Source organism: Nicotiana tabacum, chromosome 8 (genome assembly GCF_000715075.1).
Source record: "Nicotiana tabacum cultivar K326 chromosome 8, ASM71507v2, whole genome shotgun sequence".
NCBI lineage: Eukaryota > Viridiplantae > Streptophyta > Magnoliopsida > Solanales > Solanaceae > Nicotiana > Nicotiana tabacum.
The window spans coordinates 54,684,717-54,756,805 of record NC_134087.1 but is presented as its reverse complement, the minus strand read 5'-3'; the positions used below and the strand labels follow the sequence as shown (position 1 = coordinate 54,756,805).

The following is a 72,089-nucleotide window of genomic DNA, read 5'->3' as shown; positions in this document are numbered from 1 at the left end:
AGCAACAAAGATAAACTAAATCGAATCAGTAACAAGAGAAGGAAAATACTTAAAGGATTTCGAAAGCTAAAACCAACACTAATTGACTCATTAATACGGGATTGACTAAGTTAACCAATTGAAATAAACATAATTAAACTAAACTATGATACTAAAATAACAAGGCAAAGTCAGAAGTTTAAACCTAAAACTAAACGAGTGAACACACAAAATCAAGCACAACTTTTAAAGATTAAAAAGAAAACTAACAAATGAACGGAAATAAATACGACCAAACAAATTAACCTAAAGGAAAGACCTAGGCTCAAAACTAATCACAATTTCAGTCAGAAGACACACCAACCAGAATATACGGAGAAGAAAAGAAGCAGAATAAGACGTGAAACAACAAGAACGGACAAAAAGTATGAAGAAAAACTCACCGATCAAACTTGAAATCGAGACTGATATTCTGATTTAGCCCAAAACAATGTCAGTCGCTTGTTCTTGGTCAAGAACAAGCGAACGTCATTATTTTGTGATAAAACAGCCTTGAACAAATAGGGAATTTGGAGGAGTAGCTTTGCATGCCCATGTTCGATTTTAAGCTTTTAGGGCTTGAACTCAGATTCAAGATTCGACGACTTCCAGACAGATTAGAAGGGACAGAAGTGAGGATTCGAAATGGGGAGGTGAAGGGGAGTCTGTGGTATAGATTTGGGGTTGATTGGGACCGGCGCCGCCACCAGAGATGGCGAGGATTTTGGGGCGGGTGGATTAGGGTTAAGCTTGGGTATCTCTGAAGATGAAAGAGACGAGGGAGATGAGTTAGGGGGTAGGGGGTTCAATCGGACAGTTTTACATAAAATAGGGCTCAGTTCAAGACCGTCCGATCGAGTAAGATCGACGGTCCTGATCCAAGGGTAGTTTAAACGACGTCGTTTGGGTCGCTGAGGGGTTTGGACCGGGTAGGGGACGGATCTGGGCCTGGTCTGGTCGGGTATTTGAGGGCATGTGATTTGGGCTTGGGGAATTAAAATGAAATGGCCCAAAAAATATGATCTCCTAACTCTTTTGTTCCCTTTCTTTTCCTTTTTTCCATTTATTTTAAAAACTCTTTTTCCTTTTCAAACTTAAAAATAAAAATCTAAATTAATTCCTAATACAAATTATCCCATAAAATTAATTTAATTAACTCTAAATAACAAATACCACAAATAATCAAATACCAAATTAGAGAAAAACTACCAAAAATCGAAACTAAAAATTAAAAATACAAAAATGAGTTATTTATTATGATTTTTCCATTTTTGTAAAACACTAATTTACCAATTAATCTAATAATGTAAAATTAAATCCTAAATGCAATGCGTGATATTTTGGTATTTTTCATGATATAAAAAAAAACTTAAACGTGCACAAAATTGCAAACAATTAAATAAAATTCTACAAAATTCCTAAAATGGTAAATAATTAACAAAATCTATTTTCTTGGGATTCTTATAGGAGTATTTCATATAGGGCAAAAATCACGTGCTCACATATACTATACAGTACATCGTACTTTTGTTATATAATGGCACGTTTGTCACGACCCAATTCCATTTTAGGCCGTGATGGCGCCCAGCACCGTTGTTAGGAAACCCAACACTGATCAAACTAGTGGTTTCTCGTTTTAAATAAATTACTAAGTGGATAATATGTCCTCACTTGTTAAAAAGATTTAGAGATTTGCAAACGTACATAATTAAACGGAAGCAAGTGAGTACAAATCAAAATCGTGTAAACAAATCCAAAATCATAAGTGTACTAGTGTGTGTGCCAAAACCTGATGTCACAAATATGTGGGCATTCTAGTAAAATATACAAAAGACTACTAATCTACTATCTGAAAGGAAATAGACAGAAAAAAGTATAACATAAAGAAGACTCCAGCTGCAGGAGAATGGCTCAAAAGGCAGCTCACCGTGAAGTCTCGAAATGGGGATCAAATATGCACACCGGACTGGTAACCAAATTCTCCTGCCTCGAATCCTGTACAATTAAGTATAGAAGTATAACGTGAGTACATAAATATATGTACCCAGTAAGTATCTAGTCTGACCTCGAAGAAATAGTGACGAGGGGTCGACACCGATACTTACTAAGGGCCAACAATATAATAATATGAAATTATAATTGAGCATGATATATAGAGATAACAATGAAATTCAGAACAAGAAATAACTAAACAATTATTTTATCATATTTAAGGACCCAAAACACTTCCTTCAGTTAAAACAAATTATCTCTCAAACAATGAATTTATACAAGTTATAAAAAGGACTTCCAGTTCTATTATCACATATGAATTCCACCGAGGACATTTAATCCGATCCAACATAAGTGTAAATTGTGCATTGCCGAGGATCGAATGGCCCGAACCATAGATTCATCTAATTATCTGGCTTGCAAATCATACATGAGATGCGGTCAAATGTAAATTTAACAATAAATCATAATCCTTTCTTGATTATTTTCAAAATAAAGACAATTCAACTTGAAGCTTTTAAGTCCTTTGAAATCCTAAACTCAATTCCATCTGTTACAATTAACAAATATAATCAAATAACGGTATCCACAAAATATGATATAAACCTAAAACTACCCAAACATAAACAGGAATAGTAGCTACATACGGACTCTCATCACTTCGTGTGTACGTACCCCGCACAAATAAACGCATATTAATTAAGTTCACCTATGGGGAAATTTTCCTCTTACAAAGTTAGAAAAGAGACTTACTTCGTCTCGAGGCTACTTTTCGGTCCAAGATTATGCCCAAACCCTCAATTCGGTGCCGAACAATCCAAAACTATTTAAATAGTGAAAAAAATAATCAATATAGGTTTAAAAAGATCATATCCCAACTATTAAAGTAATTTTTCAACTCTAAATACAATATTCCTAAAATTCATTCCCGGGCCCACATACCCGGATTCCGAAAATTTTCGAAAAAAGTTGTTACCCATAAACTTAGGAACATAAATATATGATTTTCAATCAGTTCCATAATTTCACTAATTTACATATTGTAATCTACCCATAAACTATGTATTAAACTCACATTAGGTAGAAATTACTTACCTCAGAAAGCTAGGCCAAAATCTCCTCCGTAAGAGCTCTCTAATCGCCCAAGAGTGAAATAAATGACCTCAAAAATGCCTAAGTCCCATTTTTAAAACTCACTGCATAGCTGCCTCCTTCATCGCGAACGCGGAAGGGGCCTCGTGTTCGTGAAGGTAAACGGCCCGGGACCCCTGGAGATGCTACATCACGAATGCGACCAAGGCATCGCAAATGCTGAGGCTAGTTTGGCCTAGCCTTCGTGAATGCGAGGGCTACTTTGCAACGCGAAGAACAATTCAGCGGCCCAGCCCAACCTAGGCTCTATGCGAACACGAGTTGCCTCACACGAATGCAAAGGTCACCGGTCCTAGACCTTCGTGAACACGGACAAACTATCACATTAATGTAGCACAAATTTCCCCCAGTCCCAATCCCTTCTACGAGAACGCGAGGGTCCCTTTGCGTTCGCGAAGAAGGAAACCAGAATTGGGATTTTCTTGTTTTCTATATTTTGCTTCGAGGGGTCCGAAACTCACCCGAGCCACTTGGGACCTTGTCCAAAGGCACCAACAAGTCTATAAACATGATACGGGCCTGCTTGAACTCTTGAAATGCGAAAATCAACAATGAAACCAAGAATCACACCCCAAAACCAAATTGAATCAAACTTTGAACTTCAAATTTTCCAAATTTCTCCGAATGCCCCGAATCATACTTAGACTGCTCGGAATGACACCAAATTTTACGTGTAAGTCTTAAATGACATTATAGAACTATTAAAGGTCTCGAAATTCCATTCGGACCTCGATATCACCAAAAACCACTCCAAACCAAATTTAAAGTACTTTAAAATCCTTCAAGAACCAACTTTCACTATTAGGCGCCAAAACTCTCCCGGGTCATCCAAAACCCGATCCGAATATATGCCTAAGTCCGAAATTATCATACAAATCTACTGGAATCGTCAAATTTCGATTTCGAGTTGTTTACTCAAAATATTGAACGAAGTCAAACTTGGCCTTTTAAGCCAACCTTAAGAAACCAAGTGTTCCGATTTCAACCTAAACTCTTCCAAATCCCAAACTAACCATCCCTGAAAGTAATAAATCAGTAAAGGAAAGTACATGAAGTCTTATTTAAGGGAACGAGGTTCTAGAAAGCAAAATGATCTGTCGGGTCGTTACATTCTTCACCTCTTAAACAGATGTTCGTCCTCGAGTGGGTTTAGATTCATACCTGAAGTGCTGAATAAGTGTGGACATCTGCTTCCATGTCCTCCTCGGACTCCCAGGTCACCTCCTCGGTTGGTTGGCCCCTCCGCTGAACCTTTACCACGGAAATCCTCTTGGATCTCAACTAGCGATCCTATCTAGTAACAATGGCAACTGGCTCCTCCTCATAACCCAAGCTCTCATCTAGCTGAATTGTGCTAAGTCTAACACATGTGACAAGTCGGCGTGATACCTTCAAAGCATAGACACGTGAAAACTAGATGAACCCCAGATAGGCTGGGAGGTAAAGCAAGCTCATAAGCAACCTCCCCAACTCGCCTCAACACCTCAAATGGGCCTATAAACCTTAGGCTCAACTTTCCCTTCTTTCCAAATCTCATAATCCTATTTATCGGCTAGACTTTAAGGAGAACCTTCTCGCCTACCACAAATGACACATCACGTGCCTTCTGGTATGCGTAACTCTTTTGTCTGGACTGTGGTGTGCGATGTCATTCCTGAATCAACTTTACCTTTTTCAAGGCATCCTTTACCAAATCAGTACCATATAACTTAGCCTCGCTGGGCTCAAACCACCCGATGGGAGAATGATATTGTCAACCATGTAAAGCCTCAATTAGAGCCATCTCGATGCTGGACTGATAACTGTTGTTGTAAGTAAACTCGGCCATAGGCAAGAACTGATCCCACTATCCCCAATGTCAATTACACATGGTCTGAGCATGTACTCCAATATCTGAACTGTCCGCTCTAACTGTGTATCGGTCTGTGGGTGAAACACAGTGCTGAGCTCTACACGGGTCCCCAACTCACTCTGTACGGCTCTCCAAAAATACAAAGTGAACTGACGGCCTCTATCTAATATGATGGAAATAGGTACACCGTGCAACCGAACTATCTTCCGAATATGAATTAGGGCCAACCTCTCTAAAGTATAAGTAGTTTCAATTGGAATGAAGTTTACTGACTTGGTCAACATGTCGACAATGACCCAAACTACATCAAACTTCCACAAGGTCCGCGACACCAACTACGAAGTCCATAGTAATGTGCTCCTATTTCCATTCTAGTATAGTCATCTGCTGGAGTAGGCCACTTGCCCTCTGGTGCTCTTATTTGACCTACTAGCAATTTATGCACCTAGCTACAAACTCAACTATGTCTTTCTTCATCTGTCGCCACCAATAATGTTGCCTCAGGTCACGATACATCTTCGAAGCACCTGGATGAATGGAATACCGAGAACTGTGTGCCTCCTCTAGAATCTTCCCTCTCAAGCCATCGACATTAGGAACACATAGATGACCTTGGAGTCGCAGAACACCATCCTCACAATTGAAACCTCCTTGGCACTACCCTGTAGTACCGTCTCTATGAGAGCTGCCAACTGAGGATCATCAAATTGTCGAGCCTTGATTTGCTCCAATAGTGAAGACTGGGCAACAACATATACAAGAACTCAATTGGGCTCTGAAATATCAAACCTCACGAGCCTATTAGCCAAGGACTGAATGTCCAAAGCTAGTGGCCTCTCTTCTACTGAAATAAAGGCCAAGCTACCCATACTCTCTGCCTTCCTGCTCAAAGAATCCACGACTACATTCACCTTGCCCAGATGATAAAGAATAGTGATGTCATAGTCCTTCAGTAACTCAAGCCACTTGCGCTGCCTTAAATTGAGATCCCTTTACTTGAACAAATACTGTAAGTTGCGATGATCGGTGTAAACCTTATATGACACCCCATAAAGATAATGCCTTAAAATCTTAAGAGCATGAACAATTGCGGCTAACTCTAGATCATGTATAGGGTAATTCTTCTCATGGATCTTCAGCTGCCGCGAAGCATATACAATAACTCGCCTCTCCTGCATCAATACACAACCCAAGCCAATGCACGAAGTGTCGCAATACATCGTATACATCCCCGAACTAGAAGGTAGCACTAGAACCGATGTTATAGTCAAAGCTGTCTTGAGCTTCTGAAAGCTCGCCTCATAATCATCGGACCAACGGAACAGAGCACCCTTCTGGGTTAATCTAGTTGGAGGTGCTGCAATGGATGAAAAGCTTTGCACAAACCAGCGATAATAACTTGCTAACCCCAGGAAACTCCTGATCTCAGTCACCAAAGTGGGACGAGGCCAACTCTGAACTGCCTCAATCTTCTTGGGATCCACCTTAATACCCTCTCTTGATATAACATTATTTACCGTAAAAATGGTAATAACAATTAAATTTGTTGATGGGACTCTAAAATACGTGATTTATTTTTACGCTAGTTGTTAGAGCAGTTGATGCTAGATATATGAAGATAAAGGATAAAATGCGAACTAGAATAGAGCTGTGATCAAACCGAAGGGTTAACTATCTGGGCATCGGGCCAGCTGATAATGGCCTCGAGGTCAATGCTTGGGCTCGAGCTCGAGCTATCGGGGGTAATCGGGAAGGGACTAACAGTTATAATATAATTAAAGTAGGCTCTTTATGGCTGATATCAAGCAATAAATGAAGAACAAGTACGAAAGCAATAAATGAAAGTGGTAGTCTCGAGCGAGTAAGTTAGAGAGAAAAGAGAGAGAGAATTGTTATTGATCTTGTATAGAATAGTTGGAGCAACAGTAGCCCTTTACAAGGTGGTGAGGATCCCCTTTATATAGGAGGGTAAATACAATATAGTATAGAATGCATTAATTGTAAAGATACGGAGATGGGACAGCTAGACATGATACCAAACTCTACCGGTGTTACCTGATCGCCTTGGGAATTCCCCATCCTTGGCATTGTCGTTGGGTCGAGCATAAATGAACATCGAGGGAGAGAGATCGACCGCGACCCCATAGCCTCGAGATCTCGATATGACTTCCCAAAACCCCTTAATGACGAGAAATTGGACCCTTAAATTTTATCATATACAGATAGTCTCCGCTTTTCCTGGAATGAAGTAATAGGAAATGATTTTGAGCCGTCGTTCCAAGGATATCATTGTCGTGTTGTCAACTGATAAGATCATTAAATGCCATATTCCAGAAAACCGTGCTAAGGTCGCCGTCAAATACGATAATCGAGGAACCCATGAATAGCCATTGGCTCGTCCTTTCTGCTGCCCAAGCAGTTCCTATAAATGCATTGACTGTTTAACACTCCTTATTTTCACCCCATCTTCAAATTCACGAGTCAGAACCCATCGCCTTTTACACTCTTCCATCTTGTTTTATAGAAATTTTGACCATTGATATGGCTAGGACTTCTAGGATGGTTCCTCGGCGGAACGAAGTTGCATTATCATCTCGATCTTTTAAAGAGAAAGCCAGAGCAATTCCTTCCTTGGAATAGTGTACTCCACCTAATCTCGATATGTTAAAGGATATTAACATCGATACCACTTCATCCACACCAGGTCGGTGTGAGCACGTGTCTCGATATATTAGCGTTGTGACTAACATACAAACGGTGAGGACGGACTATAAGGCCGGCTTTCTTTACTTGTATGCCTACCCGTTCACCTTGGGTCCTGATAATTCTTCTGAATCCTCTCCCCCGGAGATAGACCCGGTTATTCTTGACTTCTGTGACAAGTAACAAGTGACGCTTGGTCAGATCTATCCTTCTTTCTGGAGGATAGTATTGATGCTCTGCCATTTCACCGAAGGGGTTGGGGGTGAGACCTTTACCCTCAACCATTTGATCATGATGTATAGCCCTCGATTTTATCGAGGTTTAATCAGGCTCCATCATCGATCCAAAAAATCATTTTTCTTGAGCATCGACAAGGGGAAGGATAGAGGGTGGATGAACAGATTTGTCAGGGTAAAGACCTCGGATATCATCCCAGCCCGGAGGATGCCCTTCCCGGAGAAATGGAACACACAACGTAAGCAATTTTCCCTTAACCACTTTTTAGCACTTTTCTTTTGAAATAACGACCTCTCTGCGCTTCCTGTAGCCGCTACTTGGTACCTCGAGGCGGTATTGGATTTTTTGGGATGGATCAAGTGGTTGGACAAGGTGTTCCCATACCTTGTTCGATCTTGGACCAACCTGGCCAAGGAGCGATGGGTGGCCAAGAATCATGGTAGAGTTTCCTTACCGCCTATGCCTTGTATTTGTGTTTCTACAAGCGCACTTAGTGATGACGTCTTGCGGTTACTGCGCTTGTGCAGGTCTTGGCGAGAATATGCAGATGAGGCTGGCCCCTGGTGGCGAAGTGGAGGCTTTGGAGCCCGGCAAGGGCAAGAAGAAGGAAGGTGAGGTAGCTGTTGATCATCTTGTGGCAAAGAAATCTAGGTCACTCGAGCATCAAGCCATTACTATGACCTCTACTTTGACTTTAGGGGAAAATCCTGGGGCTGAGGATGAAGACAACGATGAACGCCCGTTAGCACGAAGGACGAGGTCGAGTATGGGAGCCTCGCAGGTGTCTCATCTGGAGGCTGCTGAATTTGGGACGACCGACTCAGGTCGGTCCCATAGACCGAAGACCCTCAAGGAAGGTGTTGATGTGGTCTCGGAATGCATGACTGAGTTTGGCGCAGTTTCCATTGGGGGGACTGCTACCATCGATCCTGAAAGGTCGGGGCCCGGAGCTTTTCAGGAGCAGGAGTTGCCTTTTAGGGAAGTCGGCGACATGAACGACTTCATCTTATGCTTTCATGTCTCGTCAGGGGAACCTAGGGACGCTCAAGAAGTGGACGCTGTCAAAGCAGGTATTCCTCTCCAATGGGGAGGCTCTCTTGCCAACATCTTTGATGGTGTTAGTGATAGTGTCGGTCTTGACGTTCCCAGCGCCGTCAAGGCGGCGGAGAAATTCATGCGGCAGGTGATAGCCATCTTTCGCGCATTTCTTTTAGTCTTGGGTGTCGTTCTTTGTCTTTTTAACTTTTCCACTATGCCACAGTGCAAGGATATGTACGATCATGCCTTCCTTAGGCTCCGCAAGGAGATTTCTTACCATGAAAAAGAGTGTAAGAAACTCACCTCAATGCTGCGAGATTCGGAGGCTCGCTCTGCCCGGGGAGGGAAAGAACTAGGAGAGCTCCGAGCTGCTTTGGGGATGGCACTCTGGGAAAAGCCCGACCTTGTTGCGTAGGTATTTTGCCTTGCTTGTACTCGACTTCTTCTCTTGTATTCCGACACAAATTGGCTTACCATTCTTTTGTAGGCCGAGCAAAATGGTTCACAGATTAGTCAACTAAACATGGAGATCTCTGGGTTGAGGAAGCAAAGTGAAGTAGCGACTGAGGAATTGGCGACATCCCAGGATCTTTTCAGGAATGCTCTCAAGGAGGTTGCTGCCTTGGCCGCGGCCAAGTCTGAGGTTGAAAGAAATGCTGTCATTTATCTGGAGGACGCAACCACGATGCAAAAAATAGCTCGTAATGTATCGATAGCAGTTGAGTAGAAGCTAGCTCGAGCTATTAATCATTCTAAGGTGGAGGCGAGGAGAGAGACCCTGGATGAGATCAAAGCTAGAGGCGTCGACCTATCAGCTGATCTCGAGGAAGCCCGTGAATTGGAGAAAGAACTGGCACTTTTAATTGCCCCCGATGAGGGTGAAGATAGTAGTGATGGGGAGTAGTCCCCATGTCATTTTGCATCCCCTCTTTTTCCCTATGTATGCAGCCCCGGGGGGATGGATTTTGTAAAGATGCCTCTTGTGGGTATGTTATTGGCAATGTAAAAAAAAGGGATTTTCCTCCTATCAGTTTTTTCAGTCTCATTTTTCTTTGTTCCTTTGCTTTTGCGGATTGACTTTCGACTTTTTACATTGGCCTTTCGAAATCCGTTCTCGGAGCAACCGAGACCCTCAAACTGGACATGCCCTGGGTTAAATCGATAGCTCATATCGGACCGGTGCTGGCAATATCAGGGAGCTACTGAGGCCTCGCATTTTTTTGGGTTCTGCGGGGTAGCAACATTCGCTCGATCTGGTAAGAGGGGCCCGGGGCGATTCTGCCAGTACGTTTCCCTAGGAGAGGGTGACGCGGCCAGGATTAATTGGCCTTTTGGGTAGGCGGGCTGTTTCTGCTTTGCCCCTATATATTCATTATTCTGCCTTTCCAATAGTGATTTCGTTTCTTTGATAAACTCTCTCTTCCGTAGAGCCTGGCGTTTTGTGCTAGTTCTTCCATTGCCCCAATTCAGAATTTTTTCTCAGGTCCACATCTTTCTCCACCTATTCTATCGTAGTTATGACTGCTTCGTCAACGTCTGACAGTTGGTTGGAGGGGAGTTCTTCCTGTGCTCCGCATTCGGTTAGTGATAGCGACTCACCGCCAATGCCCGACGAGCGAGCCTCGGGGTTCCCTACCTCGAGGAGAGCCATCACGTCGGGGAGGCCTTCCAACATTTCGGGTCACCGGGAGCATGTGTCGAGGATCATCTCATTAGTGGGAGAGGAAAACCTCGAATTGATCAGAAAAGACTGCGGATGGCGAGAAGGAACGGTATTACAAGTACCTTATCTCGAGGAGAGCGTCATGGCATACGTTGAGGGGTTTTGAGCATATACACACATGTTTTTGCGCCGGGTTCCCCAGACCGGGTCATGCTTGATTTATATCGGAGATACCAGGTTACACCGCCGCAGGCTCATCCCTTCCTTTGGAAAATAGTGCAGACGATGAGATATTTCACCAATAAGGGTGGGATAGAGTTTATCCTAAGCAATCTCGTGAGGACATATCGGCCACTACGTTACCGAGGTTTGATTTATCTTCACCTTCGATCCACCCGAGCTCCTATCATCGGTAGCAAGGAGAACGAGGACCGTGAATGGATGAATCGGTTCGTTCGGATTCGAATGATCGATGTCATTCCTAGAGAGGTTTTGCCATTTCCTGAGAAATGGAACTTCACACGTACGTGTCTCATCTGAACTATCATCGTTTTGACCGGAGGCAGGCTCTATAATGATATCTTTCCATTCCATATTTGTAGAAACTCATTGGTCATCGAACGAGGTCCCCGATTTAGCCGAGTGGTCTGGTAAGCTGGTATCTTACTTGATTTATGATAAGCGTCGGTGGTGAGATCTATCCAAAAAGAGATGGGAGGCAAAGCATCATGGTAGGTGTCCGGCGCTTTGTTTCCTAAAAAATGGATCATTTCTTGCCAGCTTATTTAACTTAACTATCACAGGTGTCGGGGGTTCTTACGAAATGAGGTCGTGTCCTTTAGGGGAGGAGGAAATATTACTGGCCTCGGGATCGAGGAGTGATGACAAACGAAAAGATGCTCCGGGGTGTGAAAGGGCTTGCAGTGAGTCGACTCTTTCTCGATGGTTAAGGAGAAGTGATTCGGTCAATTGGCCACCTTCTGAAGGCGGTAAGCCATCGGATACTGCTTCGGCCTTCGACGAGGCTCAGCGGCTTGGCCTCATGGTGAGTTTTGATGCCGTAAGATTATTCCGGCCCCGTGCCTTTCTCTCTTTTATTTTATTTTTTTATTTATCTTTACTTCAAAGGCCTTTGACAGGCTTAAATCCGAGCTGCTTTGTAGTGAGGCCCCATTGCGGGAGGCTTTGGATAGGGAGAAATCCCTTAAGCTTTTTTGTGCAGAAAAGGAAAGCGAGCAGATTTCCTAATGGCATGAGGTGGACCAGAGCCGGAGCCGTGAGATCTGCCTGGAGAAACAGGTACCCTATATTTCACGCTGGCTTGCACTCCCCCCTTTTACCTCGGCATCTTGATGTTTTGATATTTCAGTTGGAGGACAAGTTAGAAGAGTTGGGACAGCTCTTGGGCGAGGTTGGTCGGGCCAAATGTGAATTCAACGAGCTTCAGGCGCATGTAAGTGCCCATTTTACGCCCAAAGAGAGTGCTCTAGCCATGGTTTCTGCTCTTCAGGTGCAAATCCAGACCGTTCGCGCGAATGATTCTACTCGGGCGAATATGATCGCAAGGCTCTCGTATGAGCTTTCGAAGGCGAAGACCGAGGTGGTGCATATCCGAGCCGAGGTTGTGATAAGCAATACCAGGGCGGGACAGAAAGTGGCGGCCTATTCGAAGAGTGTTGCTATTGCTAAAGCTGAACTGAAGAGAGCCTGCGATCGTGCAAACAGTAGCAAGGAGCATGCGAGGTGCAAATCCCGGAGGGAAGTTCTCGAGGAGATTCATGCCAGGGACTTTGATCTCTCGAAAGAGATTGAGCAAGCCAAAGGGGAGGAGTATGATGCCATGTTCCTTCTGTCCAATGCTGAAGACGGCGAGAGGGGGCCGCCGGGCCATAGTCACCAGGGAGATGTTTATTTCCTACCTTGTTCTTGTGTACATAGCTTTCTTGGTATGTTGTAGACGGAGCTTGTATTTCACCGCCTGTATGTAAAAATGGGGGAACCCCGCAATTTGTGTTTTCTATGTTTCTTTTTGTCAAGATCTCAACAGGGTCGATTCGACTTTTAAATTAGTAGGAATCTTCAAACCCGTGGTACGATCCTGAGGTTCATTAGGCTGGCGACAGCGTTTTTTACCTTTTGACCTTGGGCATACGCATTTTTACTATTTTGGGTTCAGTCTCCGAGTCGAGTTTCGACATGAGCTCAATCGACCCTCAAGTTTTGTATTTGCATGGGCTGGCGACAATGGCTCTTACGCTTTTGGTCATTGCGACCTTTTAGTGTGTAGCCCTGAGGCTCGTTTGGCTGGTGACGATGGCTCTTATGCTTTGCCCTTAGGCATGTATTAGTTAACTATTTTGGATCCGGTCTCCGAATCGGGTTATGACTCGAGCTCATTTTAATCCTCAACCTTTCAAATATTAAGCTGGCGACAGTGGCTCTTATGCTCTTGGTCGTTGTGACCTTTTAGTGTGTGGCCCTGAGGCTTGTTTGGCTGGCGACAATGGCTCTTATACTTTGCCCTTGGGCATATGTCTGCTTTGTTTTCCTCTCGTTAAGGACATTTTGAAATGATTTTTCCTGACCCATCGTCGGTTTGGGAAGAACCTCGATTTCAAGTCATTTACGGTGATGTTTGAGCACCTCAGAAGGTTTAGCTCGTAGGCTGAGTAGCTAGAAGCCTTGTGATTTGGAGCTGACATGGTCAAAGCTCTTTTGCCTATCGAGGGTAGCCTGTTTAACCAGTTCTTTTTGAAGTAGATTCGAAGTAATGGCCTGTAATTTTATAGTGACGGTCAGGTGTCCCCGAGTCTCGTTAATTTGGTTAGTTCAGCCGTATTGACTATAGTCATTTGTGTTTGGCTAAAGCCATTTTTGATCCCGAGTGTGGTAGTTCAGGTGTCTACATCGAGGGTATGCCCTTTCTGGAGTCTTACAAATGTGACATATAGCCTAAACTTCGGGATCGAGTTTTATGCCTGTAGTAAGGTCTTACAAAATTTTCATATATGTTGAGGTCTTACGGTTTTTTCATGCCTGTTGAGGTCTTACAATTTTTTCATGCCAATTGAGGTCTTACAGTTTTTTCATGCCTGTTGAGGTTTTACAGTTTTTGTTGCTATATTAAATAGATCTTTCTAGGCCGAGTTTGCCCGATCGGGGTCTTACGGCCTCGGGTTTTTAAGTGAATGGCGATTGACGATAGTCTCCAAGTCATCGAGTTTGCTTAGGCTCGAAGGCCGTTATTCGTGAGCTCGGATTTGCCTCATTGAGGGCTTATGACTTTGGAGATTCCAACCCTAGGGTCACGTGGGTAACGAGTTATTGACGCTAGTCTTCGAGTATTTCGGAGCGTTTTCAGTAGAGGGGTCCTTGCTGTGAAAATGCCGAATTTTCTTTGGAGTACAAGACGCTTTTGGCGAAAGATATTCTTTGATTGTTTGGCATAAGTACATGTTGTTTTGTTGCCGTGAGCCCAACTTGTGCGGACACAGCTCTTTTGACCATTTGGACCAGTACATTGTTTCTTATTAGAATTTAGTCAGTCGTTCCCTGGTTCCTCCTAGTGGATGACCTCTCAATGGGGTGCCCTCTAGTGTTCGGGTTTGATAGCAAAAGAAGCCTTGTAATCATGTTGGGTCCTCCTTAGGTAGCGCGTGGACGTTGCGTTGTTAAAAACCTTGCCAGAAAAAACCCGTTTTGAGATAAAAACTCGGTCGAAGGAAAAGAGTGCACTAGACGCTTCGAAACCTCAACGTCCTCGAGCCAGATTGGGATCTCGGCTACTTTGGTCGATGGCCTATGCAAGAGTTATCGTGAAGTAAAAGATTGAAAAAGGGAGAGATGATTATACCTTAACTGCGATGGTACTCTTGGGTTTCGGCGTTTGTTTGGCGGATGCGATGTGGTCCTTAATTTTAATACAGCCGAGGGTGTGTATTAAAAAATTGTGTGGATGACGTGTTGGGGTTCGTATGCTTTGTTCTTTTTGGTTGTTTCTCTTTTTCGGGACTGGTTTTTAGTTCGGTCGCTGAGGAATTCCTGAAGGTGTCCGTTATTGAGTAACCGGGCCACTTCCTCTCGGAGTTTCCTACAATCCTCCATTCTGTGTCCATGCGAGTTGTGAAACTCGCACATCAAGTTGTAGTTCATTTGGGAAGGATCCGAGTGTATAGGCCTGGGCCATTTGGCATCCCTGATTTTGTTGATGGCGAACATGATATCTGATATATCGACGTTAAAGTTGTATTCTGAAAGGTAAGGTGCCCCGTTGGCCCCGTGTCCCCATCGAATCTACATTTGTTGATGGGTCCCCAAGGGTTCTGTCCTCTATTCATCAATCGATCGTTGCGAAGCTGGTTGCGTATCAAGGCATTTCTCCTATCATCGGGGTACGGTTGATACCTCTCTTTGTTCGATTTTGACTCCTTCGCCAGAAGTCTGCTCGGATATACTGAGCCCGAGGGAGCCCAGCTGGTCATCTTTGACCCTGATCTTTGACTGGTATCGATTGTGGACGTCTGACTAGGTTACGACGAGATATTCAATTAGATTCTCTTTCAGCTGCCTTGAGGCTACCGAGCTTCGTTCATTTAGGCCTTGAGTGAAGGCCTGCACTACCCAGTCATCGGAGACCAGAGGTAGTTCCATTCGTTCCATTCGTTCCATTTGGAAACGAGATACGAATTCTCACAGCATTTTGTTCTCCCTCTACTTAATCTTGAATACGTCGGACTTCCTTGTTGCTACTTTGATGGCACCGGTGTGTGCCTTTATGAAGGAATCTGCTAGCATGGCAAATGAATCTATGGAGTTGGGAGCTAGGTTGTGATACCACATTATGGACCCCTTCGAGAGCGTTTCTCCGAACTTCTTCAGTAAGACGGACTCGATCTCATCCTCTTTTATGCCATTGCCCTTTACCACACACGTCTAGGCAGTGACATGTTTGTTGGGATCTAAGGTCCCGTTGTATTTTGGGAGTTCTGGCATTCTGAACTTCTTTGGAATAGGTTTTGGAGCCACTTCCTCTGGGAACGGTCATTGTATGAACTTCTTCGAATCTACACCCTTCAGGACCAGGGGTGCGCCCAGGATTTGGTCGACTCTGAAGTTATAGGTTTCGACCTTCTTATCATTGGCTGCTATCATTTTCTCGCCAGACTCGATCCTTTTGGTGAGTTCCTCCAGCATTTTTACGATGGCAGGATCGGCTACTGATCCGTTGTTGCTCGATCTCTCTGGTACCTGTTCGGCCGGGGGAGTGGTTTCCGGTGCTACCGTGCTGGGAGTCTTTGGGTGGTTTTGTGACTAAGAGATAGCCAACTGTTGTGCCTGCAACATTTCAAAAATAATATGAAGACTAACTTCCTGTTCATCCCGGGCTGGGGTTTTTTGGGCTTCCTGTTGGTCGCCATGTTGTTTGCTCTCGTCGGTGTGTGAGGTTTCGTCGATCTTCTGTGCATCTTTCGAACCCGCGTCCGCTGGAATCGGTCCAGGTGCGTTATCAGGGTTCTGTGGTGGCGCGCCAACAACTGGAATGGCCACACCATTTTCTCTGTGGTTTTCAAGGTTGTCATTATCAACTCTGTTCACTAAACAAGACATTTCAACCTGAAATTGAAGATATTGGACAAGAAAAAGTGTGAAAGAGAACTTGCGTTGTGTGATGAAACCATCAAGAAAATAATCACTATTATTTTTAGCCCCACGCTTGGCGCCAAACTGTTTACTGTGAAATGGTAATAATAATTAAATTTGTTGATGGGACTCTAAAAATACGTGATCTATTTTTACGCTAGTTGTTAGAGCAATTGAGGCTAGAGATATGAAGACAAAGGATAAAACGCGAACTAGAATAGAGTTGTGATCAAACCGAAGGGTTAACCATCCAGGCCTCGGGCCAATTGATAAGGGCCTCGAGGTGGATGCTTGGGCTCGAGCTCGAGCTATCGGGGGTAACCGGGAAGGGACTAACAGTTAGAATATAGTTAAAGGAGGCTCTTTATGGCCGATATCAAGCAATAAATGAAGAACAAGTACGAAAGCAATAAATGAAAGTGGTAGTCTCGAGCGAGTAAGTTAGAGAAAAAAGAGAGAGAGAGAGAATTGTTATTGATCTTGTGTAGAATAGTTGGAGCAACAGCAGCCCTTTACAAGGTGGTGAGGATCCCCTTTATATAGGAGGGGAAATACAACATAGTACAGAATGCATTAATTGTAAAGATACGTAGATGGGACGGCTAGACATGATACCAGACTCTGCCGGTGTAACTTTCTTGCCTTAGGAATTCCCCATCCTCGGCATTGTCGTTAGGTCGAGCGTAAATGAACATCGAGGGAGAGAGCTCGACCGCAGACCCACAGCCTTGAGATCTCGATCTGAACTGCCTCAATCTTCTTGGGATCCACTTTAATACCCTCTCCTGATACAACATGCCCCAAGAATGCCACGGACTCTAGCCAAAACTCACATTTGGAGAACTTAGCATATAGCTCCTACTCTCGCAATGTCTGAAGTACCACTCTCAAGTACTGCTCGTGCTCCCCCAGGCTACGTGAGTAAATCAAGATGTCATCAATGAAGACAATAACAAAGGAATCAATATAAGGCTTGAACACCCGGTTCATCAAATCCATAAATGCTGTTGGGGCATTAGTCAAGCCGAAGGACATCAGTAGAAACTCATAATGGCCATATCTTGTACGGAAGGTAGTCTTCGGAACATTTGAGTCCCGAATCTTCAACTGATGATACTCCGATCTCAAGTCGATCTTAGAAAACACCCTAGCACCCTGCAACTAGTCAAACAAATCATCAATACACGTTAACAGGTACTTGTTCTTGATGCTAACGTTGTTCAACTGGAGGTAATCAATGCACATCCTCATAGTCCCATCTTTCTTCTTCACAAATAGCACTGGTACACCCTAAGGTGACACGCTTGGCCTGACAAACCCCTTTGCTAACAACTCATCAAGCTGCTCCTTCAACTCCTTCAACTATTTTGGAGCCATACGGTACGGTAGGATAGTGTCACGACTCGGATTTTCCACCCTCAGGAGTCGTGATGGCGACTACTCATAGTAGCTAGGCAGGCTGCGAAATAAAGAATCACTAACTCATTCATTTTAGCCCTTTTTAACAATTTGAATTAACCAGTAATCAACATTGAAATATTAACGATAAATAAAATCAAGCGGAAGACTTAATCTGATAAAACCAAGCCAGTAAAACAATGCCAACATACGTCTTTACTTGGAATCTGGTGTCACAATACCACGGATTGTCTATGAATACTACAACAAATGTCTGAAAAGAAAGTACAATCTATCTCGGAAACAAATGAAAATAGAATACTTAATAAGACAGAAGAGAACGCTGGGCCTGCGGACGCCTGCAGGACTACCTCGGGATCTCTAGCTGGACTGAAGGTAGCCACCCAAATGCTATTGTCCAAAAGCTGCTCCAGGATCTGCACATAGTACAGAGTGTAGCATCAGCACAACCGACCTCATGTGCTGGTAAGTTCCTATCCTAACCTCGGTGAAGTAGTGATGAGGCTAGGACCATACTACCAAATAAACCTGTGCAGTTATATAATATGCAACGGAAAATAAAACAGGGACAACAAGAAAAGATGGGAGGGGTACATGTTGCGGGGGTATACCAATATCACATTAAATCAAGAAAAAAACATAAGGATAACTTAGAGTTCACATCAAAACGATGAGGAACTTGTAACCAATCTACAAACACTTTGTATCATCAATTGTTGCGGCACGCAACCCGATCCTAACACATAACAACACTGTTGCGGCGTGCAACCCAATCCATATCATTTATCACTGTTGCGGCGTGCAACCCGATCCGATTATATTATTGTTGCGACGTGCAACCCGATCTAATTATATCATTGTTGCGGCGTGCAACCCGATCCATATATAATATTATTGCGGCGTGAAACCCGATCCAAATACAATATTGTTGCGGCGTGTAACACGATCCATATTTAATATTGTTGCGACATGCAACCCGATCCAAATATAATATTGTTGCGGCGTGCAACCCGATCCAAATATAATATTGTTGTGGCGCAACCCGATCCACATATACAATCAACAATAATCATAATAAGAGTCCCGGCAAGGGATGAATAAAGAACTACACTGTCCCGGCAAGGGAATCGACAGTATAAATAAAAAGGTCCCGGCAAGGGAGAAACAGCTATAACCAAACTTGTTCCAACATCTAACTACCTCAGCTAACACCAATACTCAATCACGAGTAATTTTCACGAGAATAATCATAATCCTTGCTCAATATAGAGAATCATCAACGTATTGCATCTGTAGTATTATTTAAGAACACAATAAGTTACAATTTAAGACTCACGGTCATGCTTGAGACCAACGTATAGATACTCGTCACCATGCCTATACGTCGTACTCAACAAGAAACAGGTAGCTAATAGGACAGAACTCCTAATCCCTCAAGCTAAGGTTAGATCAAACACTTACCTCGAACTTTCACGGCCAACTCAAGCCTCAAACACCGCCTTTCCTTTAGACTTTGCCTCCAAACAACTCATATCTAGTCCAAATTGATTTTAACAACATCAATAAATGCTAAAGAATTCATACCCAATGCTCAATTATAGATTTCCTATCATTCTTCCCAAATAGTCAAAAATTGACCCAGGGCCCACTTGGTCAAAACTCGAAGTTCGGACCAAAATCTGATCACCAATTCACCCATGAGCCCGAATATATGATTAGTTCCAAAATTTGACCCCAAAACAAGGTCTTAATCCCAAATATACAAAAAGCCCTAATTGTACCCAAATCCCTAATTTTCTACCCTTAAGAACATGATTTAAGCCTAGAAATCTAATGGGTGTTAATGGAAATTGAAGAAAATGAGTCTAAGATTACATACCAATGGATTTGTGGTGAAATTCTCTTTCAAAAATTGCCCAATTTGGAGTTGGAAAGAAGAAGTTATGAAATTTTGGTTAAGTCCTGTTTTGCTTCTGTTTTAAAATCACTGGACAGTCCTTCATCGCGTTTGCGATAGGCCTGTCGCGTTCGCAATGAGTTAGGCCTAGATGACCTTCACGTTCGTGACTTTAGACTTGCATTTGCGGAGCTTTGACCCCTCAAGCCTTAGCGTTCGCGGGCCAGTGGCCACGTTCGCGTAGAACAAGTGAGAACCCCCTCCCCCCAGGCCAATTGCCTTACGCGTTCGAGGGTGCCTGGACGCGTTCGCGAAGGGTACTCCGCCCTCAGCCTCGCATTCGCGCCTCAGGATTCGCGTTCATGAAGAAGAAAACTGGCAACTGGGAAATTCTCCTTACGCGTTCGCGTATGGGACCACGCGAACGCGAAGAACAAGATCCCTGTGCACTGAACAGCAAAAACCTACAACTTTCATAAGTTCAAAAACTTTCTGAAACCCATCTGAAACTCACCCGAGCCCTCGGGGATCCAAACCAAACATACGTAATAACTCAAAAACATCATATGAACTTATCCGTGCGATCAAATCGCCAAAATAACCTCTTAAACAACGAATTTAGCATAGAAATCTAAGAAAATCTCAAATCTTTCAAAGTATGAATTTTTACAACTACGGGACCGAATCACCTCAAACGACTTCCGTTTCTTACCAAATTTCACAGACTCATCTTATTTCACATATGAGACCTGTACCAGGCTCCGGAACTAGGATACGGGCCTGATACCATCAAATTATAAATGCACTTCATTTCCAAAACTCATAGAAATTTCCAGAAAATAATTTTCTTCAAAAATTCATTTCTCGAGCTTGGGACCTCAGAATTCGATTCCGGGCATACGCCCAAGTCCCATATTTTTCCACGAATCCTCCAGGACTGTCAAATCATGGGTCCGGGTCTGGGTCCGTTTACCCAAAATGTTGACCGAAGTCAACTTAAATACATTTTACATTCGAAATTCACCATTTTTCAAAAAATTTCACATAATGTCTATCCGGCTATGCGCCCGGACTGTGCATGCAAAACGAGGTGATGCTGAAAGAGGTTTTTAAGGCCTAAAAAAAGATGGGGATAATGGCTACGCATATCAGACTCGGACTCCCAGGTCGATGCCTCAGCAGGCTGACCTCTCCACTGAACACGAACAGAAGGAAAACTCTTCGACCTCAACTGACGAACCTGCCGGTCTAGAATAGCTACCGGCTCCTCCTCATAAGACAAGTCCTTGTTCAACTGGACAGTGCTAAAAGATAACACGTGGGATGGATCGTCGTGATATTTCCGAAGCATGGACACATAAAACACTAGATGCACGGCTTATAAGCTCGGCGGCAATGCAAGCTATAAGCCACCTCCTCTACTCGATCAAGAATCTCAAACGGGCCAATGAACCTAGGGCTAAGCTTGCCCTTCTTCCCAAATTTCATCACGCCCTTCATAGGCGACACACGAAGCAATACCCGCTCACCGACCATGAAAGCTAAATCTCGAACCTTGCTGTGGGCATAGCTTTTTTGCCTGGACTGAGCTATACGAAGCCTATCCTGAATAATCCTGACTTTGTCCAAAGCATTCTGAACCAGATCCGCACCCAACAACCTAGCCTCCCCCGGGTCAAACCATCCAACTAGCGACCGACATCGCCTACCATACAATGCCTCATAAAGAGCCATCTGGATACTCGACTGGTAGCTGTTGTTGTAGGCAAGCTCTGCTAAAGGCAAAAACTGATCCCACGAGCCTCCAAAGTAAATGACACAAGCTCAGAGCATATCCTCCAATGAATAGTCCGCTCGGACTGCCCGTCCGTCTAAGGATGAAATGATGTGCTCAACTCAACCTATATGCCCCACTTTCACTGAATTGCCCTCCAAAAACATGAGGTAAACTGTGTACCTTGATCCGAAATGATAGCAACGGGCACACCATGAAGACGAACAATCTCTCGGATATAGATCTCAGCTAACATTTCGGAAGAATAGGAGACTACCACAGGAATGAAATGGGCTGACTTGGTCAGCCTATCAACAATAACCCACACTGCGTCGAACTTCCTCTGAGTCCATGGGAGCCCAACAACGAAGTCCGTAGTGATCCGCTCCCACTTCCACTCGGGAAGCTCAATCCTCTGAAACAAACCACCAGGCCTCTAATGCTCGTACTTAACCTACTGACAGTTCAAATACTGACCCACATATGCAACGATATCCTTCTTCATTCTTCTCCACCAATAATGCTTCCACAAATCCTGATAAATCTTTGCGGTGCCTGGATGAATAGAGTACCAAGAACTATAGGCCTCCTCTAAAATCAACTCTCGAAGCCCATCTACATTAGGCACACAAATTCGACCCTGCAATCTCAAAACTCCATCATCACCTAAAGTAACCTACTTGGCACCTCCATGCTGCACCTTGTCTCTTAGGACACACAAATGGGGATCATCATACTGCCGATCCCGGATACGCTCCAATAAAGAAGAACGAGCAATTGGGCAAGCTAACACACGGCTGGGCTATAAAACATCCAACCTCACGAACTGATTAGCCAAAGCCTGAACATCCAAAGCAAGCGGTCTCTCACCGACCAGAATATAAGCAAGACTGCCCATACTGGCTGACTTCCTACTCAAAGCATCGGCCACCACATTGGCTTTTCTCAGATGATATAAGTTGGTGATATCATAGTCCTTTAATAGCTCCAACCACCTTCGCTGCCTCAAATTTAACTCTTTCTGCTTAAACAAATACTACAAACTCTTGTGATCCGTGAACACCTCACATGTCACGCCATACAAATAATGCCTCCAAATCTTCAACGCGTGAATGATGGCTGCTAACTCCAAATCATGAACCGGATAGTTCTTCTCATGAATCTTCAACTGCCATGAACCATAGGCAATGACCTTGCCATCTTGCATCAACACTGCACCAAGTCCAATACGAGATGCATCACAATAAACTGTATAAGGCCCTAAACCTGTGGGCAAAACCAACACTGATGTCGTAGTTAGAGCTGTCTTAAGCTTCTGAAAGCTCTCCTCACACTCGTCAGACCATCTAAACTGGGCACCCTTCTGGGTCAACCTGGTTATCGGGGCTTTAATAGACGAAAACCCCTCCATGAACCGATGATAGTAGCCTGCCAATCCCAAGAAACTCCGGATCTCTGTAGCTGATACTGGTCTAGGCCAATTCTTGACTGCCTCAATCTTCTTCGGATCAATCTGAATACCCTCTGCTAATACAACATGACCCAGGAATGCAACTGAACTCAGCCAGAACTCACACTTCAAAAACTTAGCATACAACTGACTATCCCTCAAAGTCTGAAGAACCACTTTAAGATGTTACTCGTGCTCCTCCCGGCTACGGGAATATATCAAAATATCATCAATGAAGACTATCACAAACAAATCAAAGTAAGTCCTGAACACTCGGTTCATCAACTCCATAAAAGATGTTGGGGCATTTGTCAACCCGAATGACATCACCAAGAACTCGTAATGCCCGTACCGAGTGTGGAAAGCTATATTAGGGACATCGGATGCCTTAATCCTCAACTGATGGTAGCCAGATCTCAAGTCAATCTTTGAGAATACCTTGGTACCCTGAAGCTGATCAAACAAATCATCAATCCTCGGTAGTGGATACTTATTCTTGATTGTAACCTTATTGAACTATCGGTAATCAATACACATTCCCATCGATCCATCCTTCTTCTTAATGAACAACACCGGCGCACCCCAAGGCGAAACGCTGGGTCTAATGAAACCCTTCTCAAGCAAGTCTTGCAACTGCTCTTTCAACTCAGGAGGGGCCATACGATACGACGGAATAGAAATGGGCTAAGTGCCCGGAGCCAGATCAATGCAGAAATCAATATCCCTGTCAGGTGGCATACCCAGCAGGTCTGAAAGAAATACCTTAAGGAACTCGCAAACAACAGGCACAGAATTAATTGAAGGAACCTCGACACTAGAATCACGGACATATGCCATATAGGCCAATCACCCCTTCTCGACCATACGCGGAGCCTTCACATAAGAGATAACACTACGGGTAGAATGACCAGGAGTCCCTCTCCACTCTAAACGAGGTAAACCCGGCAAGGCTAAGGTCACAATCTTGGCATGACAGTCCAAGATAGCGTGGTAAAGTGATAACCAGTCCATCCCCAATATGACATCAAAATCAACCATGTCCAGAAGCAACAAATCTATACAAGTCTCAAGACACCCAATCACAACTATACAAGAGCGATGGACTCGATCTACCACAATAGAATCACCCACTAGTGTAGACACATATACAGGGGCACTCAAGGAATCACTAGGCATGACCAAATACGGTGCAAAATAAGATGACACATAGGAGTATGTAGACCCTAGATCAAATAAAACTGAAGCATCTCGGCCACAAACCAGAACAGTACCTATGATAACTGCATTGGAAGCCTCAGCCTCAGGCTTGGCTGGAAGAGCATAACATCAGGGCTGGGGCCCACCACCCTGGACTACATCTCTGGGATGGCCTACAGCTGGCTGGCCTCTACCTATAGCGGTATGAGCTCCACCTCTAACACCTCTACCTCCACCCCTAGCTGGCGAAGCAGGCGGCAGAACACTTGGTACCTGAACCATAGCACGATAATCCTGCTGTTGTGACTGAGTACCCACCAATCTCGGATAAGCCCTCCGGATATGACCATACTCACGGCACTCATTGCATCTACCTGAATGTTGCGGCTGAGGAAACTGAGACTGACCCTGGCGACCTAAATGACCACCCCAAAAACTCAGGAAGCGGCGGTGCACTGATAGGAGTTGGTGGTGCATGGTAGGACTGCTGATCAGAATACTGCATCTGCGGACCACGGTTATCTGAAGCACCGTGAGAAACCTGAAGGGCTGACTGAAAAGGCCTAGGAGGATGGCCTCTACTATACGAATCTTTGCCTCCAGACGAGGTACCATTGAATCAGCCTGAACGATAAGGCCTCTTGTCAGACCCCTGACCACCTCCCTACGATAGAACCATCTCAACTCTCCTGGCCATATTGGTTGCCTCTTGGAAAGAATTCTCACTCCTAGTCTCCTTAGCCATCTGAAGGCGAATCGGCTGAATAACTCCCTCAATAAACCTCCTCACCCCTCTCTCTCTCTCTCTCTCGGTGGGAAGTATGATAAGAGTATGACGGTCCAAGTCGATGAATCTGGTCTCATACTGAGTAACAGTCATAGAACCCTACTGGAGATGCTCAAACTGCCTCCGATAGATCTCTCTCTGAGTGATGGGGAGAAACTTCTCCAGAAATAGCTGAGTAAATTGCTCCCAAGTCAAAGCTAGCGATCTGGATGGTCTAGCCAAACAACAGTCTCTCCACCAAGTCTTGGCGGATCCCGACAAGCAAAAAGTAGCAAATCAACCCCATTGGTCTCCACTATCCCTATGTTCCTGAAAACCTCATGACAGTTGTCTAGAAAATCCCAGGGATCCTCAGAAGATGCACCACTGAAAATAGTAGGGAAGAGCTTGGTGAACCTGTCCAATCTCCACAAAGCATCGGCAGACATAGTTGCTCCCTCACCAGCCTGAGATACTATACCCGACTAAACTGATCCAACTGGCTGTGCCATCTACTCCAAAGTGCGAGTAGCTGGAGTCTGGGCTCCTCTTCCAGCCTGAGAGACGGCTGGTGCTACAAGAAGCAAGCCTGCCTAGGTGACACTCTCCATAAGTCCCACTAAACGAACCAGAGCATCCTGGAGTACTGGGGTAGCAATAAACCCCTCTGGGACCTGAGCTGGGCCCACCGGAACTGTCTGGGCCCGAACCTTATCATCAAAGTCAACTTGGGGCTCCGTCGCTGGTGTTGCAGCTTTGGGCTGAGCTCTGCCCCTACCTCGGGCTCTAGCATGGCTTCGGCATCGCCCTCTGCCCCTCATGGGAGCTGCTGCTGGGGGCTCGGGCTGCTGATCGGTGGATGAGGAAGCGCGTGTTCTCGCCATCTGCGAAAGAACTGAGTAAAATTCAATAAGCATTGAGAAACCAAACCGCACGACAGGAAAGAATAAATATGAAGTTTGTTCCTAACTCTATAGCCTCTAGAGATAAATACAGACATCTTCGTACTGATCCCTCAGACTCTACTAAGCTTGTCTGTGAATTGTGAGACATATGTAACCTACAGCTCTGATACCAACTTGTCACGACCCGAATTTCCCACCCTTGGGAGTCGTGATGGTGCTTACTCGTAGAAGCTAGGAAAGCCGCGAAATAAAGAAACACTAACTCATTCATTTTAGCCCTTTTTTAACAATTTGAATTAATCGGTAATCAACATTGAAATATTAACGATAAATAAAATCAAGAGGAAGACTTAATCTGATAAAATAACCCAAGCCAGTACAATAATGCCAACATACGTCCCTACCCAAAATCCAGTGTCACAATATCACAGACTCTCTATGAATACTACAACAAATTTCTGAAAAGAAAGTACAATCTGTCTCAAAAATAAATGAAAACTGAATACATAATAAGACAGAAGAGAACGTCGGGCCTGCGGATGCCTGCAGGACTACCTCGGGATCTCTAGCTAGACCGAAGGTAGCCACCCAAATGCTACTATCCAAAAGATGCTTCGGGATCTGCACATAGTGCAGAGTGTAGCATCAGCACAACCGACCCCATGTGCTGGTAAGTGCCTAGTCTAACCTCGGCGAAGTAGTGACGAGGCTAGGACCGGACTACTAAATAAACGTGTGCAGTTATATAATATGCAACGGAAAATAAAACAGGGACAACAAGTAAAGATGGGAGGGGGTACATGCTGCGGGGGTATACCAATATCACAGTAAATCAAGAAAAAAAACATAAGGACAACTTAGAGTTCACAGCAAAACAATGAGGAACTTGTAATCAATCTATAAACACTTTATATCATCAATTGTTGCAGCGCGCAACCCGATCCCAACACATAACAACACTGTTGCGGCGTGCAATCCGATCCATATCAGTTATCACTGTTGTGGCGTGCAACCCGATCCGATTATATTATTGTTGCAGCGTGCAACTCGATCCAATTATATCATTGTTGCGGCGTGCAACCCGATCCATATAAAATATTGTTGCAGTGTGCAACCCGATCCAAATACAATATTGTTGCGGTGTGCAACCCGATCCAAATATAATATTGTTGCGCGTGCAATCCGATCCAAATATAATATTGTTGCAGCGTGCAACCCGATCCAAATATATTATTATTGCGGGGCACAACCCGATCCACATATACAATCAACAAAAACCATAACAAGAGTCCCAGCAAGGGATCAATAAAGAACTACACTGTCCCAGCAAGGGAATCAACAATATAAGTAAAAACGTCCCGACAAAGGAGAAACAACTATAACCAAAACATGTTCCAACATCTAACTACCTCAGCTAATACCAATACTCAATCACGAGTAATTTCCACGAGAATAATCATAATCCTTGCTCAATATAGAGAATCATCAACTTAAGCATCCGTAGTATTATTTAAGAACACAATAAATTACAATTTAAGACTCACGGCCATGATTGACACCAATGTATGGATACTCGTCACCATGCCTATACGCCGTACTCAACAAGAAATAGGTAGCAAATAGGACACAACTCCTAATCCCTCAATCTAAGGTTATACCAAACACTTACCTCGAACTTCCACGACCAACTCAAGCCTCAAACACCGCCTTTGCTTTAGAATTCGCCTCCAAACAACTTGTATCTAGTTCAAATTGATTTAACAACATCAATAAATGCTAAAGAATTCATACCCAATGCTTAATTATAGATTTCCTATCATTCTTCACAAAAAGTTAAAAATTGACCCTGGACCCACTTGGTCAAAACTCGAGGTTCCGACCAAAACCCCATCACCCATTCAACCACGAGCCCAAATATATGATTAGTTCCAAAATTCTACTCCAAAACAAGGTCTTAATCCCAAATATACAAAAACCCCTAACTCTACCCAAATCCCTAATTTCCTACCCTTAAGAACATGATTTAAGCCTAGAAATCTAATGGGTGTTAATGGAAATTGAAGAAAATGAGTCTGAGATTACATACCAATGGATTTGTGATGAAATTTTCTTTCAAAAATCGCCCAATTTGGAGTTGGGAAGAAGAAGTTATGAAATTTTGGTTAAGTCCCGTTTTGCTTCTGTTTTAAAATCACTGGACAGGCCTTCATCGCGTTCGTGATAGGCCTGTCGCGTTCGCGTTAGGCCTGTCGCGTTCGCGATGAGTTAGGCCTAGATGACCTTCGCATTCGCGACTTTAGGCTCGTGTTCGCGGAGCTTTGACCCTTCGAGCCTTCGCGCTCCCCCCAGGCCAATTGCCTTACACATTCGCGGGTGCCTGGACGCGTTCGTGAAGGGTACTCCCCCCTCAGCCTCGCGTTCGCGTCTCCGGCTTCGCATTCACGAAGAAGAAATCTAGCACCTGAGAAATTTGCCTTACGTGTTCGAGAGTGGGACCACGCGAACACAAAGAACAAAATCCCTGTGCACTAATCAGCAAAAATCTGCAACTTTCATAAGTGCAAAAACTTTTCGAAACTCACCTGAGCCCTCGGGGCTCCAAACCAAACATACGTACTAATTCAAAAATATCATATGAACTTATCTGTGCGATCAAATCGCCAAAATAACCTCTTAAACAATGAATTTAGCATAGAAATCTATGAAAATCTCAAATCTTTCAAAGTATGGCTTTTCACAACTACGGGTCTAAATCACCTCAAACAACTTCCGTTTCTTACCAAATTTTACAAACTCATCTTATTTCACATATAAGATCTGTACCGAGCTCTAGAACTAGAATATGGGCCTGATACCATCAAATTCTAAATGCATTTCATTTCCAAAACTCATAGAAATTTCCAGAAAACAATTTTCTTTAAAACTTCATTTCTTGGGATTGGAACCTCGGAATTCGATTTCGGGCATAAGCCCAAGTCCTATATTTTTCCACAGACCCTCCGGGATAGTCAAATCACGGGTCCAGGTTCGTCTACCCAAAATGCTGACCGAAGTCAACTTAAATACATTTTGCATTCAAAATTTACCATTTTTCACAAATTTTCACATAATGTCTATCCGGTTACGCGCCCGGACTGCGCATGCAAAATGAGGTGATGCTAAAAGAGGTTTTTATGGCCTCAGAATATAGAATTCATTTCTAAAACAAGTGATGACCTTACAGATAGACATAGGCTGGGCACCTGGAGCCAAATCAATACACAAATCAATATCACAATCTAGTGGCATGCCTGAAAGGTCAGAAGGAAACAGATCGGCAAATTTTTGGACTACTGGACCTAAATCAATCGTCGGAGACTCTACCGGTAGTGTCCCGGACATAAGCTAGATAAGCTAAACAACCCTTCTCGACCATATGTCGAGCCTTCAGAAAAGATATGACCCTACTAGTTGTACCAACAGAGGAACCCTTCCACTTCAATCTCGGCAACTCTAGCATCGCTAAAGTAACAGTCTTGCCATAACAATCAAGGATGGTGTGATATGGGGATAACCAGTCCATGCCCAGGATGACCTCAAAGTCGGTCATATCAAGTAACAAAAGGTCCACTCTAGTATCTTAACCATAGAATGTGATTACACATGACCGATAGATCCGATCCATAACTATAGAATCGTCCACATGAGTGGACACATAAACAAGAGTTCCCAAGGACTCACGAGGAATATCCAGGAAATGAGAAAATAGAGATGATACATATGAATAGGTAGATCCTGGATCAAATAACACCGAAGTATCCCTACCGCATACAGAAATAATACATGTGATCACGACATCTAAGGCCACTGTATCTGGTCTGGCCGGAAGAGCATAGAATCTAGCTGGAGCGCTGGCAGGATGGACTCCACCTGACTGACCTCTCCCTACCTGGCCTACACCTCTAGGACGGCCCCTACCAGCATGTCCCCCACCTTTGGGTAGTCATACAGCTGGTGCTGCAATCATGGGTTGATGACCCTACTGTACTGCCTTGCCCCGAAGTCTGGCACAAGTTCTCTTAATGTGACCCAGATCTCCACACTCGTAACAACCTCCTGGTACCATAGACTGATGCCCCAAAGTCTGACCCTGATGGCAAATACCTACTAGAAGAACCCTGAATGGCTGGTGGGCGGTATAAACTCTCTGACATGACACTAAAATAGGCACTGGAAGAACCTTGATAAGCTAGTGGGCGATAAGAACTCTCTGGCATAGCACTAAAATAGGGTCGCGCTGGAGCACCTCGAATAGGAGGTGGTGCTGGATATGTGGGCCTGATAGGCTGACCCCGCCCAAACTGACCTCTGCCCCTAGCCAGGGCACCTCTAAACTCTCCAGAGAATCGGTTCCTCTTGTACTATTGCATCTTCTATCTACCCTTCTGGTGGTAGCCCTCAATCCTTCGAGTTATACCAATCACTAGTTGATAATTAGTACCCATCTCAAACTCTCGGGCCATTCTAGCCTGAATACTGGGGTGCAACCCGGCAAAAAATCTCTACACTCTCTATGCGTCCATATGAAGTATCATAAGTGCATGGAGAGACAACTCAAAATATCTCGCCTCATAATTGGTCACTGATATCTGACCCTGCTCGAGCTGCTCAAACTGACACCACAACTCTTCCCTCTAGGAGCGTAGAATATACCTATCCAAGAAAAGCCGCATAAACTGGTCCCAAGTCATGGGAGGAGAACCCACTGGCCTGCCGAGAAGATAAGACTGCCACCATCTGTGGGCCCTGCCCTCCAACTAGAAGGTAGTGAAATCTATCCCATGCGACTCTAATACCCTGATATTGTGCAGTTTGTCCCTGCACCTATCAATAACGTCCTAGGGATCCTCATGTCGCTCACCTCCAAAGACATGAGGGTGTATCCTAGTCCATCTACCTAAGAGCTTCTACGGCTCACCGGTATCAGCTGGTCTAGGCTCATGTACAGCTGTTGCAACTGGCTAGGCTCCGCCCATGGATAGTGTACCCAGAGTCTGATATACTGAAGTTTCATGCCCAAGAGCCTAAGCAGTTGGGGTCTGTGCTGCCCCTTCCGCCTGAGATGTGGTTGGGTCTGCTGGAAATAAACCAGCCTGGGTCATAGAATCCATGAATCGTAGCATACGGCCCATGACCTTCTGAAAGCTCGGTGCTGACATGAAATCTACCGGGGCTGGGTCTGCTGCGGGCACCTTGACATGCTCCGCAATAATGGGATCCTCTACTGGATCTGCTGGTGGTACAACTGGGGCAACTCTAGGACCTCCTTATCCCCTACCTCAGGCCTGTGCCCTCCCCCGGCCTCTACCTCGACCTCTAGCAATGGAGGGAGCAGCTCCTCCCGGGTCCAGAATGTCTGCTGTGTGCGTTCTCACTATCTGTGAGAGAATAAGAGAAAGGAACTTAGTATACCATCAACTACACAATAGGACATGAATAAAGAGTAGTTTCCTAACACCCAATAGCCTCTCGAAGATAAGTACAGACGTCTCTGTACCGATCCGCAAGACTCTATCAGGTCTGCCCATAACTTGTGAGACCTACGTGAACCTAGTGCTCTGTTATCATGTCTTCACGAACCAATTCCATTTTAGGATGTGATGGCGCCCAACACCGTCTTTAGGCAAGCCAACAACGATCAAACTAGTGGTTTCCCATTTTAAATAAATTACTAAGTGGATAACATGTCCTCACTTGTTAAAAAGATTTTGAGATTTGCAAAAGTAACATAATTAAACGGAAGCAAGTGAGTACAAATCAAAATCGTATAAACAAATCCAAAATCATAAGTCTACTAGTGTGTGTGCCAAGACCTGGTGTCACAAGTATGTGGGCATTCTAAGTAGAATATACAAAAGAATACTAATCTACTGTCTAAAAGGAAATAGACAGAAAGAAATATAACATAAAGAAGACTCCAGCTACTGCAGAACGGCTCAGAAGGCAGCTCACCGTGAATTCTCAAAATGGGGATCAAATATGCGCTCCGGACTGGTGACCAGATGCACCTGCCTCAAATCTTGTACTTAAAGTGTTAGTACATAAAAATATGTACCCAGTAAGTATCTAGTCTAACCTCGAAGAAGTAGTGACGAGGGGTCGACTCCGACACTTACTAAGGGCCAATAATATAATAATATGAAAATATAATTAAGCATGATGTATAGAGATAACAACAAAACTCAAAACAAGAAATAACTAAATAATTCTTTCATCATATTTAAGGACCCAAAATAGTTACTTCATTTAAAACAAATGATCTCTCAAACAATGAATTTATACAAGTTATAAAAGGACTTCCAGTTCTATTATTACACACGAATTCCACCGAGGACGTTCGGCCCGATCCAACAAAAATAGAAATTGTGCGCTGCCGAGATTCGAACGGCCCGAATCATAGATGCATATAATTACCCCGATCACGAATCATATATGCGACGCGATAAAATGTAAATTTATAAATAAATCATAATCTTTTCTTGATTCTTTTCAAAATAAAGACAATTCAACTTGAAGCTTTTAAATCCTTGGAAATCCACAACTTAATTCTATTTGTTACAATTAACAAATATAATCAAATAACGGTGTCCACAAAGCATAGTGTAAACCTAAAACTACCCAGACATAAACAAGAATAGTAGCTACGTATGGACTCTCGTCACTTTGTGCGTACGTAGCCCCCACAAATAAACACATATTAATTAAGTTCACCTATGGGGAATTTTCCTCTTACAGAATTAGAAAAGAGACTTATCTCATCTTAAGGCTTACTTTCCGATCCAAGATTATGTCCAAACCCTCAATTTGGTGCTGAACAATCCAAAACTATTCAAATAATGTAAAAACTAATCAATATAGGTTTAAAAGTTCATATCCCAACTACTAAAGTAATTTCTCAACTCTAAATGCAAGATTCTTAATATTTATCCCCGGGCCCACGTGCCTGGATTCCAGAAATTTTCGAAGAAAGTTGTTACTCATAATCTTAGGAACATAAATATATGATTTTCACTAAGTTTCATAACAATTTTGGTGGTAAAATTCTATTTTTATCAAAAACCTAGGTTTTCATCTAAACGCATGATTTTCACTAATTTACATGTTATAATATACTCATAAACTATGTATTAAACTCACATTAGGTAGGAATTACTTACCTCACAAAGCTAGGCCGAAATTCCCTCCTTAAGAGCTCTCAAATCGCCCAAGAGTGCAATAAATGACCCTAAAAATGCCTAAGTCCCTTTAAAACTCACTGCCCAGCTGCCTCCTTCATCGTGAATGCGGAAGGGGCCTTGCGTTCGCGAAGGCAAACGGCCCAGGCCCCTTGGAGATGCTACATCGCAAACGTGAGGGCTACTTCCCGAACGCAAAGAACAAATCAGCGGCCCAGCCTAGGCTCCTCTACGCGAACACGAGTCGCCTCACGTGAACGCGAAGGTTACCAACCCCAGACTTTCGCGAACACGAACAAGCTGTCGCGAATGCGTAGCACAAATTTCCCCCAGTCCCAATCCCTTCTACGCGAACGAGAGGGTCCCTCCGCGTTCGCGAAGAAGGAAATCAGAACTGGGATTTTCTGCTTTTCTATATTTTGCTCCGAGGGGTTCGAAACTCACCCAAGCCACTTGGGGCCCTGTCCAAAGGAACCAACAAGTCTGTAAACATGATACGGACCTGCTCGAACTCTCAAATCACGAAAATCAACAACGAAACCAAGAATCATACCCCAAAATCAAATTGAATCAAACTTTAAACTTCAAGTTTTCCAAATTTCTCCGAATGCACCGAATCATACTTCGACTACTCGGAGTGACACCAAATTTTGCGTGCAAGTCTTAAATAACATTACAGAACTATTCACAATCTCAAAATTCTATTCGGGCATTGATATCACCAAAACCCGCTCCAAACTAAATTTAAAGAACTTCAAAATCTTTCAAGAACCAACTTTCACTATTAAACGCCAAAACGCTCCTGGGTCATCCAAAACCCGATCCGAACATACGCCCAAGTCCGAAATCATCATACGAACCTATTGGAACCGTCAAATCCCGATTTCGAGGTCGTTTACTCAAAATTTTGACCAAAGTCAAACTTGGCCTTTTAAGTCAACCTTAAGGAACCAAGTGTTCCGATTTCAACCCGAATTCTTCCAAATCCCGAACTAACTATCCCCAAGTTTTAAGTCAATAAAATCAAGTACGACAAGTCTTATTTAGAGGAACGGTATTCTAGAAAGCAAAACGACCGGTCGGATCGTTACAACATTAATTCCTATTGAATTATTAGTATTAAAGTTTACACGTTATATATTGATTATTTGTTTTATTTTGTTGCATATCTTTTTTTGGGTAATTTTTGTTTAAGGATTATTTCTCCCACTACGAGAGAAGGAGAATTTGATAAAGAATGGATTGTTTGTTGAGAATGTGGGGAGAAGGAGAATATAAATAAAAAGGAAAGGGAGAATTTTCGTATTTAGTTTTCTTGTGGCCTTTCATTATTTATAGGGATTGTGATGGAGTATTTTTTAGGGAACAATTGATTTTATTAAATTTATTTAATATTCAGTTTCCTCATTTATAGGAAACTACCGTATTTAAGAGCTATTTCCTTTATCCTTTTACCGTGTTTAAGTTGTAAAATATGTTACTTACTTTATAGTTGTAGATTATGAAATATTTTATGATTCTACATGTATTTATGTAATTAATTAATCCATTTTACTTTTTACCGGTTTAAAAGGAAGAGTCGGAATAGTAAGGAAGGTGAAACGACCAACTCTACAACTTTTAATGACATATCTACCAAATTAAGTTATGTACCGCTCGGTTTACAACCCCTACTACATTTGGCTTTACAACATTTACTATATTTCGTATGTTTTGAATATATTTCTTTCTCGAAGTGAGAGTAGGAGAAAGGAAAGTAAACTCAATCAATTACCATGTCCTATCGTAAGATAAAACGTATACCACTTTCTTCTTCAAAATTTTTTGTAAGATTAAAGTTTGAAAGGACAAGACGACAATGAAGTATCATGAGTCTAAAACACTATATCATGCAGAGTTGCCTTGATCGGCAATTTTGGACGTAGGAATGGAATCGCAAGGTGTATATAAGGCAGAGGCGGACTTATGTGTATTAGCAAGGGGTCATCGGACTCCGTAAATTTTGGCCAAAATTCTGTATATATACATATATATATATATCTTGTAAATGGTTAATTTAAAACAATTGACACTGTGAACATTAAAAGCCTTTAGGAGGCACTGGTTGAGCAGAATAATATGCCCCTTTACGTGAAAATTCTAGAGCACATCTGATATAAGGAGTATAGCTTCCTTAGCAAGGAATTTCTATCTTCTAACCTACTAAAAAGACAAATCCCTAGCAGATCTTGTCCATTAAGATTAACGTAGGCCTAATTTTCTCTGTTCTTCTTTACACTTGTTGGTTGAAAAATTAGAAGGGTTTGAAAATGGCAATGCAATTGACCAATGAGGCTTAAAGATTTATTAGACCAATCACTTTTTGTCAAACCCTTCAACTTTCGTAAATACTTTATTAAGTCTTGCATGGGTCAAGTCATGCGGCTCAGGACTTGGCCCTTCCCTTTGACTTTCTCCAGTTCACTTTTATTGATTTCTTTTATCTTTTATTATGATCTATAATATTAATTTTTTTTAGATATCAAGAAGGAATTAACTTTTTCTTTTCAAAGTTATTATTGGAGTAAAGAACCTAGAAGTAATTTGTTATATTTTCAATGAGCAAATTAAGATTAATATGATCAATTTTATTGTCAATTAATGCTAAAAGATGAATTCCTTAATATATATGAAAAATACCAAAATATCACTTAAAGTAGATTGGAAAGAATAGTATTTATCCAATATATGAATTAAGTGTAAGTACATCTTCAAGAAAAGTACATCTTCAAGAAAAGTCAAAAAAGGTTTGGCAGAATGATTGATTGTCCCAAATATTTCATGCAAAGATTTGCTACAGCAACAAATCACTTTACTTTGTTTAGACCTACTTTAGATATTGTTGTCTACAAATAGTTACTTCCACAATAAGCGACCAATATGCTTTTATATTTTGGTTCAAAATAAGTGTCCATTTATATAATCAAGAAAATATTCAATTTATTTTTTCAAAATTACTCTTACGTACGTATCCTTAAAAAGTCATTTATTCCTCACATTTAAGAAGAGGAGTAGGTGCTACTATAACTATGGTGCAATATTTAATGAAGGGTAATTTAGTCACACAAACTATTTCGTCTAGAATTTAGTATTTCTTTAATGGGTGTGCCCAAAGCAAATTGGTTACTTATTGTGGACCGGAGGGAGTAATTTGTTGGTTATTATTGCAAAATGATTGTTGTATTTCCTATTTAGTTTTAATTTTGGCATAGCTATTACTCTAACGAGTGCCTTACAAGTGTGTAGCTTCAACCCTATCTCACGTATAAGCTTGATTCTTTTTTATGTGAGAAGGTAGGTTATTAATGAGACTCAAATAGTGCTTGGGGGAATCAACTGTAATTGCAAAAATTCACCTAATTAATTAATTAATTAAATTTTTTAAACTTAAATAAAATACTTTTATCCCAAGCCTCAGGCATTTGTTTTCATAAAATGAAAGAGAAAAAAGATAAGAAGAAGACAAAGTCAAGAACCTCCTATAAATATTTTTAAATTCAGCATAAAAAGTACGAGTCTCTCTGACGAGTGAAAGCGAAGTCAAAGATGATAAAACCTAGTATATATTTGCTAAATATGTTCTTTTGTCGTATTACTAAAAATGTGCAGTATATCAAGAAGTTGGCGAGGATATTAGAATCTTCTTATAATTAATGAGTTTCATAATCAACAAAGAGGTCTTCATAGGGCATCTCATTGAAGGTCCACCAAAATGAAGGATTGCGTATAGGTGTTCACGACACGCAGCGAAAGATAATAACAATTCTAGAAAGATTTTTTCGTGTTTAAAATTTATTTACGTGTTAAAGATCGGATCTAAGACGTATCTGGTGAAGAAAATCTCGTTTCAAATTCTTTGATAGTGCGAAGCCTCTATGCGTATCCACACCGAAACCGATCCTTGCTATCAACTTTTTGATCAATGAAACCCGTGAACAAAATTGAACGAATTATTGTGTTGAAATTTTTCTCAAAAATATCAACTCAATGTTATAAGAAGAACAAGAAACACTTTTCTTGTAATTGTGTTTTCTCCCTTGGCTTGTGTTGCACTCTCACTTTCACAAAGTGATTTTTCTTCTCAAGAATTCATTACGGCAAATTTTCTTCATCACCCTTTATATAGCATCACATATAAATCTTTTTCCTATTTGGTTGAGGTAATGATTTACTTAGGGTAAAAGTTTATTCCAAAAATAAACTTTGTACAATTTTTTCATAAAAATTTTGAATCCATCCAGAGGGTTTTGCCAAATACGGTCACGTGAATATTATTCCAACTCAAAGTTGGAATCAATTACTTTCATATTAGTAAAATACTAATCCCATTCCAATTGGGATTAAATATGCACGTGAACTATTCCAATTCCAAATTGGAATTACTAACAAGCCTTTTATTAATATTTTATATAACATCTCTTATATAAAATAAGTGCTAATTATATATATCATATATATATTTTAACCAAGAAATATAATTTAATTTTCTATTACAAATAGAAAACTTCAATTTATTCACAATATTAATCATACCCTCTGTGCTAGCAAAGAATATAATAATATTTCATTTGGACTAATAACTAAATTTATTTGACTAATTAAATTCCTTAATTTAATTATCAAATAATAAGTTAATTAATCCTTTAGCAAAGATCAGAACACTCGTTAGTGTGCGACCCGATAGGTTCAATACTAAGCTGGTAGTAAATTGACCACATCAATATACTAATCAAGGGTGGCGTCTAGCAACACTCCTTAACGATCGGATAGCATGAAGTATACAATTTACTCTCAAGAACCACTAGAAGAATAATGTAGTAATTCCTTCTGTCATTATAGCTCTGGATCACCCTAGGATATAGTTCAACTGTCAAATCCTAATAGGCGACCAACTATGTGTTTATGTTAATATAATCGACCATTGAATGACCTAAGAAACTCTTTTCTTCTTTCATTCAATTGCCCTGGCCAAGGTCTTAATTTGGTCGTTTATAATTCATGACAACATGGAGCTTAAACTCATTACCAAGAGTTGACAGATTCCATCTTGATCAATCACAAATTTTACAAGTATTTAATCGTACCCAATATCCTTTCAACTATCGCCCTAGGGCCATAGGTATCTAGTATCAAAGCACAATAAATAACTTGTCAATTACTATGACGATATCAGGTCAAAGAAAACTTTTACATCACATTCTTCAAGAGAATATCCTATTGACAGTTATGGTAATTCTAACCATTAGGAATTATCCAATGAGTCGATTCAATGATCATATCTCTATATGCATCATCTATCTATGTAATTTAGTTAATGAGATCAACTAATCTTTATCAAATAAAGACGATCACATAAATATTGATCTAATCAGATTACTAATGTCCAAATTAATAATCCTATGATCAAGAACAAATTTAGATTAAATTGTAAGAGACTTTGCTCTCATTATTATGATCTCTATCACGATGACAAATCTCAAAATTTAATCAAGGACCTTATCAAATTAATCAAACAATTAATAATAATTATAAAAGAATGCCATATATTTTTATATCGAATAACGTTCACAAAAATATGTTCAAATCATCAAATATGAGATTGAATCTAGGGCATATCTACTATATCCCTAACAATCTCCCACTTGCACTTGAGCCAATCGCTCTTTTACTTTATTCACAATTTTCACTTGTGCTTGTCAAACTCCTTTGCACCAAGAGCTTTAGTGAATGGGTATGGAGCATTTTCCTTTCCATCAACCTTTTGAATCTAAACGTTTCCACGTCCAATGATTTCTCTTATCAAGTGATCCATTGGCAGAACATGTTTGGATTTTAGGTGTGATTTTGGTTCTTTATCTTGAGCAATGGCTCCAGTATTGTCACACAACAGTGGAACCGCACCTTCTATTGAAGGAACCACACCAAGTTCAGTTAAGAACTTTTTCATCCATACAGCTTCCTTAGCAGCTTCACTAGCTGCTATATATTCTGCTTCAGTCACTAAATCAGCTACTGTAGCTTGTTTGGAACTTTTCCAACTCACCGCACCACCATTTAAGGTGAATATATAACCAGAAATAGATTTGTTATCAACTCTATCTGAAGAGAAACTTGCATCACTATAACCTTCAAGTTTCAATTCAGAATCTCCATAGATGAGGAATTGGTCTTTAGTCCTTCTTAAGTACTTAAGAATGGTCTTTACCACCTTCCAATGTTCCTCACCAGGATTTGCCTGATATCGGCTAGTCACTCCAAGTGCATAAGCCACATCAAGACGTGTACATGTCATGGTATACATGATAGCTCCCAATGCACTAGCGTATGGGATCCTACTCATGCGTTCTCTCTCTTCGGGTGTTTTAGGACAATCCTCCCTACTGAGAGTAATTCCAGTGCCTATTGATACATAGCCTCTTTTGGAAATATCCATGTTATACCTCTTTAAGATGGTATCAATGTACAAAGACTGGGAAAGTCCAAGCAGCTTCCTAGATCTATCTCTATAGATATTTATTCCTAATATATAAGCTGCTTCTCCCAAGTCTTTCATGGAGAACTATTCAGATAGCCAAATCTTGGTACTTGCAATGTCGGTATGTCATTCCTTATGAGCAATATATCATCAACATACAACACTAAAAATATAATTGTGCTCCCACTAACCTTTTTGTACACACAAGGTTCTTCTTCGCATCTAACAAAATTGAACTTTTCAATTGTCTTGTTAAAGCGAATATTCCATCTTCGAGAAGCTTGCTTTAGTCCATAAATGGATCTTTGTAACTTGCAAATTTTATTATGATTAGACGAAGATATGAAACCTTCAGGTTGTGTCATGTACACATCCTCTTCTAGCTCACCATTAAGGAAAGCTATTTTCACATCCATTTTCCATATTTCATAATCATAGTATGCTGTTATAGCAAGCAAAATCCGAATAGATTTGAGCATTGCCATGGGAGAGAAAGTCTCATCATAGTCGACTCCTTCTTTCTGACGATATCCCTTGGCAACAAGACGGGCTTTGTAGGTCTCCACCTTTCCTCTGCTCCAATCTTTTTCTTAAAACCCCATTTACAACCAATAGGTTTTATATCCTTTGAAGGTTCAACTAAAGTCCATACTTTATTTTCCTTCATGGATTCCATTTCGGATTCCATGGCCTTTTGCCACTTCTCATAATCAGAACTTTGTATAGCCTCTTCATAGGTCTTAGGGTCATCATCATTATGATCAACCTCATTTGATACATCATCTTGTACCAATAAATTTAATCTAGTTGGTATATGACGTTCTCGTGTAGACCTTCGAAGAGGTACTTGTACAACTTGTTCAACTTGTGCTGGATTTGGTTGTTGTTCAATTTGGTTTGGAACTGGTTCATTAGCCTGTTCTTGAACTTCAACCGTTAAAGATGGCAACTTCCTTGGCAACTTCAAAACATCCAATAAAGGTTCTTCAACTTGGGTCTCATGATCTTTATATTGTGTTGATTCATTAGTTTCTTGATCTTTATCAAGTTCTATTTCTCCATTATAATTTCCTTCTAAAAGAAATTCCCTTTCCAAAACGGTTGCTCCTCTGGCCACAAACACTTTATGGTCAGAAGGGTGATAGAAATAATATCCCATTGTTTCCTTGGGATACCCAATGAACCTACACTTATCAGATCTTGAGTCAAGTTTATCAGACTGTAGTCTCTTAACATAAGCTGGACAACCCCAAACTTTAATATGTTTAAGGTTAGGCTTACATCCTTTCCATATCTCATATGGTGTTGCAGAGACTGACTTAGTGGGAACTTTATTAAGTAAGTATGTTGCTGCTTCCAAAGCATATCCCCATAAATTTATTGGAAGATCGGTGAACCCCATCATAGATCTCACCATATCTAATAAGGTTTGATTTCTCCTTTCAGATATACCAGTGTGTTGTGATGTTCCCGGAGGTGTCCACTGTGAGAGAATCCCATTCTCTTTGAGATATTTGGTAAAATCTTCACTAAGATATTCTCCACCTCTATCAGACCTTAGTATTTTGATACTTTTACCAGTCTGCTTCTCAACTTCACTACGGAACCTTTTGAACATTTCAAAAGATTCAGACTTGTGTTTCATAAGATATACAAATCCATATCTTGACATATCATCAGTGAAGGGATGAAGTAAGAATATCCACCTCTATCTTGAATTTTCATGGGTCCAAAAACATCTGTATGAATTAGTCCCAGTAATTCAGAAGCTCTTTCTCCACTTCCAGTAAATGGAGATTTGGTCATTTTTCCTTTGAGACAAGATTCACAAATTGGATATGATTCAAAATCATACTTGTCAAGGTACCCTTCCTTGTACAACTTGTTAATTCTTTTCTCTCCAATATGACCAAGCCTACAATGCCAAAGGTATGTTTGATTTACAAGATCATCTCTTTTCCTCTTAAGACTTGAAACATTCATAATCGAATTAGCATTCGCATTAGGGAAGATATAAACATCATGTTGGAGATAGCCATTCACATATAAATTATCACCATAACTAATAGAGCAAATACCATTGCCTATAATAATGCAAAAACCACGTTTGGCTAACATATAAGCTGAAATTATGTTCGAAACAAATTTAGGAACGTAATAACAATCATCCAACATAAGTACTTTGTCCGTAGGCATTATTAAAGAAATTGATCTTACAGCTATGACCGCAACTTTTGCATCATTTTCAACTTGTAGATTAACTTCTCCTTTCTTTAGCCTCCTACTTATCTTAAACCCTTGTAACATATTACAGATGTTATAACCACTGCCAGTATCTAATACCCACAGTGAAGAATTAGTAGTAGCTAAAGAAACCTTGAAAATATTTTTCATTAATGTCTCACCTTGTTTCTTGTCCTTTAGAGTTGCAAGATACTTCTTGCGGTTTCTCTTCCAATGCCCTTTCTTCTTACAATAAAAACATTCAGCATCATATACTGACTGCAAGATCAATTCTTCATAAAGCTCTTTACCAAACTTGTACCCCAATTTCTCATGTTCTTCGGTAAGAACAATCATATGATTGACAAGGGGTCCAACTGGAGAGTTTTCAATGTCCAACTGTGTATCAACCATCTTATTAAGATATTCAATGATTGCAGTTGGATCCATATTCTGATGTTTCCTCTGGAGTTCAAAACTCATAGAAGCGAGAATGATGTGTTTAATAGCAAGGCATTCTTCCAAGTGTTTCTGATAAACCTTGGTGCCTTGAACATCATTCTCTGGTGGGATTATCTTTGCAGGCTTATCGATCACATCAATGAGTTTTTCATGCATGAGAACAATTCTCAAATTTCTATATCAGTCATCAAAGTTTGGTCCTACCAACTTGTTGGTCTCAAGTATTTCACACAGTGATATAACAAACATATTGAGAAATCTAGAATATAGAAAAGAAAAGGCAATGGTATAAGAACATATTTGCATATATCATAAAGACATGGACTTTTATCTAAATGATATTTTCACTAATTATTTTAAACTAGTTACCCTCATTATAGTTTACGAAATCTTTATTTATGTTAGTGGAGTAAAGAAATTCATTAATAATATGTATGAGCCCCTTGGAAGTCAAGTCGTTTCTCACATATATTTTAAAGGTAGGTATTCTTACCAATTGTATCCCAATACAATTTCCTTAAATAGCTCTATGTCAAATAGTCTCCTGGTAGTCAGGTCGATCCTATTGGCATAGTTGAGTTCAACCATCATGATAGCAAAGAACTTATTAAATTTTATACTCCCCCGGGTAGTCCAGGCATCTAGTGTAAAATTGAATAATTCTTTCAATCCATACATCTAATGCAATAAATAATTTTAACATATTCTCGAATAAGTCTCATGGTAGTCAGGTCGCTCCTTATAAACAAGAAATAAATAAAATTATTTACCTTGATGGATAGCTCTATAATAAAATATCTTATATTTTATTATTTAAGAACTCAAATTTAGTAATAGGGAATTGTTACTAAAATAATTTTTAATAACATGAAAATCAAATCTTTTATAGCATGTGAATTTAGTTCAAGTTGTCTACATGCTTAGTCCTAAATTAATTTACATCACATGTATCAAATAATTCAAAATTATTTAACGAACAAGCATGTGACATAAAAACGAAATTCAACATTTTTCTAACATGTTTAATCTATATATCACATATATCACAAAAAAGTAATTCATGCCAGAATATCATTATTAATTAACATCTCATGAACTAATAACAATTAAAAATAACAATAGAATCATGTAACCTATTATAGATTCCCGTCGTATCTAATACAAAATTTCAAATTCAAGTTTTGAATTATCTCAATAGTTATATGAATACATATTTTATCCACAATAAAATAATATCAACATTCAAACGATTTGACTATTGCACAATACACATGTATTATGATTTGAACTCTTCAAATATAATATTAAAATATTTCTTAAATAAATTTTAGACACAATAAACCACGGCTCTGATACCACTGAAGGATTGCGTATAGGTGTTCGCAACACGCAGCGGAAGACAATAACAATCCTAGAAAGATCTTTTCGTGTTTAAAATTTATTTACGTGTCAAAGATCGGATCTAAGACGTACCTAGTGAAGAAAGTCTCGTTTCAAATTCTTCGATAGTGCAAAGACTCTATGCGTATCCACACCGAAACCGATCATTGCTATCAACTCTTTGATCAATGAAACCCGTGAACAAAATTGAACGAATTATTGTGTTGAAATTTTTCTCAAAACTCTCAACTCAATGTTATAAGAAGAACAAGAAACACTTTTCTTGTAATTGTATTTTCTCTTGGCTTGTGTTGCACTCTCACTTTCACAAAGTGAATTTTCTTCTCAAGAATTCATTACAGCAAATTTTCTCCATCACCCTTTATATAGCATCACATATAAACCATTTTCTTATTTGGTTGAGATAATGATTTACTTAGGGTAAAAATTTATTCCAAAAATAAACTTTGTACAATTTTTTCATAAAAAATTGGAATCCATCCAGATGGGTTTTGCCAAAGACGGTCACGTGAATATTATTCCAACTCAAAGTTGGAATCAATTACTTTCATATTAGTAAAATACTAATCCCATTCCAATTGGGATTAAATATGCACCTGAACTATTCCAATTCCAAATTGGAATTACTAACAAGCCTTTTATTAATATTTTATATAACATCTCTTATATAAAATAAGTGCTAATTATATATATCATATATATATTTTAACCAAGAAATATAATTTAATTTTCTATTACAAATAGAAAACTTCAATTTATTCACAATATTAATCATACCCTCTGTGCTAGCAAAGAATATAATAATATTTCATTTGGACTAATAACTAAATTTATTTGACTAATTAAATTCCTTAATTTAATTATCAAATAATAAGTTAATTAATCCTTTAGCAAAGATCAGAACACTCGTTAGTGTGCGACCCCATAGGTTCAATACTAAGCTGGTAGTAAATTGACCACATCAATATACTAATCAAGGGTGGCGTCTAGCAACACTCCTTAACGACCGGATAGCATGAAGTATACAATTTACTCTCAAGAACCACTAGAAGAATAATGTAGTAATTCCTTCTGTCCTTATAGCTCTGGATCACCCTAGGATATGGTTCAACTATCAAATCCTAATAGGCGACCAACTATGTGTTTATGCCAAATATAATCGACCATTGAATGACCTAAGAAACTCTTTTCTTCTTTCATTCAATTGCCCTGGCCAAGGTCTTAATTTGGTCGTTTATAATTCATAACAACATGGAGCTTAAACTCATTACCTAGAGTTGACAGATTCCATCTTGATCAATCACTAATTCTACAAGTATTTAATCGTACCCAATATCCTTTCAACTATCGCCCTAGGTCCATAGGTATCTAGTATCAAAGCACAATAAATAACTTGTCAATTACTATGACGATCTCAGGTCAAAGGAAACTTTTACATCACATTCTTCAAGAGAATATTCTATTGACAGTTATGGTAATTCTAACCATTAGGAATTATCCAATGAGTCGGTTCAATGATCATATCTCTATATGCATCATCTATCTATGTGATTTTGTTAATGAGATCAACTAATCTTTATCCAATAAAGACGATCACATAAATATTGATCTAACCGGATTACTAGTGTCCAAATTAATAATCCTACGATCAAGAACAAATTTAGATTAAATTGTAAGAGACTTTGCTCTCATTATCATGATCTCTATCCCGATGACAAATCTCAAAATTTAATCAAGGACCTTATCAAATTAATCAAACAATTTATCAAGAAGTTGGCGAGTATACTAGAATATTCTTAGAATTAATGAGTTTCATAATCAACAAAGAGGTCTCCATACGGCATCTGATTGAAGGTCCACAAGAAATGTTCTAGTTACATCGATCCCTATACTTTTTTTCACGTTAATTAGGCAATATTTTGGATCATATTTGCAATCCTGAATCACGTATAATCACATAGAATATTGGTTGCTTAAGATATATACGTACACCACACAGACACGCACATATTACAGTGACTATCTATTTTTTAAATAATTAACTGACACCTAAGGGCATATGCAATTCAGGATTTGAATCTTACGGGTTTGAGTTTGGAATTCTGCCACTCTCATTTAATTTATTGAGTTTAAAATCAGATATTTTGTACTTAATTAGATATAACGTTCGAACCAAAACTATTGAGTACGGATGTACCCTACATCCACCCTGCTTAAGGGAGAAAAAGGGAAAAGGAAACGAGAAGGAAAAAATGTGTTATGACCCTCCTCAGCTTAAATTTATGTCAATATTTGTGACGAGAAATTGTTTGGAGTTCGAGATAAGGATATGTTTCATGTCTTTGGAATTCTTTAAGAGATTATGGACCCTTTGAGGGTACAATGTAGCGGTTTAGAGTTTAGACGAAGTAAACTTTGAATAATTAGTCAATCATGTAGTAGTATAGTTATTGTGTACTTTTACTTATGACATAAGAGCAAGAGAAATACATGTTGTTCTAGAAGAACCAAATCTTAGCTTGATTGTATGTCAACTTAATTTAGATAGCGTGACACCTTAGGTAAATCTTATATCGATAAAATACTGGAGATATGTTGGGTATATAAGCATGTAGGTCTTAGACCCTAGTGATCAGAGGCGGAACTAGCTTATTAGGTGTGGGTTCGGTCGAATCCAATCACTTTTACTTAAACATTGTATTTATATTAAAAAATTCATTAAATTTATATAAATCTCTACCTGTAGTCGATCATCATCAAACCACACCACAATTGACTATTTCCCACCAGCCTTTTTCTTTTTGGACAAGTTCAACTCTTTCTAACAATACGAAACCGGCATTATTAAAAGCCTACATACAAATGCTATACATATTATATGCAAGTAGTGGATTATTAAATTTGCATGGAAACTAAAGTTTATGATATTTTATTGCTTTCGTCTCGTATTATTATCAACTTTCACACTCCATTGACTTGCTCTCTTTAAATATTGTTGTCACCTTCTCATATTTTCTTGTATTTGCCTTAAAAAGTATTGCCTTTTCCCCTCATTTTCACCATCTCTTCCTCCTCCTTCTCCACCATTGCCTGTAACTTTTTCATCTCCGTCTTATTAAATTCTTTTCAATAATTGATTCTTCATTTTTTCCAATGGATCCACCCGAACACCCCGCCGGAAAGTCGCCGAAGAGAGAGCTCCAAGGCCCCCGGCCAACACCTCTTAAAGTACGTAAAGATTCACATAAGATAAGAAAACCGCCGGTGGTGCCACATCAGCAACACCACCAGCTACCACCTCAAGCTCCAGCACGATTGCCAGTTATAATATACACCGTGTCCCCTAAGGTAATCCATGCAAACCCTAGCGAGTTCATGACGTTGGTCCAAAGACTCACTGGACCAGATTCCTCGTCCTCATTTTCCTCGTCGTCCTCTTCATTCCCTTTTCAAGAAAATATGAATATCGGCACGATATCTCGAGCAGCTAGGTTTGCTTCGATAGAGAAAACAAGAACCCTAGAAGGGAAAAACCCACAAATTTGTGACATGGAAATGGTTGAAGGGATAGAGACAAATAGAGAAGTCGAAAGAAGTAGTGGAGTTTTTCCAGGTATTTTATCTCCAAATCCAGCTTCTCTTCAACCTATACCTTCAAATTTCTTCTCACCACCATCTGATCCAAATCCTCTTGGATTTTTCAATGATTTAAGTCCTGTATTACATAGTAACAGGAATCATTTTGGACATAGTTATTTATCTAGCCCTTCAAATTTTATTTCACCTAGAATAATTCTATCTCCAGGTACTCCATCTTTAGACCTTTTCAGTAACCTCTTTGATGTTTAACAATATACATATTGAGAAAGAAACACAAATGGAGACCTCTGCTCGAATTTCACATTTCAAGTCTATGGAGTGCCAATTATTGTAAAGGGTGACATTCACTGAAAAGATTTCTCATTGGTAGGAAGTTCTTTTTCTCACTTGAATTTATGAGCAGCACTGTTGGGTCATATATAGAATTTCTAATTTTCCTTTGTGAAACACGTAACACATATTAGTGTCTTTGATACCAACATTTTTTTTTTGGTAATATAATTTTTGGCTTGCACTTTCTCAACACATCATCTGTAATCTATTGAATTCACCTCCTTGTTTTCTTGCGTTTATATCGGAGTATATTCTAGGGTGCTTTTCAAAATTAGAATAAAGTAAAAATGAAGACAAAGTCTTTGGCAGTTTGGATTATCGATATGACAAATTAATTTATTTCTTTTTGAGATTTTGACTTAAGCTTTAAATAAATAAATAAAAGAATCAAAAAGCGAAAAGTTTGTTGGCCAACTTAGCTATAAATGATGTTTGATATTTGTGGGCTGGCAAAAGATAGATTCATCTACTTCGCTTTTTAGTCGAATTCCTAAGAAACATGTATACAATGATAACGCAAGTACGCAGCTTTGAAGAGACTTCTATATTTGACATAATAATTTTTTACTAAGTCAAACATGCAGAACTGAAACAAATCACATACTGAACATCATTTCCTGGGATACATGTAATGGCTTTGTTAAGCAGTATGCATTAAATTCGATTAGTTTTATTTCAGAATTTGTTTCCACTTATATGTTCTATTTTTGGTATGAAATGGTCAGCAACACTCCTTTTCTCAATTATCCCGCGAGGTTTATGTGGGCTGTGTAGATCTGGCCCATTTTTCTATGAAGATCCATTCAACTTGCCAAGTCTTTTAGCCCATGTAAAGAAGCCCAAGCTAATTCTAGTCCAAAAGATTTTAGAGGAATTTTCAAAAATCACTATTGTTTTAGTGGCTATTAACTTCTTATATATATATATATATATATATATATATATATATATATATATATATATATAATTAATTCTTATAGCTATTATTCAGTTGTTACAGTAGTGTATTTAGCTGTATTCGTGCTATTGTATTCATGAATACAATAGCAAAAGTCGCCTAAAAACAGGGGGATTACAACTGTACGGACTACATTCACATATATTCGCACCATGTATTCATGAATACAATAATGGTAATCACCTTAAAAATAGGTCTGTCCAGCTGTCTAATAACGGAAATAAGATCAATTAGCATGATACACTCCTAATATAACTCAACAAAATCAATTCTAACACGCGTCATTATCAACCGAATTAACTAGAATGATTTTTCAATTATACACTCCTAATATAACTCAGCAAAATCAATTCTAGTTTTTCACTATATTTCTATTTGTATTCAGCGTATTTTACTATATTTTAAAACTAAATGTATTCACTGTTTATATTATGTTCTATTTCAATGTTTTAGTGTATTTCTATATTTATATCATGTACTCATGCATATTGTATGTACAATATGCATGAATATAGGTGCTTCAGCTGTATTAAAAAAATACAGATATTCGAAATACATAAATACAGGCAAAAAAATATATTTATACAAAAATACAATGTATTTGAGTGAATTTGTACAAAATACAATGTATTTGTATCATTGTATGTGACTAAATAGCAAAGAAGAGAAGAAAGTTCCCCAGATCCGTACAACAAATTTCAGATAAGAGTTCATCACATTGCTCCTTTTCGTTCGAAAAATTCACTCTTTTATGTTTCCTGGTGTCTCGTCGGCCATCAATACAAGGGCGTGTATCTTGAGTTATCCGAAAAAGAGAGAGAAGGAAGAGAGTGAGAGAGAAAGAAGAAAAATTTTGAGAGAAAATCATGTGTTAATTGAAAGAAAGAGAGAGGAAAAACATAAATAGTGTATTTCATGCCTCAATGATAATATATATCATAAATACCTATTTTGCTATAAAATATAAAAGGTAGCTATAAAAAATAATATTTTAATTTATAATAAATAAGGTGTATACCTTTGCTATATGAGGTAAAATTTTAATTTCAAGATCGAACAGCTTTAGATTTATTGCAGACCAGCAAATATTATCCAAAATATTTCCATATTTAACATTTTTATTCAGTCGTTTCAACGTCAAACAAACTTCCTTTTGAGTTCTTTCTTTACATATTCTAATTATCGAAATGTAATCAATTGTTAACTATGCCATACTATCATATTTAAATATGTAACATCGTACAAACTACTTTAGGACCTTGGAGTTTCGTTTCGTAATTTGATTATGAGCCCATTTGGCTTAGCTGATTTAGAGTAGCTGATAAGTATTAGGTGCTGAAAAGCACTTTTAAGTGCTGAAGCTGATTTAAAAAATAAGCAGTTACGTGTTTGGATAAAAGTGCTGAAATAAACAATAACAGCTGAAACTGATTGATTAAAAAGTGTTGATAAGCTCTTTTTATGTTAATATGACTTAAATAACCTAATAACAATTTACACTACTAAAAACGTTATTTTCTTTAAAATTTTAGATTCCACCTATTTATCATGTTATTTTAATTATAAAAATAATTAGATAATCTTTTTTATAAATATAATTTATATTATGATAAGTATACTATCATAAATTAGAAGGGGTGAAGTATAAATTAACAAAAGTTAAGAAGAAAACCTTAAATAATGCACAAAATGTTTGTAGAGAAGAAACAAGCACTTAATATGTATTGTTTGGAATAAATAAGATTAAAACATTCATCTATCATAGATATCTTGAGCAATCAGATCACGAATTGCCATCCAAATATTATTATTTCCTTGATTTTCTACATTTTCTTCATTTGTAACGTTGACTCTCGTGGATCTTTCAACATCAGGATCAACACGTGGCACATATCTCTCATTCTCAGCTTCTTGGAATGCATTGTCCACCTTACATTTCTTTCTAATGTAATTATGAATCGCCATTGCAGCCAATACGATATTTCTTTGAGTGTCAATATGATAAAAAGACATATCTCGCAAAATAAACCACCTTGCTTTCCATACCCCAAATGTTCGCTCTACAATGTTTCTGCAAGAAGAATGCAAATAATTGAACATTTCTTTACGTCCATTTGGTGCTCGCAATTGTCGTGTCTTACCTCGACGAAATTCTGCAAGGTGGTATCTCACATTATCCCCTTTATATGGAGCCATATATCCCTTTATGTGTGAATATCCTGCATCAACAAGATAATATTTGTCCCCAGATGGATGTGAAAAATTCAGCTCGGGTCTATGAAGTGTCTCACAAAATATACAGTTATCATGAGCTGCTCCTTCCCACCCAGCCCATGCAAATGTAAAACACATATTAAAGTCGACAACAACAAGAATATTTTGAGTAGGATAACCTTTACACCCAATATATGGTATCTCTTGACCTTGAGGCAATCTTGCTTTCACATGTGTGTCATCAAGTGCTCCAATACAATCCTAGAAATATATACATGCATAAACTAAATATAAGTTTACACTAGATAATTTTTTGAGTTAAAATGTAAAAATATAATAATATAATTATTAAGTATGTCACTTACTTTAAAGAAAGGGAGATATCGTTGATTACATGGCTTGTGATCTCCTGCACCATCATTATAACTTGGATGTGGTTGAATTATGTCTCTTGCAAGCTTACCAATGGCCTTTAGAACACTATGAAAATGCCTATGAATTGTTTCTCCTGAATGTTGAAAAATCTCTTGTACCAATCGATTTCCGGCACCATGTGTACAAATCATCAAGAACATCCCTAACTCCTCATAGACAGACATTCCACGCGTGGGTTTAAGACCATATTTATTAGTTAGATCTTTGCTTAAATCAAGAAATACTGTCTTCCTCAATCTAAAATTTTCATAACACCGAGTCTCATTTCCATGTAATATCTTTTGGATAAATATATTCTCAGTGCGTTTAGATGTACGACATGGTTCCTTGTACATGTATTTCTCATAATATATCAATATACTCTTACATGCTATTCGACATAGTGCCATCCGTATCTTATTTTCTTGAGTTTCCTCTTCTTCATTTTCGCCATTTAACAAGTCATTGTTCCAGCATTCCATTAAACTGAAATGAAACAGACATACATACTGTTACGAATTAAAAATGACAAATGCTAACTTCAAAGTTGATAGTCGTCATCTATTAAAATAAAACACGTAATGTCTAAACAAGAAATGATTAAATCACCATTATGTCTAAACAGAAAATAAAATATTAAGAAAATATAACCTTCTGCACATACTTTAAAGGGCAAGTTAAGTGCTTATAAGCCAAAAATAAGCCAAAAGTCATAAGTTGGTCTCTCCCAACTTATCAAATTTCAGCTTATAAGCACTTTAGGTTTGACCAAAACATTTACTATTCTATCCCTAAAATATTTCTTTTTAAAACAAAACTCTTCGTATAGTTTAACTCTTCAAAACCTATAAAGAGGCGTTACCTTCCAGCCATGCCTCTATAAATAGACGTTGCCTTCTCTCTATAAACAGTAGAGGGGTTGATCTTATTGCTTCTTCTGCTAGGCGGAATTCCTAATTTCGTTCTCCTCTGCTCGTGGGTTGTCCATTGGTTGACTCTGATTCTCGCGCTCTCATTGTTGAAGGAAAGCTCTCTCCAGCCGAGCCTCTGCAACTATCATAAATATTTTGTGGTAACGAAATTCACTTGTCTTCTTAAGACTGCTTTGTTTCAACAGTACTGATTATGATTGTTGTGTTAATGCTACTGGATATTGACAGTAATATTTATGGCTACTTTGTTTCAAGAGTGATTGCTATGTTTCCCAACTCAATACTTTACAGTATTTGTTTACGGAAATCTCTTCTTTTCCTTAACTCTCAAATACAAGTCAGACAATATTTAGCTAAGTGTTGAAAGATGGCCAAAACTACTTGTCTAAAGAAACTTGTCAATGTCGGTTATATGTAGAGTATTATCTTCTAATAGAGACAATGTGTTTACATTCACTCAAGTGCCCGTCTCGATAAAGTAGGTCGAATTTATATAAAATTTAACTGGCGAAGCACACCACTTTTTCCCTCTTGTTTTGTCATTCATAAATACTTTTGCTCTCGTTTGTTCATTAAACTCAATTTTACTGTTTTTCTGTAAATATGCTCCAGATTTGAAGTGTTGTCCCCTTTAGGGCTCTTCGTTTAATCACTCTCTTTACACTCTTTAATGAAAGGAAAAGTGTGTGCCAGTGACTTTCACTATTAGAAATCCGGGAAAAAGCGACCAAAAATTAACAACCAAATTTGGTCTGTCAAGAAAAGCGATCAAAGTTGGTCGCCAAACTGCCGAAAATAATAATAAAAATATTTGAATTATTTTAGCGACCAAAGTTGGTCGCTATTTGCCCGCAAATTTAGTCAAATTGTTGACTGGACTAGTCAGCCTTGCTTGGTCAAATATATACTGAGATTAGCGACAAATATTGGTCGCTAAAGTGGTACCCACATTAAATTTGTTAATAATTTTATTATTATTTTATAAAACTTATAAAATATAAATATATATAATTTAAAACTTGCGACCAACGTTGGTCGCTAATTGAAGGATAAGTTGATAGCGACCAACATTGGTCGCTAACATGGGACCCAGTTATAATATTTTAATAAATATATATTTATTTAAAAAAAAATTAAAATATAAATAAATATAATTCAAAAGCTAGCGACCAAAGTTGGTCGCTTAATGAAATAGAGACCAACGTTGGTCGCCAATGTGGGACCCAGTTCTAACGTTTAACAATTTTTATTATTAATTTAAATATTATATAAAATATAAATAAATCTGATTAAAATTTAGTGACCAAATTTGGTCGCTAAATTAAATTCATGTACTGTTAGTGACCAACTTTGATCGCTAAATTAAATTCATTTACAGTTAGCGACCAAAGTTGGTCTCTATATGGTCAAAATTAAAAATCACTTTTGTATTTACTATGTAAATAATATAAATGTAAGTCGTTAACACTTTTGTAATACAAGGGATGAATAGTACTACGAAGCGGGCGTGTGTGTCTATATATATAATATATATATACTTACGCTATATACTATGCACTAAGTATAAGTGTATTAGGTAATATTGTATCGAATATAGCTTATATATATAATATATGTACTTACGCTATACTATGCACTAAGTATAAGTGTATTAGGTAATACTGTATCGAATATAGCTTATATATATATATATATATATATATATATATATAATATGTACTTACGCTATACTATGCACTAAGTATAAGTGTATTAGGTAATACTGTATCGAATATAGCTTATATATATATATATATATATATATATATATATATATATATATATATATATATATATATATATAATATGTACTTACGCTATACTATGCACTAAGTATAAGTGTATTAGGTAATACTGTATCGAATACAGCTTATATATATATATATATAATATATGTACTTACGCTATACTATGCACTAAGTATAAGTGTATTAGGTAATACTGTATCGAATATAGCTTATATATATATATATATAATATATGTACTTACGCTATACTATGCACTAAGTATAAGTGTATTAGGTAATACCGTATCGAATATAGCTTATATATATATATATATAATATACTTACGCTATACTATGCACTAAGTATAGACTGTTTGACCAAAATAGCGACCAACGTTGGTCGCCATTTTTGACCGTTTGACCAAAAGGCGACCAAAGTTGGTCGCTTTTGTAGGATATATATATATATATATATATATATATATATATATATATATATATATATATATATATATATATATATATAAGAGGAAAATAATTATTTTATTTATTTATTTTCAAATATAGCGACCAAAGTTGGTCGCCATTTTGGTCAAACGGTCAAAAATGGCGACCAACGTTGGTCGCTATTTTGGTCAAACAGTCAAAATAATTTGGCTACCAAAATAGTGACCAAGTTTGGTCACTATTTTTTTTAACAGGAGCCAAAACGGGTTTCAGGTCCATTCTTTCAAAATTATTCCCCAAATTAAAATCTTTCTCCTCTAACACTCAAAACCCCTTCCCCCCTCCGACTTCCAGCTGCAGCGATGCCCCTGCCACCGGCGACCCCTGACGGCAGCAGTAAATTCCGGCGACCTCCACTCCCAAGGTTAGTTTCTCTCTCCTTTCTTTTATTTTACCGAAAAACAGTGATTTTAGGGGTTCAATTCCAATATATTAGGGTTCAAAGTTATATATTATTTGTTCAACTATGTTTAGTTCAAAGTTAATTCCATGTTAGTGTTTAATTTCTCCATGTTAGGGTTCAATTTCTCCATGTTAGGGTTCAATTTCTCCATGTTATATATTATTTGCAATTTTTAGGGTTCTTATTAATACTTTTAGGGTTCAAATAAATTAACTATTTAGGTAGACTAATTTATATATGGGGTTAAATTTCATTTTATGAAGCAACAATAATAGGATATGAATTGGACTTTTAGTTAACTAAAAAAAGATTAGGCTATGAATTAACTAATTTAATTTGTTCTTGCTTTATTTAAATAGATGGAACATCGTTCTTGGATGAAAAATAGGAATTATCCTAATCAGCGGGGATTGCGGGAGGATTTTGTAGAAGGGGTTGAGGACTTTATTAGACATGCAATGTCACTTCCGCCATACATAAAAGAAGGAGTAATTAGGTGCCCTTGTGTTAAGTGCGACTGTATGAATTTTGGAAAACCGGAGGAAGTTAAGATTCATCTTTATATGGTGGGGTTTATAGCGAATTACTTTGTGTGGACTAATCATGGAGAGATGGATGGTAGCCATGGGATATTTCATAACATGGTTGTTGGTGAAAGTAGTAGGTCGAGGGAGAATAGAAATAGTGATTCCAGAATTCATGATATGGTTGCGAATGCTTTTGGAATGCACTTTGGGGGTGAGCCCAACGAAAATGTTGAACAAACTCCTAATGATGAAGCAAGACATTTTTATGAACAGTTAGAGGAAGCTAGTCGTCCACTACGTGAAGGACGTCTGCACTCTGAGTTGTCTATTGCAGTTAGATTACTAAGTATCAAATCTGATTGGAAGATTTCTCAAGCAACCATAGATTCTTTCATTGACCTTATGCGTGAACTAGTTGACGAGGAAATCGAATTACCTGGTGATTTCTATAAGGCAAAGAGATTAGTTTCTAAGTTAGGACTTTCGTCAATGAGAATTGATTGTTGTGAAGATGGTTGCATGTTATATTATAAAGATGATGCAAATTTAAGCAGTTGTAAATTTTGCGGAAAGTCTCGTTTCAAGAGGCTTTCCAGCGGGAAGATGGTCGCTATCAAGGCGATGCATTATTTACCTCTTATACCTAGGCTAAAGAGGCTATATGCGTCGATGAGTTCTGCTCATCATATGAGATGGCACTTTAAAAATAGAAGACCACCTGGTGTTATGTGCCATCCTTCAGATGGAGAAGCTTGGAAGCACTTTGATAGGACATATCCATGTTTTGCTAGTGAACCAAGGAACATTCGGTTAGGTCTGTGTGTGGATGGCTTCACGCCTTTTTCTGTATCTGCGACACCGTATTCATGTTGGCCTGTCTTTCTTACACCTTATAATCTACCACCCGAGTTGTGCATGACTAGTCCATATATATATTCTTAAGTTGTATTATCCCCGGTCCACGTAATCCGAAAAGTTTGATAGATGTATATTTGCAACCTTTGATTGATGAGCTAAAACAATTGTGGTACGATGGTGTTGAAACATATGACATATCAACCAAGCAGAATTTCAATTTGCGTGCTAATTTAATGATTTTCCTGCGTATGGAATGTTGTCTGGGTGGATGACTGCTGAGAAGCTAGCTTGTCCTTACTACATGGAAAATAGTAAAGCGTTCACTTTGAAACATGGCCGAAAGCAATCATGGTTTGATTGTCATCGTCAATTCTTGCCTGAGGGTCATGAGTTTAGAAGGATGAAAAATGCTTTCAAAAAGAATAAACTGGAATATGATTATCCACCTCCGATACTTTCAGGTGACGAAATTTGGGAGAGGGTCCAGAACTTCAGTAAAGTTACTGAAGTTCCACCGCATAGATTCCCCGGATACGGTGTTACTCATAATTGGACCAAACAGAGTATATTTTGGGAGTTGCCTTATTGGAAGGATAATCTTCTCCGTCACAACCTTGATGTCATGCATATTGAGAAGAATTATTTTGACAATTTGTTCAACACAGTGATGGATGTTATAGGTAAGACAAAGGATAACCCGAAGGCTAGAATAGACTTACAAGAATATTGCAGGCGGCCTGAATTACACTTGCAGACATCAAACAATGGTAAGTTATTCAAGCCCAAAGTAAGTTACACATTCACTTTGGAGGAAAGACGGCAGATTTGTGATTGGGTAACGAAATTGAAGATGCTTGAGGGTTATGCGTCGAATTTTGAGAAAAAAGTTGATATGGAGGTAGGGAAGTTGAGCCCTTTGAAAAGTCATGACTGTCATGTTTTCATGGAGACCTTAGTGCCTATTGCGTTTTCTGGTTTGCCTGAAAGAATCTGGAAACCCATCACTGAGATTATTTTGTTTTTCAAAGACTTGTGTTCTTCCACATTAAGGGAAGAAAACCTACGCCAGATGGATCAGAACATTCGTGTAACTTTGGGTAAGATGGAAAAGATATTTCCATGTGGGTTTTTGATGTGATGGAACACCTTCCAATCCACCTTGTACACGAGGCACGACTTGGAGGGCCTGTTCAATGCAGATGGATGTATCCCTTTGAGAGGTAATATTATAGTCCATATATAATTTTCTGTTTTATTTGAATGTTCTTGGCTAACCTAAAATTATGTAGGACAATTGGCAAATGCAAACAATTTGTTAAGCAGATGAATAGAATTGACGGATCTATATGCGAAGCTTATCTTGCAAAGGAAACTGCTCATTTTTGTTCTTATTATTTTGAGAGCAACGTGCCATGTGCTAGGAATAGGCCTAACAGGCACACGGTCGACCTTACGAATGATCCATTATATCCGCCTATGTCCATATTCAATCAACCAGGCCGATGTTCTAAGGATGGTAGAAAGAGAAATTTGAGTGATATGGAGTTCAAGTCAGCTACACTTCATGTGTTGCTAAATTGTCCCGAAGTAGTACCATTTCTCAAGTAAGTATTGATTTAATAGTTATCAAAATATAAAATTTACTGTGATTACATCTCAATGCAACTACTAAAAATATTTGATGTGTCACAGTCACTTCGTGGGTCAATTTGGCCAAGATGCTGTATATACGGCATTTCATAGGTGGTTCAAACAATTTGTAAGTATATCCTTAAAATATTCTAACACTATGTAGGTAAACAATGTTTGGAAGTTATGCTAACTTATGAATTTTGTTAACAATATGTAGGTAAATGATCCAAATAATGGTGTAAATCAATTTTTGAAAGATATATCTTGGGGACCTGGGGTTGAGGTCACAACATATTCCAAGTACGTTGTGAATGGTTATAAGTTTCATACAGAGGGTTGCTCTAAAAATAAAAAAGCAACAACAGTGGGGTGTGGGTTCAAGGTGGTGATGACAACCAAGTTGGAGATATTGATTATTATGGTGTGCTCAAAGAAATAATGGAACTAGAATATTCAGGTAGGCCATTTAAGAAAATTATTCTCTTTAGATGCAAGTGGTTTGACCCAAATCCAACAAGAGGTACGAGAGTGCACAATCAATACAACATAATTGAGGTTAATCATACGAGGGAGTATGATCGCTATGATCATTTCATAATTGCACATAATGTTAGGCAAGTGTATTATGCTCCTTATCCATTTCGGCGGAATAAGTCCGATTGGTGGGTTGTAATCAAAACTAAGCCTGTAGGTAGGGTCGAAGTCGAGAATGTGTTGGATGTTGCATATCAAAACGATATCTCCAGTGTTCACCAAATAGTGGACGAACTTTTAGAAAATGATTTGGAACATCCTGAACACATATTGGAAGAAGTTGATATAAATGAAGTAAGAATTATAGAAAATGAGGAAGAAGAATCAACTGATGAAGCTCAAACTAGTGAGGAAGAAGAATTCTCTGACGAGGAAGAATACGTCGATGAGCTTTAAAAAGTTGGTTTCTTCGATAAATATCGTTTATAGATAGTTTCCTTATATGTTTCAATCTAAATATGTATTATATTATGCAGATGACAGGCAAGGGTCGAGGTAACAATGAAGGTAGTGGTTCTGGGGGTCGAGAAAAGGCTAGGAAGCAAAAGAGGATGACCAATGGAACACATTCCGTCTTCATCAACCTTGTGTCACACCTCCTTTTTCCGCCCTCGCGAGGGTACAGGAGTTTTTTCCAGTTAAAGGACAGTCGAAACGGGATTTATTTCTTTATTTCAGAGTCGCCACTTGGGAGATTTAGGGTGTCCCAAGTCACCTATTTTAATCCCGAATCGAGGAAAAGAATGACTCTGTATTACAGTCTGCGCACCAGAAATCCGGATAAGGAATTCTGTTAACCCGGGAGAAGGTGTTAGGCATTCCCGAGTTCCGTGGTTCTAGCACGGTCGCTTAACTGTTATATTCGGCTTGATTATCTAATATAATACGTATTATAAACTTATGTGCAAATTTTATCCCTTAGCCGCTTTTATTATTCTTTTTATTTATTGTTAGTATTTTACGAAAAATTGCAACATTGTGAAAACGTATTTCAAATCACGTCGATTGCACCCGTGGTTATCGACACATTTCGACTCCGTTGAGATTTAGATTTGGGTTACATAAATGCACACCCGTATTTAAGGAAATAACATTATTAAATACGCGTCTAGAGCGACTAGCGTGTCATTATTTTGGGTAGGGCCGTGAAATTTGCTAAAACGGCTCCTCCCTAATTCTAAGCAATTAACTGTACATTTATTGAGGGCCCCGAAATCTATACATTTCATTAAGCGAGGCTCATCTCATTTATTTTAAATGGACAAATCTTAAAGCGACTACATTTTTTCAATAAAAATTAGTTTCTAAAATAAAGAAAGAAAAATCCTAATTAATTACTAGCTTTTATAATTTTAAGAAAACATGACATGCTAATTGCTTGGTTAATACAAATATTGATGAAAAAAAAATTACTCTTAATTTCGAAATTTAAAATAAAATAAAAATTCAACAACTAATATTCAAAATAAACAAATATAGCTAGATTAAAACTCAGCATTGTTATTATTATTATTTTTTTAAAAAAATATTATTGAGATTAATTATTCACAATCATTTGAAACTAGATTTAACCATAATTACTAAAGCTTATTAGAAAGTTTATTAGACTTAAACGTTCTTCTAATCTTGCTTAAGCTCAAGTCATGCCTTAATGCCTAATTTACGATGTTTAATTTAAATTCATGTTTTAACTAAATTTAGCTACTTGTTCATGATCAACCTACAATCTTGAAGCCTTCATAGCTAGTGAATTAACCTGTTTTGCCGAACTGATTTATTACAGACTAACTTATGATATTATTTTCTTATTCCAGCTATTATTTAGTAATTCATGAAATAGCTTAAATACAATCAACAAAAGAAACAAAGAAAAAAAAACGAAATTAAAACTTCAAATTTTCATTCTTCATATGTATTCATGCTTCATATTTCAGATTACAATAACCAGCTTTTCAGTTGTGTACCTGATATTGGAAGCAAAAGAAAATGAATATGAGTATCAGCAGCAGCAGTAAAATCAGTACAACACAGCAACAATAGCCCAGCAACAGTAACAAACCAGTGGAGTAGTAATCCAAAAAAAACAAAATCTTCCAGCTTTGATGAAACAACAATTAATTCTGATTTCAAACAACAAAAGAAAGCAGAATATTTTTTTTAGTTTTTATTTTTATTTTTTGAAAGCTTAAATATTTTTCGGAATTTTCTATCTCTTAAATGTTCAGCCCTTTTCTCTCTCTTATTTTCAGATTTGTTTCTCTCTCTCGTATCTGTGTATTTTTTCTCTATCTCTCTGTCTATATTTTTTGATTTCAAGACCTCACATATATAACCCATCCCATAAACCTTTCAATTAATTAAAATCCATACTTTTCTCTACCCAACCCATTATCTTTCCACTCATCCCCATTACATTAAATAAACATATCACACCACCCCATTTCATTTTGTCCCCATGCTTCATTTAAAATAATACAAGATTCCCCTTTAAATTAAATCTTGTCCCCCCTTTATATTAAATAATCATATCACAACCCACCCCATTTCATTTTGTCCCCCATGCTTCAAATAAACAATTACAAAATGTACAATTCCTAAACTACCCCTTCCGACCTTACTGAAATTACCAAACTACCCCTGAACGTATTACAAATTTACCAAACTACCCATCAGCTATAACACATCAATTAATCAAACTTAACCAAAATATAGACAATATGATCAATTTCTAACAATGTTCAAACAACAATATGAACACGGATGAACATCATAACAACAATATCACATGAACATGATTTTAACAACATTTCAACAATAAATCACATGAACACAAATTGAACAACCAAGAACAACTAAAATTTGATTGAACAATATTTTTAGCAACAACAAACCTATTTTTCGGATTTAAACAACAACAATCAAACAAGTATATTTAGATTCTTAAATTCAATAATATTGAACTTAAAATCAACTCTAACAACATTACAACAAACAATTCTTATATTAAACTTTAAACAAGATTATGAGACCAATTCAAGAAATAATCACAAATGATAAACAAGAAATAAGAAAATCAAACTATACAAATTTCGGATTCAAGATCAATCAAATAAAGTATGAACATGAATGAAAAGATTCAACCACAATAACAAACTTTATTCAAATTTCGAATTGAACTTAAACAAAACAAATAAACATATTCAAATCACTAATCTTCAAATAATCAATTAATCTTTCTTAATTAAATCCAACAAAAAAAATATAACAAAGATACATGATCATGAATGAAATCTATATTAAACAAACAACGGATTCAAGCGATTTAAACTAAATCTAACAATATTAAACCTAAACTAACAATTCCTTTTTTTGCAAAAATTAAATTAACATGAAATAAACTGAAAATCAATTAATTAAATTTTCATTTAAATCTGAAAATTAAACCAACCAAACATATAAACAAACTAAAAAAAAATTATTTCAATGATGAACAAACAAAACAAGAATTGAATCATTTATCGATTTTGGATCCGAAAAATATCAAACAAATTTCGGGCAAAAAATGAAACTCAAAAACCCACTAACCGGATCGAAATAATGACGAACTTGAATGGAAACAAATCTGCCCGGAAACAAATATCGCACCAAAATCATTTGACACCGAAGACGATCACGAACGGACAAACGAAGAGCTTGAAGGAGAGGTAGCAGACAACCGTGAAAGCGATGCCGGACGGGGCAGCAGCAATGCAAAACGTGAGCAGCAGTAGATGCTGGACGAAGCAGTCATGCAGCATCATGAAGTGAGGAAGAAGAAGAAGCAACGATCAACGTGAACTTGAAGAAGAAGAAACACTCGCGATCTTGAAGAAGAAGAAGAAACACGGGCGGCGGGTGTGTGTGTGTTGTGTTGCCGTGGTTGTGTGTGTGTATGTGAAGGAGAAGAGGTGGGGGAAGGGCAGCCATGGATGGGGTGTTTGGATGCTTGAAGAAGAAGAAGAAAAGAGAGAAAGAGAAGGGGGGGGGGGGGGCGGATGAGAGAGAGGGATTTTTTAGGGTTTTCTTCCTTTTCTTTTTTTTGTTTTGTTTTGTTTTGCTTTGTTTTTTTTTGAAATGCAAGATAGGGGGTGTTGGGTTATGGACCGGGTTGACCCGGTTTGAAATGGACTGGGTCGTTTGGGAAGATTGGGCCATTTTTTGGGCCTGTGGCTTGAAATCGAAGAAGAGGCCCAATTCCGACTTTCTTTATATTTTCACTCTCTTTTCTTCTTTTTATTTCTCTAAAACTAAATTATAAAAATACTTAAATTATTATTAAGAACTAAATTAAGTTATAAAAGTGCAAATTAACTTCCAATAACAATTAACGCAGAATTAAGTAATAATTAAGCATAAAATTGTATATTTGGACATTAAATGCTAAAAATGCAAACGATGCCTATTTTTGTAAATTTTTATTTTTTTGTAAACAAACTTAATTACTAACAAATTATAGAATTAAATCCTACATACAAAATGCGATATATTTTTGTATTTTTTATTAATTTAGCAAATAAACATGCACAGACAAATACAAATAATTATTCAAAATATCACAAAATATCACAAAATTGCACACCAAGGAAAATTATTTTATTTTTGAATTTTTGGGGAGTAATTCTCATATTGGGCAAAAATCACGTGCTTACAGCTGCCCCTCTTTGCCCGAAGACACGTAGGGTTTTCGTGCAAAGATAAAGCGAGCGATTTTTGCCCATCCGAGTACTCCGTGTGAAGCATTTTTGAAAAAGATTTGACCGAACCTTTGCTTCAAAGGTTTCCTACATATCCTGGGCTAAACAGGAATCAGGTCAATGTAGTTCGGGAAGTTTTTGGTAGCTGGGACTACCGTGGGACTGCATTGTTACTGTTGTTGCATGCTATTACTACTGCTTACCGATCTTCTTGTTACACCTTGCTTAAAAGAAAACAAGAAGCTAGGCTATACTGCAATTTTTCTTGTTGCCTTGCTTTCTTGTCTGCTTGCATTTTTTCCGGTGCTTTTCTTCCGATGCTTTTCTTCCTTTCGACACATGCACTTGAGTTTTTGCTGGGACCTCTTATTGCAACCTTCTGCTTCCTGATGCTGGGGATTTTTATTGTTTTCTGCTGGGGATTCCTGTTGTAACCCTCTGTTTTATTGTCCTGTGACTTGATCTTGAAATGTATGCCTCTGTTCGATGGGCGGGCTCCCAACTTTAATACTTGAAAATTAATGCTGAATGTGTTCCTCTGTTATATGGGCGGGCTCCCAACTTCAACACTTGAAATGAAAAGACTGAAATGTATGCCTCTGTTATCTGGGTGGGCTCCCAACTTCAACGCTTGAAATATAAAGACTGAAATGTATTCCTCTGTTCTATGGGCGGGCTCCCAACTTCAACACTTGAAATAAAAAGACTGAATGTATGCCTCTGCTATCTGGGCGGGCTCCCAACTTCAACGCTTGGAATGTAAAGACTGAAATATATGCCTCTGTTATCTGGGCGGGCTCCCAACTTCAATGCTTGAAATGAAAAGACTGAAATGTATGCCTCTGTTCTATGGGCGGGCTCCCAACTTCAACTCCTGAAATGTAATATCTCTATTCTCCAGGCAGACTTCTGACTTTTAAAATTTAAACTATGTGTCTCTGTTCTTCAGGCGGACTCCTTACACCAAACTTGAAAAGTATGTCTCTGTTCTCCAGGCGGACTCCTGACTTTTAAAATTTAAGCTGTATGTCTCCGTTCTTCAGGCGGACTCCTGACGTCAAACTTGAAAAGTACGTCTCTGTTCTCCAGGCGGACTCCTGATTGCTAAATTTGAAATGAATGTCTCTATTCTCTAGGCGGACTCCTGACTTTTAAAATTTAAACTGTATGTCTCCGTTCTTCAGGCGGACTCCTGACTTTTAAAATTTAAACTGTATGTCTCCGTTCTTCAGGCGGACTCCTGACGTCAAACTTGAAAAATACGTCTCTGTTCTCCAGGCGGACTCCTGACGTCAAACTTGAAAAATACATCTCTGTTCTCCAGGCGGACTCCTGACGTCAAACTTGAAAAATACGTCTCTGTTCTCCAGGCGGACTCCTGACAACTTGCATTTATCCTAATTAGTGCTTGTTTTTCCCTCCTGGAGAATTCCTCTTCAACAACTAATTTTTCTCCCCCTGCTTAATCAAAGAAAATTTCATCAGTTTAAAACAGTGGTTAGTTGATGGCATTCTTGCTGAAAAATCCTTCCACTGCCTTGCTTTGTGTTGACTAATTTCCACACACTGACCCTGAACTGCTTGACTTTCTGACCAACTTTTAAATTTTCCAACCTCTGGCGACCTAAATGCTTTACACCCCTGCTGTTATTTCACTTTTCTGACCTTTTATTTGAGCTTTCGCCTTTCCCACGACATTTCCCAATCATTTCACCGATGAAACTTCCGTTAATTCCCTGTATTCCACTTGACATTAAGTTGTTTTTGACATGCTCTGACCACGTTGTGCTTTACAATTCTAGAAGCTGGTAGTGAACTTTGAAGTCCTTTCTGCTTGCATCGAACAAAACTGGCACTGAAACATCTCAGCTAGATAAAAACCCTCAAAAGAAAAATGAAATGATTTTTGAGTTAAGGATAAGAAGAATCCAAAACCAGATGACTGTTTGAAAAGAGAAAGAAAAGAAACTTATCTGAACGAGACAACTAGTACCAATGGTCAAGACATGCATTTTGGATTAATCAGCCCAATCTGTCCAAACAAACAACTCTCAATTGCCGTACCTCATTGCCCAGAACTTCCATCACTTGTTTGATTTATCTAGACCTTAACCTTGTTTCCCTGCGGTACCGCGAAACGGTTTCTATCAACATACCTTTCTCAGTTTTCCATTTCTTATCTCACCTTCGCCTTGAGGTGCCCGTAAAGGTTTTCACCAACAAGACTCTCTCATTTATTTTTCTCTCAGCTCCCGTCGCCTTACGGTGCCCGTGAGGGTTTTCACCCATAAGACTCTCTCATTTATTTTTGTTCTTCTTGCTCGAACCAGAGTGTTGCCCCTATCGTGGGTTATTCCTACCTGTTCATCTTGGCATTTCTCAAAACTGATCATAAGGTCTTTCTTCGGTCCGTAATGTAGGCTTTTGGATTGATTTAGAAAGAAAGGTATAAAAGGCTCAAAACAATTCCAATGGGTTCAAATTACAACTTTCGGAATCCAACTTTCATAACAATCACCACTTCTGCCCCAGTTTCTTGCTTGGGGATTTTTGGATTTCTATTTGGTATGACTGAACCTTGGAGTAAGGCTGCCTACGTACCCTTTCGGGATCAAGTCAAACGTAGTTCACTTCATAGAGACTACGTTGTTATGTTTTCTCTTCTTTCCCTTTTTTTTCATTTTTCCTTCTTTTCTTTTCTTCTTTTTTTTTCTTTTCTTTCCTTTTTTTCCTTTATGTTCGACACTTGTGTTCTCTGATAATGCCGATGATTCCGAAAGAGGTGCATGAAAAATAAGTAAGGCTCGAAGGGGATAACAAGGGATATGAGTGTTTGGATAGCAGAACAAAATGCCTTCATCATTTCAATCTTTAAGATATGCCAAATACGAACAGATACATTTAGAAAAATAAAGAAATCATACATAATATCTCTTGACCGCATCGGAATTGATGGTCATTTCTACACATTTTCCTTCCGCATCTGTCAAATACAATGCTCCATTAGACAACACTCTGGTTACTACAAATGGTCCTTGCCAGTTTGGGGCAAATTTTCCTTTTGCCTCAGACCAATGAGGCAAGATCCGCCTCAGTACTAATTGCCCTACTTCAAATTTCCTTGGACGTACTTTTTTGTTGTATGCTCTTGCCATTCTTCATTGGTACAGTTGGCCATGACACACTGATGCCAATCTTTTCTCATCGATCAAACTCAACTGCTCAAGACGGCTTTTCACCCATTCATCATCATTGATTTCAGCCTCTGCAATGATTCGCAGAGATGGGATTTCCACTTCTGCGGGTATTACCGCCTCGGTACCATATACCAATGAGTAAGGAGTCGCCCCTACCGAGGTACGCATGGTGGTGCGATATCCTAACAATGCAAAAGGCAATTTCTCGTGCCATTGTCTAGATCCTTCAACCATCTTCCGGAGTATTTTCTTTATGTTCTTATTGGCCGCTTCAACCGCACCATTTGCCTTGGGACGGTACGGAGTAGAGTGCCTGTGAGCAATCTTAAACTGCTCACATGTCTCCTTCATCAAATGACTATTAAGATTAGCCCCATTATCTGTGATGATTACCTTTGGGATCCCAAACCGACATATGATATTTGCATGCACGAAGTCAACTACAGCCTTCTTGGTCACAGACTTGAATGTCTTCGCTTCCACCCATTTGGTAAAATAATCTATAGCTACCAAGATAAATCTGTGCCCATTTGATGCTGCTGGATCAATTGGCCCAATAACATCCATGCCCCATGCAACAAAAGGCCATGGCGCGGACATCGTATGTAATTCTGATGGTGGAGCATGAATCAAATCTCCATGTATTTGGCATTGATGACACTTACGCACAAAACTTATACAATCTCGCTCCATCGTGAGCCAATAATAACCTGCTCGAAGAATTTTCTTTGCTAGAACATACCCACTCATATGCGGTCCGCAAACTCCGGAATGCACCTCAGTCATGATAGTTGTGGCCTGCCGTGCATCTATACATCTCAACAAACCGAGCTCTGGCGTTCTTTTGTACAATACTCCTCCACTAAGGAAAAACCCACTTGCCAACCGTCGAATTGTTCTTTTCTGATCACCGGTGGCCTGCGTTGGATACACTCCCGCTTTGATGTACTCTTTGATATCATGGAACCATGGCTCTCCATCGATTTCCTCTTCTATCATATTGCAGTAAGCATGTTGATCACGGACTTGAATCTGCAATGGATCAACATAGGCCTTATCTGGATGGTGCAACATTGATGCCAAAGTAGCCAAAGTGTCAGCAACCTCATTATGAATCCTTGGAATGTGTCTGAATTCTATGGCCTGAAAACGCTGGCAAAGCTCATGCAGACATTGTCGATACGGTATAAGCTTCAAGTCCCGTGTTTCCCATTCCCCTTGAATCTGGTGTACCAGTAAGTCCGAGTCACCCATGACCAAGACTTCCTGTACACCCATATCCACAGCTAATCTCAATCCCAATATACACACCTCATATTCTGCCATGTTGTTTGTACAGTAGAAACGAAGCCGAGCTGTAACAGGGTAATGCTGACCTGTTTCTGAAATAAGTACTGCTCCTATTCCCACACCCTTCATATTTGCAGCCCCATCAAAGAAAAGTTTCCATCCCGACTTCTCAGCTTGTTCTAATTCTTCAATGTGCATTATCTCTTCATCAGGGAAATAAGTTTTCAAAGGCTCATAATCTTCATCAACGGGGTTCTCAGCCAAGTGATCGGCTAATGCCTGTGCTTTTATGGCAGTCCGTGTCACATAGACAATGTCGAACTCTGTAAGTAAGATCTGCCACTTTGCAAGCCTTCCTGTGGGCATGGGTTTCTGGAAAATATACTTCAACGGGTCCAAGCGAGATATAAGGTAAGTGGTGTAAGATGACAAGTAATGTTTCAATTTCTGTGCCACCCAAGTTAGGGCACAACATGTCCTTTCCAGATGAGTATACTTGACCTCGTAAGATGTGAACTTCTTACTGAGATAGTAGATAGCCTGCTCCTTTCTGCCCGTAACATCATGCTGCCCCAGTACACAGCCGAATGAACTGTCCACAACTGTCAGATATAGAATCAAAGGTCTCCCTGGTTCTGGTGGGACCAGCACGGGTGGGTTTGACAAATACCTCTTTATCTTATCAAAAGCCTCCTGGCATTCATCAGTCCATTTGACCGCGGCATCTTTCTTTAACAATTTGAAAATTGGTTCACACGTTGCCGTGAGCTGAGCAATGAACCTGCTGATATAGTTCAGTCTTCCCAACAAACTCATCACCTCGGTTTTGTTTCTTGGAGGTGTCAACTCCTGAATAGCTTTGATCTTTGACGGGTCTAATTCAATACCCCTCCGGCTAACTATAAATCCCAACAACTTCCCAGATGGCACCCCGAAAGCACATTTCGCAGGATTGAGCTTAAGATTGTATCTGCGAAGCCTTTGAAAGAATTTTCTCAAATCTCTGGCATGGTCAGATTGCTGTCTAGACTTAACGATCACATCATCCACGTATACCTCAATTTCTTTATGTATCATATCATGGAAGATAGTTGTCATGGCCCTCATATAAGTTGCCCCAGCATTTTTCAAACCAAACGGCATGACCCGATAACAATACGTTCCCCACGGCGTGATGAATGCCGTCTTTTCTGCATCTTCCTTATCCATTAGAATCTGATGATAACCCGCATAACAATCCACAAAAGAGCCAATATCATGTTTGGCACAATTGTCGATCAGTATATGGATGTTGGGCAGTGGGAAATTATCTTTTGGGCTTGCTTTGTTAAGGTCTCGATAATCGACGCACACCCTGGTCTTGCCATCTTTCTTTGGCACAGGCACGACATTGGCTAACCAAGTGGGGTACCGTGTAACCTGAATGACCCTTGCCTCAAACTGCTTGGAGATCTCTTCTTTGATCTTCACACTTATGTCTGTTTTGAACTTTCTCAACTTCTGCTTGACAGGGAGGAGTGCTGGATCAGTGGGCAATTTATGAACCACCAAATCGGTGCTTAGACCCGGCATATCATCATATGACCATGCAAAAACGTCTTTGTACTCATGCAATACTTTAATTATCTCCTCCTTGAGTTGTGGATCCAAATGAACACTTATTTTAGTTTCCCGTATGTTATCTTGGTCCCCTAGATTAACTGCTTCTGTGTCATTTAGGTTAGGTTTGGGTTTTTCTTCAAAGTGGCTTAATTCTTTACTAATTTCCTCATAAGCTTCATCATTATTACAATCCATCCCATCATCACACTCGACCTCTTGTATTATTACTTCTGAATTAGATTGGCTTTTAAAGCTGGGCCGAAGATTCCTCATGCATGTCATGTCATTGATATCAGCATAAAGAGAACTATACAAAGAAAAGAAACGAAAATGGAAAGAGAATAGGGACGAAGAAAATTGCATTTCATTAAACGTAAAGACAACAAGGTTTTAACTCATCCAAACGGACGGAACATAACAACTGGATTACAAACCCTGGAATAATCCAGGTGACAAAAAGGAAAACAAAACCCACTACCACGACTCCCTCCGAACTAGAAGAGGAGTAGCTTCCCAATTGCTGATGTTAGCACGTGGTCCGATGTACTGTATGTCTGCTCTGCTTGACCCTTCCCCGGCCTCAACCATGTTTACTTCAACAAATACTTTCTCAAACACCTTATCCAAATTCCCATCCGCCTCAACTAACGAACCCGATATCTTTGCCAATGACTGTTTCTTGATATTCGTCCTGACGAAGGACCTGGACAATCGAGGAATTGGTTTAGGGAGAACCCAAGCTTTCTTCTTCAATTTACGGGCCTTTCTGATATCTGCCGCTGTTGGTTTGAACCCTAACCCGAAGGTGTCCAAATTTTTGGGCAAAGACACAGGTTGAGTAATGCCCTGCAGTTCAACCCCCAAACCCTTCCCGGGCACGAACCCGTTATTCAACATTTCTGACACTACCATGACGGTCGTAGCTGACACCCTAGGACATGGCATGCTTTTACCCTCAAGCAACCTGCTCACCGGAACCGTGTCGAGAATCTGATACACCCATGGCCCCTTATCATCTTCGGTCTCTATAAAGGGTACAATGGCATCATTCACGGCGCATGTGAGATCTTCCCCATGTAACACAATTTCTTGTCTGTCCCACTCGAATTTGATCATTTGGTGCAGTGTGGAGGGCACGGCTTTTGCCGCATGAATCCACGGTCGACCCAACAAAAGATTATAGGATACTGCAGCATCCAACACCTGAAATTCCATCGTGAACTCGACTGGGCCAATAGTCAATTCGAGTACAATATCCCCTACTGTGTTTGTTCCCCCTCCATCGAACCCTCGAACACAAATGCTATTTTTGCGGATTCTATCCTCATCAATCTTTAACTTGTTCAATGTGGATAACGTGCAAATATTAGCGCTCGACCCGTTATCGATTAGTGCCCGAGTAACCATTGAACCTTCACATTTGACCGTCAAATAGAGAGCCTTGTTGTGTTCTGTGCCTTCCATAGGCAATTCATCATCAGAAAATGCTATCCTGTTCACTTCAAAGATCTTGTTGGCAATTGTCTCTAAATGGTTTACTGAGATTTTGTCAGGCACATGAGCCTCATTCAATATCTTCATTAAAGCTCGGCAATGCTCATCAGAGTGAATTAATAATGACAACAACGAGATTTGGGCCGGTGTTTTTCTCAGTTGATCAACAATGGAATAATCTTGTCCTTTCATCTTTTTCAGAAACTCTTCTGCTTCCTCTTCCGTTACAGCTTTTTTAACTGGCACTGGATTGTCTTTTGCGCCCTTAGCTTTTCTCAACTCTTCAGGGGCGAAACAACGTCCTGACCGGGTCAGTCCCTGTGCTTCACAACTTTCTTCCTCAATTTCCTTTCCTTTGTATGTCACCACTACTTTGTCATATTTCCAGGGTACGGCTTTGCTATCAACCATGGGTAACTGGACTACCGGTTTTATGACAACCGGCTCTATATAGACTCCCTTCACGACCACCACGGGCATGGATACTGACCTTGGTACCACTATCTTGACTGGATCCTGCTTTTTCTCGGCCACAAACGATCCCTTTCCCATTACTAGCACTGGCTTGTCTTCTACTGCTTTTAACTGAACCACTGGCCTTGCACTCACTGTCTTTTCTTTGTTTTCCGTAGAACGAATCACCATAACCACCTGCGAAGGTTTCTTAGGCTCTTCCCCCTTATGTATCAGTTCGATCATGTTGGCCTCATAATGCGCTGATAACGGATTTTGATTGATGTTCGGGGCCTCTGGAGCCTGTACCTCAATACGACGATTATCAATGAGCTCTTGGATTGCGTTTTTCAACTTTCAACATTTTTCAGTATCGTGCCCCGGCATCCCTGAGCAATACTTGCAGCTAACAGAGTGGTCCAGGTTTTTGGGAAGAGGATTTGGTGCTTTGGATTCAACTGGGGTCAACATCCCCAACTGTTTCAATCTGTGGAAAAGAGAAGTGTAAGATTCTCCCAGCGGAGTAAATGTTTTTTTTGTTTGGGGCCTTCTCATTTCTAAAAGCTTGGTTTGGGCGGAAGCTGGTTCCTGGTCTGTTAGCCCTGGGAGGTGGATAGGTGTTTTGTGGGTGTGGCTGTGTATTTTGGGGACTTGGTGTACGCCATTGCGAGTGCACTGGGGGTTGAGTGTAGGTCTGGGCATGGTGAATAGAAAATTGTGGTTCTGGTGGTGGATAATAGTGTTGCGGTGGACCATATGAGGTATATTGATAGTTTGGGTGATGGGGTCTGGGTTGGTTGTAGTAGAGTGGACGGTTATTGTGCCTGGACCAAACATTAGCTTTAACTGCAGCAACTTCTTCTTTCTTCTTCTTTCCCAGCACACCACCAGTACCGCTTTGGATGGCCTGGGTGGTTGCTTTCAAAGCCGAGTAGCTCAAGATCTTGTTAGATTTCAATCCTTCTTCAATCATGGCTCCCATCTTTACCACTTCATTAAACGACTTCCCGACAGATGTCACTAGATGACCAAAATAGGTAGGTTCCAATGTTTGCAAGAAGTAATCTACCATCTCACTTTCCCGCATGGGAGGATCAACCCTTGCAGCTTGTTCCCTCCAGCGGA

The 72,089-nt window shown here is 39.3% G+C and overlaps 2 protein-coding genes across 2 annotated transcripts; one reads left to right on the top strand and one right to left on the bottom strand.

Annotated features, from left to right (window-relative positions):
- Positions 1-46,526: 46,526 nt before the first annotated feature.
- On the top strand, positions 46,527-47,596 carry LOC107780605 (protein MKS1-like). Its single transcript, XM_016601158.2, has one exon. The coding sequence runs from the start codon at positions 46,671-46,673 to the stop codon at positions 47,364-47,366; it is 696 nt and encodes a 231-aa protein (XP_016456644.1). The 5' UTR covers positions 46,527-46,670; the 3' UTR covers positions 47,367-47,596.
- A 2,564-nt stretch (positions 47,597-50,160) lies between these two features.
- On the bottom strand, positions 50,161-51,909 carry LOC107780604 (uncharacterized). The gene is made up of 3 exons (XM_016601157.2): positions 51,899-51,909; positions 50,988-51,522; positions 50,161-50,883 (listed from the first exon to the last, which is right to left on the bottom strand). Exons 1-3 carry the CDS (start codon positions 51,907-51,909, stop codon positions 50,161-50,163), a joined length of 1,269 nt encoding a protein of 422 aa, XP_016456643.2.
- Between the last annotated feature and the right edge of the window lie 20,180 nt (positions 51,910-72,089).

Bases quoted from the DNA above. Each gene is read 5' to 3' on its own strand.
- LOC107780605 (XM_016601158.2), top strand. From the start codon at position 46,671: ATGGATCCACCCGAACACCCCGCCGGAAAGTCGCCGAAGAGAGAGCTC.
- LOC107780604 (XM_016601157.2), bottom strand. The intron at 50,884-50,987 runs GTAAGTGACATA...ATATATTTCTAG, and splicing joins GATATCTCCCTTTCTTTAAA to GATTGTATTGGAGCACTTGA.